This window comes from Pipistrellus kuhlii, unplaced genomic scaffold, assembly GCF_014108245.1.
Source record: "Pipistrellus kuhlii isolate mPipKuh1 unplaced genomic scaffold, mPipKuh1.p scaffold_m20_p_1, whole genome shotgun sequence".
Classification (NCBI taxonomy): domain Eukaryota; kingdom Metazoa; phylum Chordata; class Mammalia; order Chiroptera; family Vespertilionidae; genus Pipistrellus; species Pipistrellus kuhlii.
Window position 1 is genome coordinate 33,946,782 of NW_023425404.1, and position 69,687 is coordinate 34,016,468.

The window sequence follows — 69,687 nt, forward strand, 5'->3', positions numbered from 1 at the left end:
GAGGTCTGTGCTACACAACCAGACTATCACCTAGTCCCGTTGAAGAACTAGGATATTGAGTCATGCCGAAAAACTCCAGGGTCGCCAAAACCGGTTTGGCTCAGTGGATAGAGCTGAAAGGTCCCGGGTTCGATTCCGGTCAAGGGCATGTACCTTGGTTGCAGGCACACCCCCAGTAGGGAGTGTGCAAGAGGCAGCTGATGGATGATTCTCTTTCATTGATGCTTCTGTCTATCCCTCTCTCTTCCTCTCTGTAAAAAAATCAATAAAATATATTTAATAAACAAAAAAACAAAAAACTCCAGGGCCCCTCGGAGCCTGTAGAAACAGGTTAGAGGCAGGAGTTCGTCCTTCCAGAGCTCCCGGGACCCTGCCTCCCAGAGCCACCGCAGGGACTGACCCTGCCCGGGCCCCAGGGGCAGAAATAGCGGGCAATTCTGAAAGCCGTACCTTTCATAGCAGACGGGAGCGGGGAGCTGCTTGGCCTGGGGGGCAAAGTGGTCCCCCACTGCAGGGACCCCAGACAGTGCAGGAGAGCTTGGGGGCTGTTCCTCTCGCAGAGCCGTGCACACTCCTCCTCCCACTGACAGGCACGATCTTACCCACATCGTGTCCGGGGACTTTGGGCACCCACAGGCCTCAGCCCAGCCTGGCACCGGCCACAGCCGGGGCGGGCCAGCTTCCCTCAGACCCCAGGCCATGGCCATAGAGGAAAAGAAGGTGGGAGGGGCCCAGAAACGCTGGCTCAGCTGAAAGCCGCCGGGAGGGAGGAAGGAAGCACGGGAGGCCTGGCCCAAGGCCTGGGCAAAGCCGCCCTGGAGCCCCGCCCTGCCCTCTCACTGTGACTCCGTGGATTCAGGGCCACGGGCCGCACTGTGGCCACCCAGCCTCGGCTTCTGGCCAGGAGGCTGGAGGCAGGGTTCCGATGGGGCCACAGTGTACGTGGGGGACTGAACCCGAGCCTGGCCCTGGCTGCCCAGACTTTGGGCTTTTTTCCTCACCAGCAGCCAAAGGGGGGGGGGGGGGGGGGGGGCGGGGCTGGTGGGCAAAGACATGCCCACATCTTACACCGCTTCGCTGCGAGTCCAGCCGAGGAAGCTGCACGTCTGAGACCAACATCAAAAAGTGACTAAAACATGCCCTAACCGGTTTGGCTCAGCGGATAGAGCGTCGGCCTGTGGACTGAAGGGTCCCAGGTTCGATTCCGGTCAAGGGCATGTGCCTTGGTTGCAGGTACATCCCCAGTGGGGGGTGTGCAGGAGGCAGCTGATGGATGTTTCCTCTCATCAATGTTTCTATCCTTCTCCTTTCCTCTCTACCAAAAAAAAACCAATAAAATATATTTTTTTTAAAAAGTGAATAAAACAGCCGAGACCGGTTTGGCTCAATGGATAGATAGAGCGTTGGCTTGGGGACTGAAGGGACCCGGGTTCGATTCCGGTCAAGGGCATGTACCTTGGTTGCGGGCATATCCCCAGTTGGGGGTGTGCAGGAGGCAGCTGATTGATGACTCTCTCTCATCGATGTTTCTAACTCTCTATCTCCCCTCCCTTCCTCTCTGTACAAAATCAATAAAATATATTAAAAAATTAAAAAAAGAATCATTAAAAAAAAGTGAATAAAACCAAGAGCAGCAAACACAGCCTCTGCGTGTGTAGGAGGCAGGAGCTCTTGAAGCTGATGAAGCCGCAGCCTCTCAGTCTAAGCTGCCGAGCTCTCCTGCCACCGCGGGCTCTGGGGACAGGGTCTTACATGCCACATGCGAGGACAGGGGCTGACGTGCCCACATGCGGGGACAGGGGTCTTACGTGCCCACATGCGGGGACAGGGTCTTACATGCCACATGCGAGGACAGGGGCTGACGTGCCCACATGCGAGGACAGCGGTCTTACGTGCCCACATGTGGGGACAGGGGCTGACGTGCCCACATGCGGGGACAGGGTCTTACGTGCCCACATGCGGGGACAGGGTCTTACGTGCCCACATGCGGGGACAGGGTCTTACGTGCCCACATGCGGGGACAGGGTCTTACGTGCCCACATGCGGGGACAGGGTCTTACGTGCCCACATGCGGGGACAGGGTCTTACGTGCCCACATGCGGGGACAGGGTCTTACGTGCCCACATGCGGGGACAGGGTCTTACGTGCCCACATGCGGGGACAGGGTCTTACGTGCCCACATGCAGCTTGTCCGCTGAAGGGCACCTCCACACCCCCAGCATCCTGTGAGTCGTCTCTGATTTCTCTTCTTCCCACTCCATACTCTCACATCCACAAGACCCAAATCTCCTGTTCTGCTTCTTAAAAACAAAAAAATGTACTCCTCCACTCCACCGCCACGGTCATGTCCCAGCTTAGGCAATCACCTGGTCCATTGCAACCACCTCCTAACTGACCTCACTGCCTCCCGCCTCTACCCCACAGCCTCCTCTGCCCTCTGTAAAGCCTCTCAGAAATCCCTGGTCCCGCTGATCAATGGTTCTCATCGCTACCCCCAGCCGCTGCTACCTCAGCTCCCAGCCCCCCACCCTCCCTCCGCACCTCCTCCCACAGGATGTGACACCAGGAATTTGTCACAGCTCCAGAACACGCTGCTCTTTTGGGCGCGTGCTCTTGCCTCTGTCTCAAACGCCCTCCCCAAACCCTCTGCTTGACACACTCTTCCTCCTCCTCCAAGCCCAGGCAAAGGTCCCCTTCGCCGGGGGCCCTTGCCTGACCCCCAGTAGAGGCAGCTGCCGGCCCACGCTCCGTGCTGTAGGGGAACGTGCCCTCTAACTCAGGGCTCATCCCAAGTTCAGGGTCCCCTTCCCCAGCTGCCTGTGGGCGGCTGCCAGTTGGGAAGGGATCCCACAGCACCTAAGGCAATGCTGGCACCGAGCAGGTGCCCCGCACACAGTATGGTTACGCATTTACTAAGCCTCCTCCACGTACCAGGTCCTGAGCGAGGTGCTTTACCTAAATTATCTCGTTTTCTCTTCAGAATCACCCTACCCTCAGGAGACACACCAGCATTCGGAGAGGCTGCGCAGTGTGGGCACAGCGGCGTGGGAGACCGATCGTCCACCGGCCACACTGGTTCTCCCTCCGGAACTGGCCTCACCTCTCGCCCCAGACGCGGTCTCTGGGGAACCACCAATCCCCTGAGCTAACCTGACCTGGGTGTGGAACAGCCCTTGTGCTTTTATTCAGCTAAACAAGCTGGAATTTTTTAAAAAATTGATGTTTCCGCCGAAACCGATTTGGCTCAGTGGATAGAGCATCAGCCTGCGGACTGAAGGGTCCCGGGTTTGATTCCGGTCAAGGGCATGTACCTTGGTTGCGGGCGCATCCGCAGTGCGGGGTGTGCAGGAGGCAGCTGATCAATGTTTCTCTCTCATCGATGATTCTAGTTCTCTATCCTTCTCTCTTCCTCTCTGTGAAAAATCAATAAAATATATATATTTTTTAAAAATGATGTTTTCTTTTTTAAAAAGTTGTCATTGATTTCAGAGGGGAAGGGAGAGGGAGAGAGAGAGAGAAACATCAATGATGGGAGAGAATCATTGATCAGCTGCCTCCTGTACACCCCACACTGGGGATCAAACCTGCAACCTGGGCCTGGGCCCTAAATGGGATTCAAACCGTGACTCCTGGTTCACGGGTTGACGCTCAAACACTGAGCCACGCCCACCGGGCAAGTTGGGATTTCTTAAAAAGAAACTTTTAATACGAAGCCAAGGAAAAGCCCCCCAAACTTATTTACACATATGTAATTTATAACACACACACACACACACACACACATATATATATATAACTTGTGTATATATATAACTTGTATATATAACATATATATGTCATGTTTTTTAATTTTACAGTACAGCTGGGCAAGTTCGCATCTTCCCTCTGAGCTGTACTTCCTCCTCTCTAAACCCTGGAGGGACGAGATGGGCTTAAAGATCCTTATCAGGGCTGATATCCTGTGAGCCCATGATTAGGTTCTCAGATGGAGAGTGGGCTGGTGATTTTGCTGGTGCTGGCAGTTTACTAGGGATGCCGCGATGGGCGGAGGAGGGTGGGGCTGGCCAGCCCCACCCATGCCTCCATCCTTTTCTGATTTGGCCTTAGATGCCCAAAGGGAGGAGGGCGACTTGTCTGCGAGCCTCCTCCTGCCTCCTCATCGGGCCTTAGATGGTCCGAGGGCGGAGCCGGAGCTGATAGGCTACAGCTCGGAGTCCAGCCTGCGGGGTTCCTGCTGGAAGGACCCTGTCCCCTCTCCAGGCCTCAGTTTGTGCATCTTCCCTTCTCCAGGCTCCCCGCTCTGGCCCCCCAGGCTCCGGCTCCTCCTGCCCTCGGTTAGTGAGACCCACTGGAAAGCCCCGCTCTGCGCAGCTCAGACACAGGAAGGGGAGAGAGGAGGCTCAGGGCGAGTTCCTGTGGAGGCCGAGTGCTCAGCTGTGCCTCTGGAGCCTGTCATTTCCCTTTCCCGCCCACCAGCTGGGCTGCAGAGCCGTTTCATCACAGCTCAGTTGTTGTCCTTATAAGGGAAGGGCCTCCAGAGCCGCTCTCTTGGGCCACAGCTGGCTGGTGGAGAGCCAGGCCAGCCCAGGGGGATCCAGGAGAGGTGGGGCTCCCCCAGGCCTGCCAGAGGTCACCTGAGCGGAGTGTCCATCTGAAGTCACAGACTCTCCAGAGAAAAAGCAGAAAGCAGTTGATGGCGGCCCCAGGCCAGGACCCTAGTGGGGCGAGTCTCAGATCCCAAAACTGACTTGTGGTCTCCTAGGCAAATTGTGTAAGCCTCGGTTTCCTAGCCTGTAAATGGAGTGAATATAAATATATCTTCCTCATGAGGCCACGTGGTGACAATGAGAGACCAACATAGGCCTGCCAGACAGTAGCTGCTCTGTGGGGCCAGGCTGCTGGGGTTTATTAACCATTTTCTATGAGGCGGGCCACGGGCTGAGAGCAACCCTGTGAAGAAAGGCGAATTAGCCCATTTTACAGACGGGAAAAACTGAGGCACAGTTTGCCTAAGGTAACTTATTCATGGCTGGGACATGTCTGCCTCCAAATCTGAAATCATAGCTTTTCTACTTACACCCAGCTATTTCCTCCAGAAATGTTGTCCCTTTAATACAATTATGAGAACAGGGAAGAGTTCCCACCATTACCTCTCTGTCGTCTATGTTCTCCCACAGACCCTCCTCACAACACAGAGAAACCTCCACTGAGTGGGGTTGTGTGGCCTTTTGGACCCCCGTCTCATGTCTCATGCAGTGAGGAGCGGCCAGAAGACAGGGCTTGGAAGAGGACACAAAACATGGCGGCTCCAGAAAGACACAGGGAGCTTCCAAGCCCCGGGCTCATGCAGGGGCGGAGAGGGGCGATCTGGGTGCCCCTCCCCCACCAGCCCCTGCTCAGTCGGGGTCCTGTCTGAAGGTGGCCACCTTGTGATGTGCAGAACCGTGGACCGAAACTGCCCCCAGGACTTGGGGCCACGGAGGTAACACAGCCTGGGTTCCAAAGGCAGGCCTTCCCTGCACCGCCCAGGACCAGAGGGAAAGCAAGTTTCACCACATCTTTTCCGGCCCGGTGGCTGGCCACGGACACCTTCCCAGCAGCCGTCCCCTGTGAGGCAGCCCACGGGGGGGAGAGGGGGGCTTCTTTCTGGGCCAGGGTGCGAGAAACACCCCCGTCAATAAAGGGGCTCCTCTCCCTCGCTTTGGCCATGAAAGTGAAATGATTTGCTTGTGGGTGTCCCAGCCTCTGCAGGCGGCTCTCTCAGGATGGCTTTCAGGAGGGACATGGGGTCACAGCTATAGGCAATAGGCCCGGATCAGGTGCTTCCTGTTATGTTGGCCACCGGGACTGTCCAGCAGCCCTCAGAGGAGCAAGGGAGGCAGCCTTTGGGGAGCACAGTGGTGCTTTCCCACTCAGGGAAGTGGGGAGCAGGGCCCTTCCCCTTTCGTGGGTGAGGAAACTGAGACCCCCGAGTCTAAGACTCACCCAAGTCCCTGGGTGGAACATGACCTTTAGCAGCTTGACTTGGAGCCAAAGAACGCTCAGTGAAGTCCTGGGGTGCTGCTGAGATGCCTTAGGGGTACCGTTGGCATAAGGTGGGGCCCAGGCTCACCCCTAACCAGAACGAGGTTCCGAGTTAAAGTAGCAGTTGGGATCGTTTTGAACCATCCTAGGAAACACCTGTGCAGACAAGAATTCTCAATGGAGGCTGAATCTACGGGGTATATTTGATGAGGTGCAACATATTTGTGCATGGTCTTAAAGTGTCTCCCAAATTATTTGTTACAAGAGAAAAGTTCTAACTCTCCAGTAGAGAAATCAGACACCTGACCAGGTGATCAAAATTAACATCAATGAAGGGCAGATGGATGCGTGTCTGCAGCTGTGATGCCCTGAGGACTTAGGAGCACCTGTGCAGTTTTCTGAACCCATAACCTCAATCTCATAGTGAGGAGACTCAGCCAAACTCAAAGTGAGGAATATTCTATTAAAGAGGGATGGGGGGCTGGTGAGGGAGGGAAGGGGGCGTCTAATCGGGTGGCTTGGTTGACTGGAATGTCCTTCGTACACCAAAAGATTGCAGGTTCAATCCTCAGTCATAATGTGGAGTCCACCAATGGATGTTTCTCTCCACAAGTGTTTCTCACTCTCTCTCTTCCTTCCTCACTCTAAAATCATAGCAAGCATATCCTCTGGTGAGAATTAAAAAAAAAAACACAAAAAACTAAAAACAATATGGAGAGAAAGTGTATTCTTCAAAAATGTCCATGTCATGAAAGATAAAAGCTGTGGGAACATTTCAGATTAAAGGAGACTAAAGAGACATGTATGCAATAGCAATATCCAACCCTACACTAGAGGGAAAATATGATAGCCGACATTATTGGGTCATATGACAAATTGTAACAGTCACTATTATACTGGTGTTAAGTTTTCTGAAATTGATAACTATACTTGGTTACATAGGAGAATACACTTATTTTTAGGAAATACACTCTGAAGTATTCAGGGGTAAGGGGCCATGGTAATTCTCCAATGACTCAGAAAAAGTTGTGTGTACATATGTTAGAGAGTGAAAGGCTCAAAAGATAAACCAGGAGTCAATCAGGGTATGAGTGTAATGGTGTTCTATGTGCTGCTCTTACTCTTGCAACCTTCCTGCTTGAAATTTCCAAATAAAGCTTTTAAAAACTGAAACGCACTGTTCCTGACAGCCCAGCCCGTACAGCGGTGCGGTGACATATCCAAGGCGGAGCTCCGCGGAGGGCGCCGCCCCGCCTGGCCTGTGGAAGGGTGCCCTGGCACGGGGACCGGTGAGGCCACCAAACCTCCGGCCCCTGCTTCCGAGGCCACCCCGGAGCTGGCCCCACACCAACAAACAGGCTGGCGGCAGAAAAGTTCCATGAAAAGGGATTTATTGCCAAACTTCGTAAGCATAAGACATGGAACGCCATCCCCTTCCAGAGGCAGGAAGGCAGCCCCTGCCCATTTCCCATCCTCCCTCCCCTGGAGGCTGGCTTCCCCCTTGGGACCCAGGCTGCCCAGGTCCGGGGACCCTATAGGAGCCAATGGCCTTAGGCCACTAAGGTTGCCCCAGAGCTGCTCCCTCAGCCTGGTCACTTATCAGAGGGGAAAGCGAGGCTCCTGTCCCTGAAAGCAGGTGATGGGCTAAAGCCCAGCAGCCCGCACAGGAGGGCTGTTCCCCAAAGCAAGACCACAGGGGCCACGTGGTTGCGGGTACTTGATGGCGTTCTTGCTCTCACACTGGAGACAGACGGACAGGCAGAACGTGGCACGGGGGCCTGGTTTTTCCAAAGAGTGTGGTTTGGGAAGACCCATGGGGCTCATGAGTCCCGGCATTGCTGCTCACACCCAGTCGGGCTACAGAGTGAACCTCTATCTGCCCTCCTGACCCCTGGCTACTGCCCTCAATAACAGGTAGAAGTACAGGAAAGAAGGCACGGGCCTGCACTGGCAGGCCTCAGTGGGCACTACTGGTGGCAGGGGGTGGGCAGTGGGCAGAAAGGCCAGAGTGCACAGCTGTGGCCCTCCCCCTCCTCTCTCAGTAAACGAAAGTGCACAAGCAGAACCCCCTGAGCAAGCCTGTGAGGAGCTGCTCCCACTCCCCCGGGCCCAGGGAGAGTGGCTGCAGCCCTCAGTCCAGCTGCTGCAGCAGGATGGGGCCAGATGTGCTCCTGGAGCCAGGGAGGGGCTCTGAGAGGCCCAGGTGCTGGCTGGGCCAGGAGAAAATGCTCCTCCCACTGGGAAGCTCAGGAAGCGCAGCCCATCTAGGGCCTGAGCCAGGGGTGAGGGGAGTTGGAGGGGATGTGTTTTCAGGCCCCAGCATACCCCTCAGCGAAAGAGTAAATGACTGGGATATTGGACCTGTTTGGTTGTGGGGGAACCACAGAGACCCAGATGTAAATCCGTCTGGGGAGGCACAGATGTTGGGGCGGCTTCTCTTCTGAAGGCTGATTTAGAACGAATCGTATACGGGATTCTCCGACACTGACATCGGGCCGTTCTGAAGTTCACCTGCAGAGGAATGCGTGGGGCTGGACACCAGCTGGCCCAGAGGCGGGGACTGGACGAGGGGACCTTTCAGGTTCCTCCTCCCCGCACTCTCCCCAGGGAAGGCCTGCAGAACAGGAAGGCCCAGAGAGGGCCCACAGCAAGCGGCTTTCTCACACCTGCCTCCCACCCGCCTTCAGGGGCTTGCAGCTGAGGGATGAACCTACAGCCTAGACCCACGGCGTCAGCAGCTGCTGGGAAGAGGTGGGCAGGAGGGCTGGTTACGCCTTGAAGCTGCCTTTGCCAGGAGGCTGTCTGCCTGGGAGGATCTGGACATAGAGGCTGCGGGGGGCCTAGCTGTGCTCTGTTCAGAAGTCAGGAATGTAAACTACCGAGGGTGAGAAGCAGAGACGATGCCACCCCCAGACCCCCAGTGCTGGGCCAAAGCCCTGGAGCAGATCGGAACAGCCATGCGAGCGCAGAGGTCCTGAGTGTGTGCTCCCCGCTGAGCCGGGGCCCGGGGGCCAGGCCAGTCGGCCAGACGTGGGCCTGGGTGACACCTGCACCACCGGCCAAGGCAAGGCAGGAAGGGTCCCGGAGCCTCTGCAGGTCCCGGCCAAACACTGACATGTCCGACGGCTCTTCCGCAGCCCGAGCAGAAGCACACTTCTGGGCAGGGCTGGGCTCCGGTGAACGCGGCCAGCCAGCAGGGGCCGCGCCCCGGCCCGGCAGGCCCTAGGGTGCACTTCTCCTGTAGAGGGTCACCAGCTCCTTCCGCTTCTCCCGCAGCCCGGGTGCTTCCTGGCTTAGGTCTCCCAGATCTCGGATCTCCTGCAGGACCTGGGTGGCCTGCCGCAGCTGCTCCACGGCCTCGCTGAGCAGCGTCTCGGCGCTCACCGGGGCCGGCTCGCCGGCCAGCATCTTGTTCAGCAGTTTCTCCGTCTGCTCGGAGGCCACCTGCACCTCCAGCTGGGCCCGGAACAGCCGCTGCTGCGGGCGCCGGGGGCCTTCCCCCAGCAGGTCCCCCATGGAGGAGCGGCGGGGCTGGATCTGAGATGGCAGGTCCCAGGGGAACACTGTAGAAGCCGTTCCGTTCTTTGGGGGGCTTCCCGGAGTGCCAGCAGCCTGGGATGGCTCGGCAGGCTCGGGACTGTAGTCCACGCCATTCACTGAAGCCTGTGCTGAGCCGGGGGCAGAGGGCTCGGAGGCCCCGGGACTCTGGGCTGGCTCCGGAGCCTCCACCCCACTCATGGAGGCTCTCAGTTTCTCCGATAGGATCTTGGGTGGGGGCGTGGGGGGCTGCCCGGCCTCCTTGGTCGGGGCCTCGGAAGTCTCAGAACAGGGCGCCTCGGCTGGTCCCGCAGTCTCAGGCGCAGGGGGCTCCTCGGGGGTGGAGTTGTCCCAGCTCACCTTCAGCTTCTCAGGCAGGACCCTGGGGAGCTGCTCAGAGGCACTGTCCTCGCCCACAGCCGTCTCTGAGTCTTCCTGGCTCTCAGGCTGCACTTCAGAGCTTTCGGAGACAGGGGTTGGGGCTCTCTGCCCCACAGGGGTTTCCACTCTGTCACCAAGGACGGTCACCTCGGGAGCCGGGGAGGGCTTGGTGGGAGGCATGAGGGGCCGGGGTGCCTCCCGGGGCTGGGCTGCACTGACATCATTGCCGGGGGTAAGCCCTGGCGGCCTGCTGTCCAGAGCATCGAGGTCCAGGCGTGAAAGTCCATCAGAAGCTGCGTTGGCTACCTGGAGGGGGCAGCATATGGACATCAGCATGGACCTTTGGGTCTGATGTGCCCGCCCACAGGGGGACTACAGCCCTCCCCTCCAGGCTGCCCAGGTCCCAGGCCCTGCCCACGCCCTCTGATGAACCCGCTGCTCCCGCACTTGGAGAATTCCGTGTGTCAGAATCACAGGCCAGAGGTCAGAGCTGGCTGTCCCCTCGGTGCCCCAGCCGGTTTCCTCCAGCCGGGGAAAGAGGCCGCTCTGTTTAGTAGCCGTTGTGCTGGCCTGGGCAGCAGGGCACATGGCTCCAGCCTGTTTCTGACCCTTCCTGGCTGTTTGGCCTGGACAGTGTTCCCTCTCTGCAACCACCCACCTAGCAGGTGCCAGGACCAGGACTCAGTAAGTCTCCAGCATTGTCTGCGCTCACTCACTTCTGCTTCCCCTCCCTGGAGACCGCTGTGCAGCCTGCCAGCCCACACCCAGCCCTCTGGCCCAGATCTCTCCAGCCCTCGCCTGCCCAGCTGCTCGGCCGCTTGTGCCTACTGTCCTCACATGGTCAGACGTGGCCCCGGGCATGGCAGCCCAGACCACAGCTGACTGCCGAGGGGAACAGCTGCGCCAAGCAGACAGCTGCCACCCACTGGGCCTCAGGGCTCCGCAGGGACACCTCACAGCCACCTGGTCCTGGGGACTTTCCCCGGGAGCCTCAGGGGCCCTGGAGCAGAGCTGGGCAGCCGGCCTCTCCTGGTCCCTCAGGTGGTGGGTCTGGCGGGGACCCTCACTCCCCTCTACATGCACACAGGTGAGCTGGTGACACATGTTCAGTCCCTGGGATGAGCGTCCCTCCCTGAAGTCTCCTCACAGGGTCTCCCCTCCAGCTGGCCCTCCCTGCACCTCCTACATCTCCCACCTCAGGTCTGCCGTGCTCTCTGGTTACTTCAGTCCTCCCCTCTGCAGCTTTCCCTCGGCTGACAGGCAGGAACAGGCTGCCTCACCTCAAAGCAAGCTCTCCGGTGACCTTGCCCCTTCCCTTCCCCCCCTTTCTTCCTCTGGTCCCCCACTCCAGCACTCTTAGCTCTGCACCCCATGACAGCCCCAAGCTGACCTTGCTGAGCGAATATGCATAAGCATTACCCCCTGCCTGTCCCTCATCCTGCCCTTGTGACTGTGGGTGCCAACCTGGCTGATGACCCAGGGGTCCTGTGCCTTCTCTCCCTGGATGCGCCACTCGCCTCTCTGGCCTCCTCTTTCTTGGCTCTTCACTGCCCCACCCCCCAAATGTAGCAGGTGCTGAGGTTCTGTCCCGACCTCCAAGGTCTCTACCACCCACCATCCACCCCCCCAGCAACTATGGTCTGAAAGGGGCTCCTCAGTCACCCCTCCCTTTGCCCATATCTTCTCCCAAACTCCCTGTGCCCAGGGCCTCTACCTGCCCAGCCTCCAGGTGTGGAGGCTCCTCTGACAGCCCCCCTAGTCTCTCTAGGGTGCGCCCCCAGCCTGCAGGCAATCACAAGCCGGCTGACTCCTGCTTCTCAGTCTCTCTCCCACTGGCCCTCCCTTTCCAACCCCTCTGGGAGCCTGGAGCCCCCACTGCTCCTCTTCCTCCTGGCCCCCTACCTTTCCTCCCCTCAATCCAAACTCCTGCTGCCTGGGCCTCAAACTGACCTCTGGAACACAGCCTCCCACCCATCCTGTCCTCAGTTCCGGCATTCAAGGTCTTCCCAATTTCCTCCTCCTGACCCCCGGTTCCTGAAAGCTGTCCCAGAGCGACTTGGCACGCTTTGCACTCTCCTGCCTCCTGCCTCAGCTCACACCACGCCCTCCACCGGCCCCCGCCCTCCCGCCACATCTGCCAATTGAAACCCTTCCCGTCCTTCTAGGGCTGCTCAGGCGCAGGGGGTCCTCTGTACAAAAACTAGACGCAGCCCTGCCTGCACATCTCTCTCCAGCTGGGAGCTGGGCTCTGAGAGGCACAGACCACTTGGGGTCTGCTTCCCTAGGGCACCAACTCTGGCCGAGGCCGGCGTGTGGGCCACAGCGCAGGAGGCACATCTACACGCTGAGCACGACTGACACCTGTGCCTGCACTCAGACCCGCACCGCCCAGGAAGCACCAGCTCCAGGGTCCTCAGGAAAAAGGGGGCCGAAGGAGCTGGGGTCCCAGGCTCACTGCCCGCCCATCTGTCCAGGCTGGGGGCAATCTTACCTCCTTCAGGTGGATTCTCGTGGGCGGCCGGCGCTGCTGGCCCCCGCGCACTCGGTTCCGGGTCACGTGCTCCAGCGCACAGCTCTTGTCCACCTTTATCTGGGAAGGAGAAGGAACCAGGTCAGTCCCCACCAGGCCTTGGGGAGAGAAGGAAATGCCCAGGTGTTAACTCAGAGGCACAGCCCGTACCCACATCCTCACGCACAGGGCGAGAGCCCCGCCCCTGCCTCTCTCTGAAGCATCTCCCCATGATGGACCTCTGCTCCCTGGCTCTGCACTGCCTTTGTGGCTGCCCTCTTTGGGCTCAGTCTTCCTGCCCTAATATGGGCTGTCAGCCCTTGCCCCTCAGTCTGTTGCAAATATGTAGTGGCCCAGAGGCTGTGTTTGGCTTAGCTGGGGGAGGGCGAGGAGTTAGCCCAGGATACCCTGGAATCTTGCCCCGGCCCCGGCTGCTCCCCGGGGACCCTCGGGCCAGAGCATCTAGAGGCAGCAGCTCCTTCTGAGGGTAAGGAGAAGGGTGAGGAGCAGCCCAGGAAGACACAGTGAGATTCACATGGAAATCCAGGCTCTGAATCCCAGAGCAGCCTGTCCTTTGATTGGGGGTGGGGGGGGAGCTGAGACTGTTCAGCCCCCAGGTCAGGCTCAGGCCACCTGGGGGTCCAACTGTCTGTTCCACAGAGGAACAGACTGTGGGCTGAGGCCCAGCCCATGCCCCCATCATCCTGTCCACAAAAGGGGAAGCTCCGAGCATGCCAGTCCCACTGAGACATGAACTAGGAGCCGAGCCCCAAGTCAGGGGCCTTGGGAAGATTTGCTCCCCTCAGGTCTCACTTCTGCAGTCCAAGGGCCACCCCAGGCAGCCTCCAGGACCAGCTTAGCCCAAAGAGCTAAAACCCCACGATGTCAAAGATAATCCTCCCTAGGAGATCTGGTCCAGGGGACACCTTGCCTGCCCCAAGCCTGACTGTGGCCACTGTCACCACTCCAGCGCAGGGAGTGGGTGGCCATTGCGGGCAGACACTGGCTTATACTTCATGGCCAAACTGAAAATGAGCTTTCCGGCTGTCAGCTCACCCCCAAACCTCTCTGGCTGGGCCCACCGGCTGTTGGACTACAAGCTGGAAATTCTACCCCACCACTCACCCATGTTGTCATTTTAACCAGTCACTTAATCTCCTTACATCTCAGTTTCTTCATCTGTAAAGTGGGAATGCTACCACCTACTTTGAGGGGTGCTGTGATTATTAAATGAGGTAACAACAGCCCGGCCAGTGTGCAGCAGTGACATAACCAAGGGGTCTGAGGCGAGGCGGGGCAGGGCCCTCTCTGAGCTCACACAGGGGAAAGGGGACACGGGGCTGTCTGTCCGCAGGACCTCACCGCACCTCATCGAAAGCCTTGTTCTTGCCTCGGCTGATCCCTTCATTGAGGGCTTTGATCCAGGATTCCTTCTCCTCCCCACTGGGTGCTTGGAACTTGATGTTGCTGACCTGCAGGGGGCATGGGTGGGGGAGATGGCAGATGTTAAACCTGGCTCACATTTGGGTCTTAAGGAAGCTCCCCACCCCAAATCCCAAGCTGGCACAGCTGGCTGGGAGCAAGCCACAACGACCCGCTCCGGGGCTTCAGGGAAGGGTGGGCAGGTCCTGCCGAGAAACGGCTCGCTCCCCGCTGCAGCTGTCAGACTCAGACTGGAACCAGCCCTGCCCTGGGGAGGGAGCTCAGGGCGTGCTTTCTCTGAAGCAGGAGTAGGCTGGTCTCCTGGGACTGAGTGACACACGTGACAGGCATGAGGGGGTCCACGGTGAAGGCCCACTGGAACCGAATCATCTTCAGCTCCCGGGGGCACCACAGGCAGTCCTGGCCACAAGTAAAAACATCCCAGGGTCTCCTTTCTGGCCTTGGACCATAGACTATAAGGAAGGGCACTGGGGTCCTTTCCAACCTCCTCATTCTACAGATGAGGATGCAGAGTCTCACCAGATGGGATGACATTTGACCACGGTGGCCTAATGTAATCCCATGACTCCTGACTCCAGACCCTATGCCACCCACCCCACAGGTCCCTCTCCATCTTGGGCAGGAGCCCCCAGCTCCTGTATTAGACTCAGAAGGCAGCATGGAGAGCCCCCGGCCGCCCACCTGCCAGGCCCCAAGGTCAGATAGAAAATGAAGGAGGGTGTGAGGCATGCAAACTGAGAGGCTGCTTTGCACGGTGGACATAGCAGTGGAGTCTCTGCACTCAGTTTCCTCGTCTGTAAAGGGAGACCACCACCATGATCTGCCTATGGAGCTGTGAGGGTCACAGACATTTGAAGTGTTAGATCTGGAGTTGGGCATAGAGTGCTCAGTAGTAGAAATTATTACCATGGCCTTCCTTCTCAACAAAACAGCCCCAACCTGGCTAGTTTGGCTCAGTGGATAGAGCGTCAAGTGTCAGCATGTGGACTGAAGGGTTCAATTCCTGGTCAGGGCATATGCCCGGGTTGTGGGCTCGATCCCCAGTGTGGAGCTTGTGGGAGGCGGCCGATCCATGATTCTCTCTCATCATGAATGTTTCTCTTTCTCTCCCTCTCCCTCCCTCTCTGAAATCAATAAAAGCATTTAAAAACAAAACAAAAAAAAAACAATAAAAAACCAGCCCAACAGTTTCCTCATCGAGAAAAAGTGCTGAGGGAATTCAACCTGACTAAAGCCAGGGGTAAACTAAACACAGTAGGTACTCAGTAAATAGTTACTGAATGAATGAGCCAATTCGTGAATGAACTGGCCCAAGGTTCCTTTCCTTACCCTATTTTTGGGCCATTGCCCACTCTCTGACCTCAAGATGCCCTAGTTCTTTGTTGGGCGGGTCGCCAGCCTGTCCACCCCCCTCTCCCCTCTCTCTCTCTCCCCTCCTCCCGTGTTAGCGCCTTCCTCCCCACCACTCTCCCAGTTATGTAACACTGAAGTCCCCCTGGCCCCTCAGCATCCTCATTATATAACTTCCTCCTGGCTGCCTCCCGCTTCTCTTCATACCAGGCCCTGGGTCCCACCCGGCTCCCCATGCCAGGCACAGCCGAATGCTCATTTGCATGACCAGGGTAAATTCGATCCTGGCAGCAGATCTGCAGTTAAGTCAGAAACCCTAGGGCACCTTGGCAACTGCCTCTTAGCCCAGCCATCAGGGCTGCCGGGAGCTCAGGGGGGAGCGGCATTGCATCCAGGCTCTGCAAGGTCCCACCCAACCCTGGGATGGGGCTATGAAAAGGTGGGCCAGGGCCAGAGCCTCTGAGCCAGCCGCTGTTCCTGCTCGCAGGCCCTGATTGGTGGGCCCCTGCCTGGTGCAGAACTTACCATCCCAGAGAGCTTGGGAGGCATGTTCTTGAATACGGCAATAAACGCAGCAGGCGTGGGGCGAAAAAGACCAAGTTTTCCTGGGAGTCAAGTTCAGAGTTCTAGTCTCACCCTGCACATGTCTTTTCACTTGGGGCCTCAATGGGACAAATACAGAACCACTGAACCCAACCCAAACTGTGGCCTTCCCCGCGGGCCAGCCCACCTGAGGCAGGCTGTGGGGAGGAGGGTGTGGGCCAAAGGGCCACCCTAGGAGAAGGAATACAAGGTGAAATGGGACCCGGCCCCACCCTCAGGAGCCCTGCGATTCTGGCTGAAGGAGCCAGGCATCCCACAGGGTGATGAGAACAGGGATAAGCGGAATACCAAGAGGCGGCTCCTCCTGCCCCACCCCCACCCCAAGTCCTGAAGGGCCCCAGGCCACACAGGTCTCTGCCCAAGTCCTTCCAAGAAGCCCCAGGAGCAAAGGCCTTTAGGAGCTAACAGGTCTGGCCCCAGAATAGACCCACACTGGCCTGGGGAAGGGGGGAGGACAGAATGGCAGAGGGGCAAAGAGTGGGAGGGGGAGGGGAGGCAGGAAAAGGAAAGGGCCAAGCTGGCAGGGACCAGCAGGCAGCAAGGCCCAGCAGCGGCCACCCTGCTTCCTGGCAGCATCTGCCTGTGACCTCATGGCAGGGGCGTGGGGATGGGAGATGGGGGGAGAGGGCCATGCAGGACACTGGAGTCTTTGTTTATTTGATTAGAAGGAAAACCAGGCGGCCTCAGGACCGGACAGCGGGGTCACGTGACCTCCCAGGCAGCGGGCAGCGTCACTGAGGATGGGGAACACCCAGGGCGATAGGAAAGGAGGGTGAGGATGCGGGGGATTCGGAACTCTGGGTGGTCCCCCGTGTGCCCTCTGCAGAGCTCCCACTCTCTGTGTGAGCTCCTGGGGTGGCGAGGGTCAGGGGGCCCTTGAGTTGGAATCAGGGTGTGCTGTCCTCCCACTGCTCTGCAGCCCCACCAGCTGCTCCACAGCGCACTCCCTACTGATCACCCTGTTCCCAGAGCCGCCCTGAGCCACCCTGACCTCTGAAGAACTGGGAATGGGGGGGAGGTGTTGGCTGAAGCAGGCGAGAAGGTAGATACACAAACAGGCTTCTCCGAAGGCAATGTGTCCGTCGTCCCCCCCCCCCCCCCGCCCTGGGCCTGCCCACCTATCCCACCACCAGCTGATCCTCAGAATGGGAGAGAGGAGGGGCCAGGACTGGCAGGGACAGAAGCCAGGTCCCCTCTGCTCCACAGCCACGTAAGCTCACTAAGACAGGCAAAGACCCACACAGACTGTGGCCAGGTGAACACGAAGAGGTGCACACACGTGCACTGGACACACAGATGCGTCCTTCGTGCATAATGAACTCCATGTCTCTCAAAAGACACATACACACACAGAGCGCCCCCCAGAGAGAGCAGGCCTCCCCACAGGACAGGGGTCCCTGGCCCGAGACCATAACATGGCTCTCCTCTCCTCAAAGTGCCCTCAGCAGCAGATGCCCTCAGGACACTATAAACTGCCCCCCCCGCCCCCTGGGCACTCCCCCAACCCCAGGGTCCGAGCCCTGCCCACGGCTGCCTCTCTGCCCTCACCCAGGCAGAGCAGGGCCACGGATTAGTGAGCAGAACAGACTGGGCTCCTGGCGGAGAAACAGAAAGGCCCGGCAGGCCCAGCCCGGACCCGCTCCCCACCCCCCCGGCGGTGACTCAGCCCCACTCCGGGAGGCTCCACAAGACGTGCAGAGGTCGGGAGAGGCGTGACCCAGGCAGAAGGGGTGGGGGTGGGGGGTCTGGCCAGAGGCACTGACTGTACACGCCAACCCCCATCGGACTCGCTCCTGACATCTGTGAAACGACGCCAGCGTCACTCACCCGAACTGCCTGCCAGAGACATGTGGTGCAAACAGCAGACCTCATCTGTACACACAGCATGTCCCGCCCGCCCGGGGAGAGAGGCTCTCAGGCAGGAGGCTTTCCCGGCATTGGCCAGGAGGAGCGTGCAGGGGAGGGGAGCTGGGGGGCTGCAGCCTCCAAGGACCGAGTCCAGGGGAGCGGGCCCACCCGGGAAGCCCGGGCACGGGGGCCCCTCCCTCCCCTGTGGCCCGGACTGTCGGTGTCAGGTCTGGTGGGACGCAGGCCTTGCCCCAGCTCCCCTGCCTCAGCCCGGCCTCCTGTGTCCAGGGAGTGGGAGAAAGCCAAGTGCCCCACCTCCCAGAGGCTACTTTCCAACCGCAGCCTGGGAGGAGGCCCCGGAGCCTGGGAGGGAGAGGGGAGCAGAGCGCTCAGCAGAGCTCTACACGCATCTCCTATCACCCGGGGCGGGGAGACTCCAGGACCAAACAGGCAACGGTCCCACCTGGGGCAGCCCCGGACGTGAGCCTCAGGCACACTCCACAGCGAATGCACGGCTGCATCCGGGGCCCAGCCCATCTTAGAGAGCCTCCAGGGAGGGCCTTCCCAAGCGGACCCCAGCCCGGAGGAGGGTCCAGCCCAGCAGGCTCAGCCCTACCTTGTTCCCTGGGGATCGCAGCAGGATAAATCGGTGTTTCCGCTTGAGGACGGCACGAAGGTCCTGGCACTTCTCATAGCTGCCCAGCTCCACTGTCTCCACACACTTCTGCTCGTCCTGTGGGGGGACAGAGGGGACATGAAGTGGTGAGAACAGGACACAGCCAGACCCTCAGACACCCAGGCCCCGCCTCAGACCCTGGTCCCAACCAATGAGGACATTACTTGGTCAGAGGGGGACCCCAGCCTGCCAATCAATCACCAAAATGAGCTATTCAGTCCCTGGCATTCAGTCTGTGAATCCAGCATTCAGGCTGGAGGGACACGCTCAAGGCTCACAATGCACGTGAGAGATGGGGCTCACCATCCGGAGATGGGGAGCAGAGCTGATGCAAATGTTCCTAAGGAGTATGAGGAAACCTGAAGCTCAAGAGGCTCAGAAAGGGTGCCTGGGGTCCTTGCAGGCCCAGAGGCCAGACAGAGATGTGCGGAAAAGGTAGCCTGGAAGAGGGAGCAAGTTGTCACAAAATGAAAAAAGAAAAAGGATAGCCCAAGAAACTAGAAACACCCATCAGAAAGGATATATGCACCCCTATGTTCATAACAGCACAATTCACCATAGCTAAGACTTAGGAACAGCCTAAGTGCCCATCAACAGATGACTGGATCACAAACTATGGTTCATCTACACAATGGAATACTTCACTGCTATAAAAAATAAGGAATCCTTACCATTTGCAGCAGCGTGGATAGAAGGAGAGCATTATGTTAAGTAAAATAAGCCAGGCAGTGAAAGAAAAATACCACATGATCTCATTTATGGAAAATAAAGAACCTTATAACCTGATGAATAAAAAGGTAGACACAAAGGCAGCAAAGCACCAAACAGACTGTCAAATTACAGCGGAAGGCTGGGGATTGTTGGGGAGGGGGAAAACAGATCAACGGAAGGACTTGTATGCATGCATATAAGCACACCAATGGACACAAGACACTGGGGAGGGGGGTGGAATAAGGGCACGCGACAGGGCGTAAGGGAGGCTGGGTGAAGGTCAATGGCGGGGAAAGGGAGACATATGTACTAATATATGTAATATTTTAAACAAAAGATATTTTAAAATAAATAAAAAAGAAAGAAAAAGGCTTTCCAGGCAGAGCCACAGAGGGAAGTGTGAACAAGCATGCTTGGGGCGACATCCCTGCCTTCACCACAGTGACCCTGAGCTGGTTCTCTACCAGCATCTTCCTCCGCTGACCTTGGCTCGGGGGCAATGGAGAGCACAATGGTTCCTTTAAGAGCACCCCACCCCTAGGCTGTCATCCTGAGGCCCCGTCAACAGAAGTCCAGTGGCCAGGACAGTGGCCAGCCTCTTCTAGGCCACTCCTGGACCCGGGCTAGACTCCCTTCTTCCCCACCAGGCCGGCACCTGAGTGCTTTCTCCACCAGGTGCCTCTCAGCACGCTGCCTGGGACAAGCCCCTCCCTCAATGGTGATCAATTGGTGGCTCTTCCGGAAGACTTAGCGGGAACAACTTCCTGATGTGGCACAGTCTCTCCCCGGAGACTCCAGGGAAACAGAAACAGGCCTGGGTCAGCAGGGGTCGGGGAGGCACAGGCCTACCAACTGGCCACGTGGAGCTGCTGTTTGAGCACCCCCCCCAGGACCTCTCGGTGCTCCCAGGTTTGGGTGGAATATCTGGGAAACACAGAGGAAATGCCCTCATTTCCCTCCATGAATCCGCCTATACTGTTTCCAAGGGCCCCACATCCACAGATTCCACCCACCTCGAATCGGAAACATTTGAGGGGAAAAGTTACGTTGTTGCCAACATGTGCTATGTAGTTAGGCCTACCACGGTTGCTTTTCTTCTTTTTTTTAATATATATTTTATCGATTTTACACAGAGAGGAATTGAGAGGGACAGAGAGTTAGAAACATCGATGAGAGAGAAACATCGACCAGCTGCCTCTTGCACACCCGCCACTGGGGATGTGCCCGCAACCAATGTACATGCCCTTGACCGGAATCGAACCCGGGACCTTTCAGTCCGCAGGCCGAACCCGGCCATGGTTGTTTCTTGATGAACATGTACAGACATTTCTTTATTGCCATTATGCCCTAAACAACTGATTACATAGTACTGACATTGTACTGGATAGTATAAGTAGCTAGAGATCATGTAAAGTATACGAAAGGACATGTGTAGGTTACATGCAAATACTATTCCATGCATATCAAGGACTTGAGCACCCATGGATTTTGGTAGCCACGAAGGTCGTGAAACCAACCCCCTGCCTCACTTTGTAGAGGAAGAGAACGTAACTTTTCCCCCCAAATGTGTGGAGGTGAACTGATCTGCCCTAGGAGCTCAGACCCAAGCATAAGGGGCCAGAGCCAAACTCAACCCCACGCCCTCTGACTCCAGGCCAGAGCCCTTCCCAGCACAGCGCTCCTCCCTGCCGGGGGCAGAGGCGGAGGGGCAGTGCCTGGGCTGCACCAGGGGTCCTCCACGTGTGGTAGCTGGTCCAGCAGCAGCAGCATAACCTGAGAACGTGTGAGAAATGCAGATTCTCTGGCTCCGTTCCTAATGAATCATCATCTTAGGGGAAATCTGAGTTTTAACAGTCCTCCAGCTGATTCTAATGTGTACAAAAGTTTGAGAAACTCTGTTTCTCAACCTCAGTGGCCCTGGGACCTTTAAAAACCCGTGCCACCTGCCTGGCGTGGCTCAGTGGTTGAGCATTGACCTATGCACCAGAAGGTCATAATTCCATTTCTGGTCAGGGCGCATGCCCAGGTTGCAGGCTCGATCCCCATTATGGGTCACACAGGAGGCAGCGGATGAATGATTCTCATCACTGATGTTTCTATTTCCCTCTCTCCCTCCCTTCCTCTCTGAAATTAATTTAAAAAAAAAATTTTTTTTTCCTTCAAATCCCAATCTCCAGCCCTGGCCATGTGGTTCAGTTGATTAAAGCATCATCCTATGCACCAGAAAAGGTCACATGTTTGAGAGTCACCAGTTAGGGCACATGCCTGGGTTGTGGGTTTGATCCCCAATCAGGGCATGTACAAGAGGCAACCAAATGATGTTTCTCTCTCACATCAATAATTTCTCTCTCTCAAATCAATGGGAACATATCCTTGGGTAAGGATTAAAAAATAAATAAAAATCCCAAAGCCCAGGCAACATCCCAGATCATTTACATCAGGGTCCCTGGTGGGTGGAGCCCAGACATGAGCAGATGACTGTACAGCTAAAGTGGATAACCACTGGTGTACCCTCCCTTCAGCCCTGAGGAAAGGGGACCATATGGCCAGGCAGCTTGATTTTCCCCATCCAGGTACAATCGGGTGTCTTTCCCATTTTTGCCTCTGCACATCTCTTTCCAACCCCTAGTCTTTAATCCCTCTCACATTTCTCCACTCAACACGGGGACAGCACAATCCGCCGGGTCCGGGACGCTCACTGCTCACCCCAGGAGCCCAAGCCTTGGTGCCACCTCGCTCCTTTGAGGTCCCCCAACCACAAAGCACCTGCTCGGGGCAGGCACCCAACTAGATGCTCGGGACCCTCTGCTGGGGGAAGAGCAGCCTAGCTTCCTGCCGGGCCATCGCTCTCTCCCCTGTGCTGCTTATGTCTGCTCTCCTTTCTGTTCCCCCTAATGCCCCACCAAGGAGCAGCTCAGAGGACCATCTGCCGGACTGAACGCCTGACTCAGTGAGACCCCAGAGGAAGGGGGCTGCCTGCAAAAGGACCCCCAGTTGCAGAAGGTGCCGGTCACCTGCCCCATGTGCACACGCCTTCCCCAGCCGGGCCACTGCTGGCCCCAAAACAAAGGTGCTTCATCGCCACGCCCAGCCCCTCACGGCTGTCTGACCCGGGCCTCCTCTTTCCCGAATCGCTGAATCATCCAGCCCTTGTGCAGCTGAGAGACACGGATAACCCAGCAGGCGCTGGGCGGGGGCAGCGTTTTTGGAACGTCAGCCTCACTGACGGCCAAGAGACAGCCAAGAGCCATTCTCATTCGCCTAGTTCCTTACATCAAGAAAGAGGAATTGAACTAATAAGCATTTCTCAATTCCTACTCCTGGGCCAAGCACCCCACCCTGAGAGGGCTAAGTTCCTGGCGCTTCGCTGAGGTTTTTAACAGTGATTATTTTAAAAGGGTGATTTAGGTTTTTCAAGTTTAGGGGATGCAAGATCCTTCCTGCTCCCCAGCTGTGGCCAGATGTGGAGGGGCAGCCCAGGACAAGTCTGGCAGTGCCTGGCAGGCTGGCAGCTGGGGACCTGTCACTCAGCTCCAAGGCAGCTGGGACTGGAGGAAGCTTTGACAACACCCTTTATTTATAAAAACATCCCCTTGCTGCCACCACAGCGCCTCCTCGTTTGCCGAGAGCAGCGTACAGAACACCTGGGGGGCTGTCTGAATGACTCGTCCAGCTGCTTCTCTGACACCCCAACTCCATGAGCTGGGCCTCGGGAAAGACAGGCAACGTGCTCCTCAAGGGCAGCTCCTTTCATCACGGAGGCCGGGGCGCCCCATCTTTCTTGGCCCGGACGATTATGAATGTGCCAAGGTACCCCGGGGCACGCGGAGAGAGGCTGAGGAGGAACAGGCAGGATCTCCCCTGTATTCCACTGTGGGAGGCACACAGCGACAGCCCCTTCTCTGTGGATGGGCCCTCTATACCCCAACCCAGGGCACACACGTCGTAAGTGTAAGACCTTTCCTCCTCCGGTTGTCACCAAGAGGTTTTTCAACTCTGAACACCAGGGTTAGCATCCTGGGGTCCAGGTTCCAAGCCTGCTGGAATGAGGCGGGGCCGAGCCTGCGGTGGGAAACGTGAGGGCTGTGCGAGGCACCAGACGGCAGAAGTGGCGAAGCAGCAACTGGTAGCTCCACGTTGAAGGGGAAAGAAAAGACGAGAAGTACAGTCTGATTATAAGTGACTCGGAGCCACAAGGACAGACTCGATGTAGGCTGGTGCCTTCTTCTCAAGAAGACAGAGAGTATTCACCCAAATAAAGACCGTCCACCCAAAACAGGTTGTAGCGTGCAATTGCCGGCATCAGTGAGTGGAAAGAGCACTGGATCGGGTTCTAGACCTGGCTCCTCCCTCCCTGAGATGCTGAGCAGTCCTTTGGCCGCCCTCAGCCTCAGGATCCATCTTGTAGACCACGTGTGTCAAACATAAGGCCCGCGGGCCAAATCCGTCCCGCCAGGCCTTGCAATGTGGCCCGCACCGCGCTGTCATCACTGCACTCCGCTGCGTTTCCATCACAATGACAGTTTATGACTGTTCAGTAAACCATTCGGCCCGCGATTTAGGCTGGATTTTAGATTTTGGCCCCTTCTCTGATTGAGTTCGACACCCCTATTGTAGACGATGACATGATGACTGCACTCCTGGGACTGTCGAGTCTCATACAAGAGCTATAAACACGCACGAGCGATTAGTATTATTTCCATTATCATTGACAAATGGAGCAAGCTTCAGTTTCTGGAACATTCACAAATGTGGAACCTGCCCCAGGGCCAGGGGGTGGGCTGTGGGTTTGAGAAGACACACTCACCCTTACGCACACACACTTCCAACAGCCCCTCAGCCAGGAGCCCTGGACGAGCACCTGGAGCTCCCGTCCATGCTGCAGAGACCTGAAGGTCAGGTTCTCGTCCAGGGCGGCACAGCACGGCAAAAACGGAACAGATCCTCCGGCCCCGGCTCTGGGTTCCCCCGCCGCCCTGTCCCCGCCTCAGCACCCGCCTCAGCCCGTGCTCACCTCATTCTCGTAGACCAGCAGCTGGGCCTGGCAGAGGAGCAGGTAGCGGTCTTTCCAGAGCCCTAAGAAGCCCCCGCTGCTCTTCTTGATCCAGCCCGCCTTGTCCGCCGTCCGCGCTCGCTGGGGCTTCTCACCCCCCTCCTTCACCCCCTGGAAGACAGAGACAGACGTACCATGAGGGTTGCCACAGGGGGGCACACAGTCCACAGGCCAAACTAGCAACACGTCCCTCTGCTGGGAGCCTCCTAATATCCTCCATGTGGGCTTCGCCACAACCTCCAGGCAAATATTCTTTCTTTTTAAAAAAAATACATTTGATTGATTTTCACACAGAGGAAGAGGGGTAGAGAGTTAGAAACATCGATGAGAGAGAAACATCGATCAGCTGCCTCTTGCACACCCCCTACTGGAGATGTGCCCACAACCAAGGTACATGCCCTTGACCGGAATCGAACCTGGGACCGTTCAGTCCACAGGCTGACGCTCCAGCCACTGAGCCAAACTGGTTTTGGCGCCAGGCAAATATTCTTAACCCAGCCTTAGAAATAACAGTAATAACAGCAGCAGCAGCAATATTAGCAGCAGCCCCTTGTACTGAGCCACCATTTTCTTTTCTTTTTTTAATATATTTTATTGATTTTTTACAGAGAGGAAGAGAGAGGGATAGTTAGAAACATTAGTGAGAATCATCAATCAGCTGCCTCTTGCACACCCCCTACTGGGGATGTGCCCGCAACCAAGGTACATGCCCTTGACTGGAATTGAACCTGGGACCTTTCAGTTCGCAGGCCAATGCACTACCCACTGAGCCAAACCGGTTTCGGCTGAGCCACTATTTTCACACATTGTCTCAGCCAGTCCATACACCTACCCTCCAAGGCGGTGGCACCATTACCTACATGTCACAGCAAACTCAGAAGGATAACTTGCCAGAGTCACACAGCTGGAAGGACAGAGCCAGAGTTCACAATTCCACCTCCTGTGTGTTCATTCAACCAGCCAACAAATGCTGTCCTGAGCACCGGCAGTGCCACGGATGCTGGGGCAGGCAGAGAGGAATACAAATGATGGACCTCTGTCCTCAGAGAGCTGGCAACTTAGGAAAGGAGGAGCGGGACAAATGAACACTAGACATAAACACATCCAGTGTGAAATGCTACGAAGGAAAGAGTGAAGGGGTTGGCAAGTGAGAGAGGACAGTGCAGGCCCCACGGAGGAGAGGACATGCGAGCAGAATGAGAAGGATGAGAGGAGGGAAGCAGGCAGGGTGGTAAGCTGCCTCCTGCCCCTGCCTTTCACCTAGTAAACCCTTGGAACCTCCTGCTTCTGCCCCCAAACAGGAGGCTCCTCTGCGCTCCTCCCCACCTGAGCCCAGGACTTGGGGGCGGCCACCCCATCTGGTGAGGCTCCGAGGGATTTGCCTTGGACCAGCGTCCTTCTCTAAGACATGGCAGCCACCCTGGGGCCTCCAGGCCAGCCACTGACATCTTGTGCCCCTCCACCACCTGCTTGATTAGCTGGGTGCCAGGTGTATGTATGGGGGGGTCACCTCCTACCAGGTGGGTCAGATTCACCTCTGGTCCCCAGCACCCAGCACTGTTCCTTTACACGTAACGGGTGCTCGAGAAATATCTGTGAAATGAAAATAAAAATACATGCAACTTGCTAACCACTTTGCTTCAGTGACTGGTATGCACAGTAGTGAGTGTGAAGGGGAAGGTGGGAGGGAAGGGATCAAGAGCAGTGTCAGAATCTAGAGGGTGCTAGAAGGAAATTAGCACTAATTTTTGGCTACTCTGTAATTTACATAAAGCTCAAAAAAGTGGCCTCAGTTAAAAGCAGCTTCTCCCCAGGGGATGCCCTGTGGCCACAGCTGCCTTTGGAAGGACAAGCCCAGGCAGATGGACGTGTGGTGAGTTGCCAGGGGCCGGGGAGGGCACAGCCTCCCTGCTTTCCATCATGGCAGGGGAGCCCTAACCTGGTTCTCACTGAGCTGCACCCAGCCCTCTGAACGACAGCTAGGGATCTGAGCATTGAAGCCCAAGTCACACAGACCAGAGGCAAGTCACTTGGTCTCCCAGATTTAGCTGTGACATGGAGATAGGCATGACTATAGAAATGGCAATGATCTGCCGAAACCGGTTTGGCTCAGCGGTAGAGCGTCGGTCTGCGGACCGAAAGATCCCGGGTTCGATTCTGGTCAAGGGCATATACATTGGTTGCAGCCACATCCCTGGACGGGGGTCGGGGGTGTGCAAGAGGCAGCTGGTCTATGTTTCTCTCATCGACGTTTCTAGCTCTCTATCTCTCTCCCTCCCTCTCTGTAAAAAATCAATAAAATATATATTTTTTTAAAAAAGAAAAGAAAAGAAACAAAACGGCAATGATCACTCCACGAGGACAGTGATCTTGTTTTGTTTACTGCCCTGTCCTCATGCCTAGACAACGCCGGGGACACAGTCGGGCTCAGTCAGTGTTTGCCGGATTAAGACGCGGCACACAAAGCAGTGCCTGGGCGACCCAGGTAGGAAATGGCAGTTGCTGTTATTGTTATTGTTGTCACTGCCACTCCCTCTGCCTCTCAGGACCGCTCCTGGGCCGGTTCAGAAATCGAGAGCAAGGCCCTTTCTGGGCTTAGCGACTGGCCTCGAAGGGCCCTGGCGCTCCTTGGAATGTGAGCACACCTCAGGTCCCTCCCTAACGTCTGGAGGATGAGAAAAATGGGGAAGCTGCATGGTCCCAAACGTTCTCCCGGATGGACAAATGAGGAAGTGGAAGGCTTGCCTGCAGGCCAGTATGAGCCACCCTGACCGGAGAAAGGACTTCAGGGCCCTTGACAAGATGAGAGAGGTTCTTGTATCCTATCACCCACCCAACTCCCCCTCCCGCCCTTCGGAGACCCCATGTTCAGCCCCATGGGCTGTGTGACCCTTAGGGGCCTCACCCCCCCAGGGCTGGAAGGGATGAAGTGGGAAACAGGAAATCCCACCCCCACATGTCAATCAGCATTGTTAGCTCCTGCCTAGGCCTGCGGGATACAGGCCTCTCACACCAGGCAGCAGGGACAGTGGGATATGAAGGTGCTGCCTGGATGTCCCACCCCTAAGCTCCCAGCTCCCCTCCTGCTTCTCAGGGCCCACACTGCCCCTTTTAAAGCCCCTCCACTGTGACCTCCCCTGCCTGCCTCATCTACTGACATTGTGAAAACTTCCTGCCAGCTGGGAGCTCCCAGGTGCAAAGCTAGAAACGTGTGCCTTGACCACAGTCCCCGCTGGGTGTAGCAGAGCAGTGCCCAGGGAACACCATGGCTGGATTAAGTAGAGAAGCCAGTCCAGGGCCTAAGGGATGGGTGCGGTCAGGAGGAGGCAAGAAGGCACTTTGGGATTGAGGGGAGTGACAAGTGAGGGGCTGGAGGCATGAACCGAAGCCCAGGGAAGGGTCTCCTTACCAGGAATCAGCCACCCCCACACCAACAGCTTCCCCAAGGGAGACCCGCTTGCCTGCCACCCTCCCCAACTCCTCTCCCTGCCCCTCAGACATTCATTCCCCCACCAGGGGCCTGGCTACGCGCCAGTAAGTTTTCATAAGCAGCCCCTCCCCTTGGCAGGGCTCACAGGGAGGTTTTATCTTGCTCAGCCCAGTTTCTCAGCCTCCTCTCCTCTTGTCGACCAGCTGACCACTGTGCTTCCTGTTTCGCTCTTTCCTCTCCCATCGATCCTCACTCAGGTCCTCCCCTGCCCACAGTGGGCAGCTTCTGGGGCACCCCGAGCACCAGCCTGGCTCCCCTTTGCCTGAGGTGGGAAGGTCTCTGTGTCATTCATTCAAAAGAAAAAGATGCCAGGTCACCCTGACCCTGTGCACAGGAGGGAAGCGGGTGGAAAGCCACAACAATAGCCAAAACAGAGGGACGGAGACCAGCAGAAAACGCGTTGACACCTCACATCACTGGGAACTTACGATGATGATCTTTGCTCTTTGACTAAACCCAGCGATGCTCTGATTAAACTCTGCTAAGAACCCACCAGGCCAGCTCCCTGAGAGGAAGTTCCAGTCTGACGGGGGCAGCACAGACCCTGCTTGAGGGCCTGTTGGGAGGGACAGAGCACCCACTGGAGGGATGCCTCAGCCCTAGCTCACTAATGGGACAAGGAAGGGCTTGAGGTCAGTGTAGGAAGCCCTTGCAGAAGGCAGGGTTTTGACAGGCCTGTGGAGGAGAGGGAAGGAGACACCCCTTGGCCCAGAGAAGGAAAGATACCAAGGGTATCAAAGGCCCTACAGTCTCAGCTCCTTCACTACAGGATGAGAAAGTACAGCCTAGAAAGGGTCAGAGGTTAGCTCGAGGTAACAAAACCAGTCCTGGGACTGCACACTGCCCTGCCTCTCTCTAGACGGGAAAGGGCAACTGATGAACAGCCTGGAGGCCAAGCCAGAAAAAGGCATGACTTAGAGGACAAGGGTAGAACCCCAGGGCAGAGCGGGAAAGCCGCAGTCCAGGGTTTGCAGCCTTACACCAGGGTCAGGAACCCCTCACATTGATATCTGCAACTTTCAAAGCTTCTGCACGTATCACGGCATTTCTGCATCTCCCACCGCTCTCATTTTATAGAGGGGGAAGTGAGGCCATGGGAGCACAAGTGGACTGATGCCCAGTGCCCAGACCTGCACTTCACCAAGCCTCAGCCTGACGGAGCAGGTCACTGAGGTTGAGGGGCCTTGGCACGCGGGTGGCTGTGACGGGGGGAGGAAGCTCAGAGCTGGGAAGGAGCTGAAAGCAGCCATGTGCGAGTGAGACGAGGAGGCCAGCCAGGGGTCATGAAGGGCAGGGGTGACTATGGTCTAAGAGGGGCTTTAGAGAAACAAAGGTGGGACACTGGGGCCTCAGGAGATAAGAGTAAGTGCCGAGGAGAAGAAACGGGAAGAAAAGAACTAGGGATGCCAAAGGGGAAGTAGGGGAGCCCCTGGCTGTGTGGGGGAGAGGTAAGCAAGACCTCAGTTAACCCAGCTGTTTGGGGAGCTTTTGGTGCCGTCAGTAAGTGGCAGCGTTAGAAACTCAGAGCCAGTGGGAGACAAACCGTGGCCCAGGAGGCCCCGAGATAACTTCCCTTCATTGGGGGCCAGAGCAGATCAGAAGACGGAGTAATCCTGTCTCACATCCTCTGGGAGAAGAGGTGGGGCCCAGCCAGACAACCCCCCCCGCCCCCCCCCCCCGCCTTCGCAGCAGGGGGCCCCAGGGCCTGGGGCCGGGTAGGGCAGCCCTGCCTCTGCAAGCAAGAAGCCAAAGCAAATCACAGTGGAGTGGCCTGGCCCCTACTTCCCCCCACTCTGACAGAAGGGGCCACAGGCACACGGCCTGGGTCTGGGGAGGAGGCCTCAGGCCCAATATTTTATAGAAGAGGAAACACAAGCTGAGAGGGGAAGTGACTTATCTACCCCCCATAGGAACCACGGGCCTGGCCTGGAGGGAACCCTGACACCCCAGCTGCCCCTGCGCAGGGGCAGAAAGGAAATGGGCACGGAAGGGGACCAGGCAGGGCTCCCCACCCGCCCAGGCACAGACATACACCCTTCCCCTGGGCTGAAAGGGTCAGAAGCGCTCGTGCTCGCTCGCTCTCTCTCTCTCTCTCTCTCTCTCTCTCTCTCTCTCTCTCTCTCTCACACACACACACACACACACACACACACACACACACACGCCCAGACGACAAGAAGCAAATCCTCCAGACTCAGCCGGCCCCTCCTCTAATGCATTCACTCCACAAGCACACATTAAATGCTTGCAGTGTGTTTGGGTGATGGGGCTGTTAGGAGAACAGTGTTTGCAAGTAAAGGGCCGGAGTCACATTGTGCTTGACCCCTCCCCAGACCAAGAGGGTCCTGAGGCGGGAGAGAGAGGCTCACAGGGGCACTGCTGGGCCCGCTGCCCAGCTCCTTCCGGGAACTAGCCCCCAGGGGTGTGGGGGAAGGCAGGGGCTAGGATCAGCCCCTATTGAGCCAACTCTGGGGTAGGTGAGAGGGTAGGGTAAAGGGGACACACGGGGAGAAAAAAGCAACTTCTCCAGCCATGGGGCCACCAGGGAAGATCACAGCCTCGAGATTCCCTCAGAGAGGAGCTCCAGGACCCACAGCCCTCCCCAACCCACACACACACACACAACACCCCAATACACGCAGCCTGCCCCGTGCCCCCTTGAGATCCGACCTGGCCGGCAAGGAGAGTCAGCGGTGGCCAGCACCCCAGGCCGCTTCAGCAGAGCCTCAGTCTCCCCGTCAGTCCAATGGGAACAATAACATGCCCCCAGGTGGTGAACGAAGCCAAAGAGACAGCAAAGGAGGGTGGGTCGTCGCAGCGCCGGACACGACCCCGCCCGCCGCCCCTGCCCGGCTCTGCCCGCTGGGGGTGGGGAGCAGCGCCGGCGTCCGCGGGAGCGGGGCTGGAGCAGGGCCTGAGCCCGGGACCCCAACCGCCGTGAGCGGCTCGGGACCCCGGCCCAGGCCCCGCCGGGCCGGCCCTCACCTCCTCCTCCATGGCGAGTCCGCTGGGTCCGCCGATCGGCCGCGGTGCGCTCACTCCCCGCGCCGCGCGCGCCCCCGCAGCTCCATCCGCGGCGGCCGGGCGGCTGCTCGCAGCGCTCTGTCCCGCCGGCCGCCCGGGGCCCAAGAAACTTCGGGGGGGCGGGGCCGGGGCGGGGAGGGGCTTCCGGGGCCGGGGGCGGGGCCTCGGCTGGGGATAGCAGGCCCGGGGCCCGGGTTGGGGCCGGCGCGGCGGGCGGGGAGGTGGGTGGGGCCTGGGTGGAGGGCGGGGCCTGGGCGGAGTGGGCGGGGCCTGGGGACCGGGAACCCGAGCGGGAGGAAGCGGGCGGGCCGGGGCGGGGAGAGGCTTCGCGGACCCGCGGAGGGAGAGGGGCTGGTGGGTGTGCAGTGTGCGGGGGACCCGGAGGAGGAGAAGGGGGGTTTCCGGCTGGAGGGGGCGGAGCGGGAGCGGGCGGGGCCCGAGGGCGGGGCCGGGTGGGGCAGGACCCGGCAAGGAGCTGCGGAGGCACCGGCAGTTTGCGCTTTGAGGTCTCCGGACCCGAGTGGCTGGGGTGGCCGAGCGCCCCGGGCGGCCCGGAGGTGAGGCCACCGAGAGGCGCCTCTTTTTTCCTCCCTGACGCCAGGGCAGTGGCGACGACCTGGTTCTCTTCTCCCTGGAACCTCCAGGCAGGTCAGGGCCTGGAACTTGAGTCCCATCCGGGGAGTAATATAACCGGAAGACCTGGGGCTGGGGCTGGGGCTGGGCTCCGGAGTCCCTTTGGGGGAGGGTTCCCCCTTGGATGCCTGTTCTCCAGTTGGGCATGCTCCGAACTGTACCCTCCTCTGGTTCCAATATCTGAGGGCCACCCCCATCTCCCACCCCCATTCAGCGGTAATCTTGCATCCTTGACAACCTCGCTAGAGAGTGAAATGTAGGGACCAGCAGAGAATGGTGTTAGTTACACCGTGCACCTTCATTCTGCACTTAGAGAAACAGAGACTCAGAGAGAGAAAGTGGCTACATCCCATCCTCCAGCACCGCCTCCCCTCCCCCCACTCCACCCCGCCTCTTCCCCTTAGCTCTCAGTTGCCCCCGTGTCTCAGCACGAAGAATTAAGTGCCTGTGGGATCAATGGTGACCTCCTTTGGCTCTGGCTGCCACAGCAGCAACTGCACCAGTTGACTGAGCTCTCCTTTCACTGCCTTCTGCTGGCCCTCAGGCTTCCAAGCATTTCCAGTCCTACATGGAAAGGGGCAGCTGGGGGACCTAGGGCCAAAGGCCAAGATGGAGGCACACTTTTCCCTCAGGCCTGGGTGTCTTTATCTAAAGGGATAAAGAAAACCCAGCCCAGAGATCTGAGAAAATCCGTGTGTGTGACAACCTTTTGCAGCCCACGCCTGAGGTTTTATTTCCTCAATCTGTAGAGTTGTGCCGCCCGTTGCATCCCATGCCCGAGGACTCAGAAGATCTGTATCAAGAAACTCAGATTCCATCTTTAGGAGAACTGATACCCCGGGGGATTCACGTTGTTGCTCAGTAGCAGCTCATGGTGGAGGTGGGTGAGGTAGGTTTTGATATCCAGCCAGCTCTGCCACTGTGAGGAATGAGACTCTGATAACCACCAAGCCTCACCCAGCCCAGGCTGGCCCTCTGGTTGTTGCCTCCACACGACATGCATTCATTCGACACAGATACCCTATTTGCCTTGATTGCTTGCCAGGCCCTACACTAATAGCAGGAAGATAATGGCAAGACCATCAGGAGAGAAAGGCGTGTAAACAGATAAGAAAACTGTTAGATGTGAGGGTGAATGAGGAGAGGAAGGACACCCAACCAGAATAGGTATTCTAGGCAGAGGGGACAGTGAGCAATGGCATGAAGGTTTGAAATAATGTGTGTGTGTGTGTGTGTGTGTGTGTGTGTGTGTTACGGGGGCCAGGCTGAAGAAAGACAAAGCTCAGTATAGAGAGGGCATTGAAGGCTGTGTTGAAAAGACTACATTTTAACATCAGGGAATGTGAAGTCATTGAAAATTTTGAACTATGAAAGTGATGGAGCCTGCTTTGCATGTGCATCATATATATGTGTATATATGTATGTGTGTGTATATATATATATATATATATATATATATATATATATAATTTCAGAGATAAAGGGAGAGATAGAAACATCAATGATGAGAATCATTGATTGATTGGTCAGCTGCCTCATGCACATCCTCTGCTGGGGACCGAGCCTGCAACCCAGGCGTGTGCTTCAGTCCACAGGCTCCATGTACTGTGCCAAGCTGGTGAGGGCTACATGTGCACCACTTAACAAAGTTTATTGGGTGCTCTAAGTTGGAGTACTTTCCAATACTTCATCCTGGCTTTTATCTATTCATTCAAAGAATTTAGGGAGCCTCTTATCTGCTTACTGTACTAAACTCTTCGCATGTATCTCATTTAATCCTCACCCAAGTAGATATCCATCCATGAAATAAATACAACTGTTAACCTCATTTTACAGATTAAGAATTCAAAGCTTGTACCTCTTTAAGGTCACTTGCCTGGTAAGTGGTGGTGCAAGGATTCAAACCTCATCTGACTCCAGAGTGTGTGCTTTTTACTAAATGACCTGTTTTGGCAGCACTTTGTGTGTCCAGGCTACACAAGATCCAGGTCTGCTCGGAGAGCTCATATACCAGTAGGAGGTTACTGAGAAGACTCTGATGAAGGAGTACACAGTGTGTGGTGGGGCTGGTTCCCAGAGGGAGGAGCTGGAGTGACTGACTTGTATTCAGTAGGGTTAGTTAAGAGAAGAGAGGATTTAAGGAAAGAGGATCAACTGTACCAGAGGTTCAATAAGTGTCCCCAGCCCTGGCTAGTTTGGCTCAGTGAATAGTGTTGGCCCACAGAGTGAAGTTTTGAGGGTTCGATTCTGGTCGAGAGCACATACCTCAGTTGCAGGCTGGATCCCTGGCCCTGGTCAAGGTGTGTGTAGGAGGCAACTAATCAATGTGTTTCTCTCACACTGATGTTTCTCTCCCTCTGTCTCTCCCCTTCCCTTCCACTCTCTCTAGAAAATCAATGGGAAAAATATCCCTGGAGTGAGGATTAACAAAATAATAATAACAATGTGTTCACAGCCCTGACTGGTGTGGCTCAGTCAGTTGGAACTTTGTCCTGTACACCAAAAGGTCACTGGTTCAATTTCTGGTCAGGGCACATACACAGATTTCGGATTTGTTCCTGCTCAGGTAGGTGTGCATTGGGATGCCTACGGGAGACAACCAATTGATGTTTCTCTCTCTCCCTCTCCCCTCCTTTCTCTCAAAAAATCAGTTTTCAAAAACACACAAGCTAGCCGGAGTCAGTTTGGTTCAGTGGATAGATCATCTGCCTGCAGACTGAAGGGTCCTGGGTTTGATCCCCAGGCTTGCCCAGGCTTGATCCCCACTAGGGGATGTGCAGGAGGCAGCCAATCAATGATTCCCTTTCATCATTGATGTTTCTATCTCTCTCTCCCTCTCCCTCTCTGAAATCAATATATATACACACAACAGCAAACAAAAAACATGTCTATAAGGAAAAAAAAGTGTCTGCTGCCCAGTGCTCTGGAAGGTCTACAGCATAGCCTGTCCTTGTAATACAGGAGGGCAAAAGCTTGGAGAGAAAGGACCATGAGATGGAGGGGAAGGGCTCTTTTAAGTATCAAATGAGATAACATCGAAAATGCATTTTGTAAACTGCCCAGTCCTGTGTTAATGCCATTGTTGTTTTTATTAATGACCTGGGGATTGGACTGAGACCAACGGTGAGAGAGGGCAGATAAGACATAAGGAAAGAGTTCTAGAGAAGGAAGTTTCATAATGAAGAAAACCCCGTTCCTCCTGAGAGTCTGCGTCCAAACCAGGTTCCGGGTGAAGCAAGGGGACCTTCACTCCGCACTCACCCACCCACCAAGGCGGCAGCGGGCAGAGAACCAGGCGGACCAGGACTGCCCGAGGCCAAGGGAGGAAGTCCGGCCCCAGAGGTGAGGCTTCCCTCTGCCCCCGCCTCCTTCCTCCGCTGACCAATCAGGATTCAGCTGCAGCTGCATTAGGGCAGGGAGGAGGACAGAGCTGAGGACCGTTAATTCGCCGCTAGTTGGCATCCAGTTATTCATTCGCTTCCTTTCCCTACAAGGATCTACTGTTGCTGCTCTTAAAAAAGAAAAAAACACGAGTGGCCATAACCGGCTTGGCTCAGTGGATAGAGCCTGCGTATTCAAGGGTCCCAGGTTCGATTGCGGTCAAGGGCATGTACCTTGGTTGCGGGCACATCACCAATAGGGGGGGGGGGGGGTGTGTGCAGGAGGCAGCTGATTGATATTTCCAACTCTCTCTCCCTCTCCCTTCCTCTCTGTGAAAAAGTAAAAAGTATTATATATTTAAATGAGTGGGCACATAACCACTTTTGAAAAAGCTCTTGCAGTTTCATATGTAACTAAATATACACTATCCTATGAGCCAGCAATTTCTTACCTAAGTACTTATGCAAAAGAAAGTACAAATCCACAGAAAACACAATTATCCATCAGCAGGAAAGCGGATAAACTAGTGTATCCGCACAATGGCGTACTAGTAAGCAACAAAAAGGAACCACGCTGCAACATAAATGAATCTCAAAATTATTATGCTCAGTGAAAGATGTCTGAGAATAAACATTGTATAATTCTATGCATAAGTTCTATAAAAAGCTAAAATAAGCCCAGCTGGCATGGCTCAGTGGTTGAACACTGACCTATGAACCAGAAGGTCATGGTTCGATTCCCAGTCAGGGCACAAGCCTGGGTTTCAGGCTCCATCCTCTGGTGTGAGGCGTGGAGGAGGAAGCCAATTAATGATTCTCTCTTCCTCTGATGTTTCTCTCTCTCTCTCCCTCCCTCTCCCCTCCTCTCTGAAATCAATAAAAAAATTTTAAAAAGCTATAATAATCTATGGTGAAAACAAAATTAGAACAGGGTTGCCTGAGGACTGAGGGTAGGGATTGACTGCAAAGGAACCTGAAGGAACTTTTGAGGTGATGGTAATGTTCTTAGAGCTTTGTGCAATGGAGGAAATATCCTGCATCTGTGCTGTTCAACAGTGTAGCCACTGGCCACCTGTGGCTATGGAGCACTTGGAGTGTGGCCAGTGCCAATAAAAACTGCATTTTAAATTTCATTTAATTTTAATTATTTTTAAAATATATTTTTAGTGGTTTCAGAGAGGAAGGAAGAGGGAGAGAGAGAGAGAGAAACACCAATGATGATAGAGAATCATTGATCAGCTGTCTCCTGTACACCCCACACTGGGGATCAAGCCCACAACCAGTGCATGTGCCCTGACCTAGAATGGAACCGTGACCTCCTCGTTCATAGGTCGATGCTCAACCACTGAGCCACACTGACGGGGCTAATTTTAATTACTTTAAATTTAAAATTAGACACATGTGGCTAGTGGATTCCCTATTGAACAACACAGTTCTATGTCCTCACAAAGGTTTGGGTCTCACAGGCATATTCATCTGTCAAAACTCCTCTCACAAAAAGCCTAAGATGTGTGCATTTCACTGTATGTAAAGATTACATTTTGTATAAACATAAACTCTAATTAATGCTGTGTGTGTTGAAGTATTTAGATGTGAAATGTGCTGTTATCTACAATTTTGAAATGGGTAACAAAAATGTTTTGATAAATAAAGGGATGGCTAAATTGCTAGACATGTGATACAACAAATAAAGCAAAATATTAATTGTAGAATCTTGGTGGTAGCTTAATGGGTGTTCACTGTAACCTTTCTGTGTATGTTGCAGTATTTTCAGAATAAAATGTTGGGGCTAAGAGGAGAAAGGATTTGGGAAGTTATTGTCTAATTGGGTACAAAGTTTCTGTTTGGAACAATGAAAATTTTCTGGAAATAATGTAGTGGTGGTGGTTACTTAATGGCAATTAATTGTAACTTAAAATGATCATATGGTACATTTTATGTTATATATCTTTTACAATTTAAAAAAGTTCGAAAGCCAAAAGAAAACAAATATTGGTAGAAAATCCATGGGACAGTTCCTGTGCTTCTCTAGGGGCAGTGGGTTCTGCACAAAGGTAAGGGGGAAGGAGCAGGCTGTGTGAGTGGGTGTGTAGATCCGCTTGGAGTAGAAGTTAGTGGGAAGAGAACACAGCCTTTGGAAACAGACCTATTTTCATAATCCTAGATCTTTCACTTTCTAGTGAATAACTATATTTGTTCCGACCTGACTGCGTCCCACCTCTGGGTAACTTGATTCTGCCTTCCTTTTGAGAAAACTTGTGCTGGAGTTGCTAAGGGAACCAATAAAATGTTTACTATTTGAAACACCTATTTGTTTCTTAATGCTATTGTTACTGTAATGAATGTCGTAGCTTAGAACAACGCAGATTTATTATCTCGTAGTTCTGCAAGTCTGAAATGTGTCTTACTGGGCCAATGTCAAGTACTGCATTCTTCCTTCTGGAGACTGTAAGGGGGACCCACTTCCTTGTCTTTTCCAGCTTCTAGAAACCTCTTGTGTTCTTGGGGTTGGCTTATGGCCTATTCTCCCGTCTTTAAAACCAACAGTAACATCTTCAAATCTCTCTTTCACACACCACCCACCCCCTCTGCTTCCTGCATTGCATCTCCTCTGACCCTCCTGTCTCCCTCTTTCCCCTGTAAGAACCCTTGTGATTCCATTGGGCCTATCCGGGAAATCCAAGATAATATCCCCATTTTAAGATCCTTAATTTATTACATCTGCAATGTCCCTTTTGCCATGTAAGGTAACACATTCACAGGTTCTGGGGATTAAGGCTGGGCATGGTGGGGGGACATTTTTCTGCCTACTACAGTGACTTTGAAATTTTATGCTACTCCTATGTCAACACTACACTGAAGCCCTGGCTGGTGTGACTCAGTTTGTTGAGCACGCACCAGGAGGTCACAGGTTTGATTCCAGGCCAAGCGGCGCAATGTCCAGGTTGCCAGCTGGATACCCAGTAGGGGGCATTCAGGAGGCAATATGGATGTTTCTCTCTTCCTCTCTAAAAATAAACTATTTAAATAAATTTTTAAAAAGACTACACGGAAGAGGAAACATTTCTCATTTTTTCCTAATAGCTTTGAGATATAGTTCACATACCATATAATTTACCCATTTAAAGTAAACAATTCAAATGGTTTTCAGTAGTCACAGAGTTGTGCAATCATCACATTTTCATCTTTCTCCCATTTTTGTTTGTGGAAACAAAGGCTTGAGACATTGTGGAACTTGCTTAGGGTAACATCTAATGGTGGGGCCGGGCATTGCAGCGGCTGTCGGGAACTGATACTCTAGTCCAGGCCTGGAGCCCATGGAGACCCATCGCCTGGGAGCAGTGTGGTGTAGTAGTAAAACACGCAGGTGCTCAGGCCAGGTCAGACTTGGTTCCAAGGCTTTGTCTCCGCTATCTATGAGCTATGTGATCTTTGGTAAACCTCCTGGAGCTTTGGTTTCCTTATTTGCAAAATGAGGACAATAAAATGAATGGGGGGGGGGGGGGGGGAGGAGACCGCACTCACCTGTAAGACCCCTTCCAGCTATGTAATTCCAAGCGTCAATGAGGAGAGGCAGGGGTGTGATTAGAAATAAATCCCCCAAGCCGAAACCGGTTTGGCTCAGTGGTAGAGCCTCGTTCTGCGGACTGAAAGGTCCCGGGTTCGATTCCGGTCAAGGGCATGTGCCTTGGTTGCGGGCACATCCCCAGAGGGGGGGTGTGCAAGAGGCAGCTGATCGATGATTCTCTCATCGATGTTTCTAACTCTCTATTCCTCTCTGTAAAAAAATCAATAAAATATATTTTTTTAAAGAAAGAAAGAAAGAAAGAAAGAAAGAAAGAAAGAAAGAAAGAAAGAAAGAAAGAAAGAAAGAAATCTCCCAAGCATCCAGGGCCACAAGAGGATGAAGAAGTATTCCCTGAGACTAACTCACATGCTTTCATCGCCCAGGTCTCAAGAGTTCCTCACTGATGGGCCTCAGCTGAGTGGGGAAGACAATGAGTAAAAGGACCCTGAAAAGGGAAAAGAGGAGTAGGAAGCGTTGAGAGGCGGAGCAGGCCTTGGGGTGGTCTGCCCAGGAGTGAGCATTGACCCTGCGAAACAGAGGTGGGAGGATCCGTGGCAGCTCTCCCCAACGCCAAGTTCAGCCGCTCTGTAAGGGCTACGGGGGTGGGGGGGTGTTGGGTGGATGGTTCTGAAAATAAATCTTCAGAGCAGCGTTGGGTGGCACCACACCACTTAACGACGCTACTGCACCCCCCCACCCTCACCCCGCCCCGCCCCGCCCCACCCCCGCCATCTCCGCCACGCCCACCGGTCCACGCGCCTTGGTCCGCTCCACGACCCGCCACCACAGCAGGCGTCCTCCCTCCCGTGCGGATGGTACCGCCCGAGCCGGGGAAGGGGGCGGAGGGTGAGGGACACGCCCCCGTCTCTGATTGGCTGGGGGATTTAAAGAGCCGCTGGTGATAGGCCGGTTCTCCGCCGCTGGCATTTGAAAGTTACGGAGCCCGAGCTTCGCCGGCCGGACCACTCGTTGCGGCTAGTTCGTCTGAGTTTCGGCGCAAGTGAGTGTCCCCCCCGGATCTGAGCAGCGTGGGGAGGAAGAGACCCTGCTTCTTTAACGGGTCCCTGCCGGGAGGGTGCAGACCAGAGGGTCAGAGGGAGGGAACACACATTCCAGGGTCACCCCGCGATTTCCCTAGCCAAATACCCTACCCCTTTCCACCCTGGACGTGGGAAGCGCCAGGGCTTCGGAATCACACCAGCCCGGGCTCCTGCCAGGCGCGTGTCCTGACCCCACGTTTGTCCACGGGGAGCGGTGACGCCTGCTCGGACAGTGAACGCGGCAGCAGCTGATGGGAGGAGCTGCAGCGCCTGTGCTCAGCTCCCCACGTGAGAGTCCCCTGCTCCTTGGGGAGATGACCCGATCCCCGCTCGGCCCCTCGGTCTCTGAAGCTGTCTTCTTCTTCTTTTTATTTTTAAATATATTTTATTGATTTCTTACAGAGAGGAAGGGAGAAGTTATAGAGAGAGTTAGAAACATCAATGAAAGAGAAACATCAATCAGCTGCCTCCTGCACATACCCCTACTGGGGATATGCCCGCAGCCAAGTTATATGCCATTGACTGGAATCGAACCTGGGACCCTTCAGTCCGCAGGCCGACGCTCTATCCACTGAGCCAAACCGGTTTCGGCTGAAGCTGCCTTCTTTCCTGCCCAGGGTCCCCCTTCTTCCGCTGCCCTGGCCGGACAGCCGAGGCTCCCCAAACCCGAGTGCGTTTGACGCTCTGGAAATGATTGTGTAGGATGTCATTCCTAAATGAATGTCCTCAATTGCAGCCCCAGGGTCCTTTTACCATCCCTGTGACCTCTTGGTGTTACCAGAGGGGGGTAGGATGCTAAGTGGCCTTGACCGGGCTCCCCGCCACGGCCTCACACCACCTGTTGCGTCCTTGAGTCCCGGTGGTTCCTGAGCTCCGATCCCTTCGCAGACCTGCAGCGGCGGCGGCGATGCTGTGCGGGTCCCCGGCGGCGGCGGAGTGCGAGGACGCGGAGCTGCGGTGCCGCGTGGCGGTGGAGGAGCTGAGCCCCGGCGGGCAGCCGCGGAGGCGCCAGGCCGTGCGCGCCGCGGAGCTGCGTCTGGGCCGCAACGAGCGGCGCGAGCTGGTGCTGCGGCTGCAGGCGCCGGGGCCGGCCGGGCGGCCGCGCTGCTTCCCCCTGCGCGCCGCGCGCCTCTTCACGCGCTTCGCCGCCTCCGGCCGCAGCGCCCTGCGGCTCCCCGCCGCCGGCCCGCCCCGCGCGGGCGCCGTGCAGCTGCTGCTCTCCGACTGCGCCCCGGACCGCCTGCGCCGCTTCCTGCGCCTGCTGCGCCTCAAGCTGGCCGCGGCGCCCGGCCCCGCGCCGCCCTCCGCCCGCGCGCAGCTGCTGGGCCCGCGGCCCCGCGACTTCCTCACCGTCAGCCCGGCGCAGCCCGAGGAGCTGCGGCGCGCGGCGGCGCCCCGGGGCCCGGACCCGACGCCGGCGGAGCGGCAGGCGGAGCCGCGGGTGGGGGCCGAGCCCAGCACCGAGAGGACAGGAAAGGGGGTATGTGCCTTGGGGGCTGGGTGTGCCGCTGGGTTGGAAGGGACCAAGGAGATCCAAGTTTGGGGGTGATGGGGGGGTATTTTAGGGGGCTGCTGGTTATCTCAAGAGGAGAAGTCTTGAGTAGAACCGAGATGCGGGAATTGTGCGAGCGTTTCTCATAGGGCAGTCTCATAGGGTAAGCCGAAATAGGAAAAGGGTGGCCCAGGTCCTATTAAAAAAGAGAATGCAGAGAAGGAAGCCTGGAAAGGAAACCTCAAAAGATAAAGAGAAGGAGAGGGGCGTTTGGAAAAAACCAAGCAGTGTAAGGGGGAGCCCACAAGTCCGATCAGATGGGGGTAGGGACAAAGTCTGGTGGTTCTGGCAGTTTTTGATCTCAGACCACAGGGCTTGAGTAAGGGGGTGGGGAGGTGGAGATGGGGAGAAGGGGACCAGGCTAGGCAGGTGTTCGTCCAGCTTGGGTGTTTTGAGGTGAGAAACAGGTTTGTTGCAGTGAGAAGTGAGAAAGAAGGACGGGTGAGAGGACCAGGAGAATCAGGGAACCCCAGGAGGATGCCTTGGTCTCCAGGGCACCAGGCATCAGCGGAGACCCAGCCTCAATCCCTTCCTCCCGCGGAGACCTGGACCCCAGAGGTCACTGGCAAGCTCTCCAGGCGAACCAGGGCTGCCCAAGGGCTCCAAGGATGGAGCCAGCGGAGACACAAGGGCTTCCAGGCCTAGCCCTGCACCTGGGCCAAGAAGGTGTGGGGTGGGGGGTGGGCTCTGAGACAACCCTGTCCCCCCAGGAAGCCCCGAGGTGGCCCCTGCCTGTGAAGAAGCTGAACTTGGCCCCCGCCAAGCCACAGCTTTCTGAGGAGCAGGCCGCAGTGCTGAGGGCCGTCCTGAAAGGCCGGAGCATTTTCTTCACGGGGAGCGCAGGCACGAGGGGCGGAGCCGGGGGGAGGGCGGCGGGTGGGATGGAGGAGAGGTGGTCTTGACTTTGCCCTCTGCCCAGGGACAGGGAAGTCTTACCTGCTGAAGCGCATCCTGGGCTCACTGCCTCCCACGGGCACGGTGACCACTGCCAGCACGGGGGTGGCAGCCTGCCACATCGGGGGGACCACCCTCCACGCCTTTGCAGGTGGGTGAGCGGGCGCTCCTGGGGCCGTCGCCGGGAGCAAGCCGGGCCTGTGGGAAGGGAGGAGGGGAAGTCGGGGCTGAGGCAGGGCTGGGGTCTCGGCCCAAGCTGAACCATGTCACTCACAGGCATCGGCTCGGGCCAGGCGCCCCTGGCGCAGTGTGTGGCCCTGGCCCAGCGGCCAGGCGTGCGGCAGGGCTGGCTGAACTGCCAGCGGCTGGTCATCGATGAGATCTCCATGGTGGAGGCAGAGCTGTTTGACAAGCTGGAGGCCGTGGCCAGGTCAGTGAGGGCGGTGAGCCTGGGATCTGGTGGTGTCCGTGGGGAGCCTGCCCACCCTCGCTGCTGAAGCGCCGCTCGCTCATCTCCTCTCCCCTCCAGGACTGTCCGGCAGCAGGATAAGCCGTTCGGAGGGATCCAGCTCATCATCTGTGGGGACTTCCTGCAGCTGCCGCCTGTCACCAAGGGCTTCCAGCCCCCGCAGTTCTGCTTCCAGGTACCACTCACCCTCCTGCCCTGCCCTCCCCACCCTCACCCCACCCCAGGGGTCTGCTCTGCTCCCTGACACCCCTTCCCTTCCCCCGACAGGCCAAGAGCTGGAGGAGGTGTGTCTCAGTGACCCTGGAGCTGACCAAGGTGTGGAGGCAGGCAGACCAGACCTTCGTCTCCCTGCTGCAGGCTGTGCGACTGGGCAGGTGAGCAGAGAGGGGCCTGTGGATGAGGCCCACGTGTGGGTCTCAGAGGAGCACGGGGACCCCAACAAGAGGGAGAAGGGCTTCCTGGGCCCATAGAAGACGGTCACTTTGTGGATCTTGAGATCCTGCCTCCCCAGGGTGGGTCCCCACCACCCAGCCGGAGGCCTGGCACAGAGGAGGGGTCAGGGGACTATGGTCAGATGGACACACAAGAAGAATTAAGAGATATCCACACTCCCAGTCACAGATCTAAAAGCTGGGGTCCTGCCGAAACCGGTTTGGCTCAATGGATAGAGCGTCGGCTTGAGGACTGAAGGGCCCCGGGTTTGATTCCGGTCAAGGGCATGTACCTTGGTTACGGGCATATCCCCAGTAGGGGGTGTGCAAGAGGCAGCTGATCGATGACTCTCTCTCATCGATGTTTCTAGCTCTCTATCTCTCTCCCTTCCTCTCTGTACAAAATCAATAAAATATATATTTAAAATAAATAAATAAGTTAAATAAATAAATAAATAAAAGCTGGGGTCCTAAGGGGTGAAATGACTTGCCCAAAGTCAGGGCTGGAATTTAATCCCAGGTCTGACTTTAAAATCTAAGTTCCTTCCACTTTTTAAAAAAATATATATTTTTATTGATTCCAGAGATAGAAACATCAATAATGAGAGAGAATCACCGATTGGCTGCCTCTTGCATGCCTCTCACCAGGGATTGAGTCCACACATGCCCCCGACTGGAACCGAACCCAGGACCCTTTAGTCCACAGGCCGATGCTCTATCCACTGAGCCAAACCAGCTAGGGCTTTCCTTCCACTCTCAAAGCCTGTGGGGTCCCTTGGGGGCGGGGAACATTGCAGACATGATCCCTGCCCAGCTAGGATGAACGGTTGAAATGCTACAGCTGCTCTAACACAGGAGAGGACAGGCCAGGAGGGCAGATGACTGGAGCCAGAGCTGGGCCTTGAAAGCCAGGCCAGGGTGGGATGACTTGGGGGAAGGTGGCGGTGGCGAGCTGCTCTCCTGCCTGGGGACGGGAGGCGGGAAGGAAGGAGCACAGCACAGCCGGCATGCACAGGGCCAGGAGGAACGCTGAGTGGCAGAGCAGGGAGAGAGGGACCCAAGTTGTCCCCCCTCCTCCCATGGTGGCGCTGCTGTACCCAGCCTCCCTGCGGAGAGGGGAGGGGCGGGGGCCAGACTGTAGATGGGGAGAAATAGAAACACAGGCTCCATGTTTTCCCATAAGGCAGAAGGCCAGGGGCCAGAACACTCATCCAGACTGCAGGCCACCAGTATTACAGCATCAACATCAGCGCCTGGCCTCGGTCCTTAAACCTCTGGCCTGTGCTCACTCAGCATACCGCCCTTCCCAAGGGGCACTGGGGATGGGAGGGAGGCCAGCTTCTCCTCCGAAGGAAAGAGTGCCCACCCGCGATCACAGCCAAGTACCCCACACACCCCCACACACACACTCTGCTCAGTCCCCAGGCATGGGTCCAAGTGAAGAAAGGATAAGCTGGCCAGCAAATCCTGCCCTCGGGTGCCGTTCCCGTCCCCAGGCCTGATCCATTGCCTGCTGCTTGGGCCATACCACCCACATGCCCCCCCTTCCCTGGCACTCAGATGGGCTCTGCCCTCACAGCCCAGCCCCCACAGGTGCTCAAAGGAGGTGACCCGCCAGCTCCAGGCTACGGCCACCCACAAGGTGGGGCGAGACGGAATTGTGGCCACCAGGCTCTGCACCCACCAGGATGATGTGGCTGTCACCAATGAGAAGCGGCTGCGGGACCTGCCAGGTGGGCAGGGAGCAGGGCTGGGCAGTACCAGCGGGGAAGGGCTATCGGGCAGGCATGTCAGCTTTCCCCCTGCCCCCATCTCCTGGCAGCCTGGGACCTTGGGATAAATATCTAGGCCCCAACCTCTGTGCCATAAGGTAAGGTGACCAGACATCCCGCTTTTGGCGAGACAATCCTGATTTTTAACAATTTGTCTTGTGTCCCTCGGCGTTTTAAAAAAGTCCCGATTTTAGGAAAGAAAAATCTGGACTTTTTTAAAACACCGTGGGACGAGGGACAAATTGTTAAAAATCGGGACGTCCAGCCAAAACCGGTTTGGCTCAGTGGATAGAGCGTTGGCCTGTGGACTGAAAGGTCCCGGGTTCAATTCCGCTCAAGGGCATGTAGCTTGGTTTCTGGTGCGTCCCCAGTGGGGGGTGTGCAAGAGGCAGCTCTGCTCGATGATTCTCTCATTGATGTTTCTAGCTCTCTATCCCTCTCTTCCTCTCTGTAAAAAATCAATAAAATATATATATTTTTTTTAAATCGGGACATCTGGTCACCTTACAATAAGGCCCTTATAGTTACAGAGATAACTGGTTTTGAGAGGTATGACCTTGAAAGGGTCAGGGTCACTCAGCCAGAACAATGCTGGAAGTGAGTCTTAAATTCAGGTCTCTGATTCTAAAGCTCCAGATATCCCTATTACCTCCCCCCAGGCCCTGGTCTGATAGGTGTTCTTGGAAACGAAGCCACAAGTGACTAGTAACCTGTTTGCCCCACTCTTTCCCCAGGTGAGGCGCACAGCTTTGAGGCCATGGACAGTGACCCTGAGCAAGCCCGGGCTCTGGATGCCCAGTGTCCCGTCGGCAAGCTCCTTCAGCTGAAGCTGGGCGCCCAGGTGCGTGGGAAGCGGGGCCCAGACCCTGGGAGCCCGGGCCTCCCCAGCCTTGGCCCCAGCTGGGACCACAGCGACTCCCTTCCTCCCCTTCCTCCGAGTCCCACCCACCTTCCTGTCTCTAGCTCTCCACTGCCTTCCTGTTTCACCGTGTGGAGCTCCAGGCAGCGCTGCTTTGGATAAGTCCCTTGTCCTTGCTGAAGCTGTGTTTCATCTCTCAATCAGGGAATGAAATATCTACCCCACACAGCTGCCTCCTATAACGTATCCTATACCAGTGTTTCCCAGACTTCTCTCGTGACGAGAATCACCTGGTGGAGTTGTTAAACTGCAGATTCCTGAATCCCAACTAAGAAGTGCTAAACTAGAATTTTTTTAAGTACACAATTTTACCTATATGTTCCCAAAAATTCTAGTTTAGCACTTCTTAGTTGGGATTCAGGAATCTGCATTTTAACAACTCCACCAGGTGATTCTCGTCACGAGAGAAGTCTGGGAAACACTGGTGTATTCTATGAAAGTCTCCTTCCTTCCGATTATATTGGGGGTGGGCCACATGGGAACCTTCCCTCGGGTTCCAAAGGGCACCCAGGGAGAAAGTGCAGCACCTTGTGGTTGGAAGAGGGATGGCAGCTGGGGGCTGTCCCTCAAGTTTTCAAAGCCCTGAGATGTCTGTTACCGTATTGCTCTTTACCCGCTCCTGAGCAGTGTCAGTCCCCTTGACACAGGGGAAACCGAGACCCGGAAAATAAAGCATCTTGCTCAGGGGGACACAGTCAGCCGGTGGCTGAGCTAAAAATAGGACTCAGTGCCCCTCCCTGCCAGCCCCCGGCCTCCCCAAACCACAGCAGGGGCCCCTGGGCCCAAGGCCGGGCATAGGATCGGGGCAGCTCTCCGTGCCTTCTTTCCCTCGCAGGTGATGCTGGTGAAGAACTTGGCGGTGTCCCGGGGCCTGGTGAACGGTGCCCGCGGGGTGGTAGTCGGCTTTGAGACCGAGGGGAGAGGTAAGCGATGGTGCAGAGCTACCGAGTGGGGTAACAGGGCCCCAGGGTAAGTGTGAAGAGAAAGAGGCTAGGATGCCAAGGTGAGGCCCGCCGCTCACCTCTGAGCCCCGAAACGGGGCTGCGAGGTCGGACGTCTCCGTGCCTCCCTCAGGGCTGCCCCAGGTGCACTTCCTGTGTGGCGTCACCGAGGTCATCCGTGCGGAGCGCTGGACGGTGCAGACCACCGGGGGCCGGCTCCTCAGCCGGCAGCAGCTGCCCCTCCAGCTGGCCTGGGCCATGTCCATCCACAAGAGCCAGGTGAGCAGCCGGTGCGGGGCTTGGGCCAGGGGAGGGCAGAGGGGGGACGAAGTAGGCGAGGGCCATGTTGAGGGGGCCTTAAAGGCTTTATGGGGGTTGAGCTTGCCCTGGAGGCAAAGTTCCAGATCAGTTGTAGGATAAACCTTTCTTTCTTTCTTTCTTTCTTTTTTTTTTTTAATATATTTTATTTATTTTTTTAGAGAGAGGGGGAGAGAGGGATAGAGAGTTAGAAACATCGATGAGAGAGAATCATCGATCAGCTGCCTCTTGCACACCCCCTACTGGTGATGTGCCTGCAGCCAAGGTACATGCCCTTGACCGGAATCGAACCCGGGACCCTTCAGTCCACAGGCCAACGCTCCATCCACTGAGCCAAACCGGTTTCGGCGGATAAATCTTTCTTCAATGCATTTCCCATCCCATGCTCTTCCTTTCTGGGATCCATATACTTGCCCTCTGACATCTCCTGCCCTGCCAGACATGTTAAATGTAATACTTCCAACACTGGTATGAAGTGTAGATGTCGTAACCATTCCCTTTTTAAAAAAATATTTTATTGATTTTTTTTTAGAGAGAGGAAGAGAGAGGGATAGAGAGTTAGAAGCATCGATGAGAATCATCCATCAGCTGCCTCTTAACACACCCCTACTGGTGACGTGCCCACAGCCAAGGTACATGCCCTTGACCGGAATCAAACCTGGGACCTTTCAGTCCACAGGCCAATGCTTTATCCACTGAGCCAAACCGGTTTCAGCTCATTCCTGTTTTACAGCGGAGGAAACCGAGGCTCAGAGCGGTTAAGTAACCTGTCCAAGGCCATACAGCTAGTGAGAGGCAGAGCCGGATTCCTTTCCATGCCTGTCTGACCCTGGCCTGAGTTCTTTCCTTCCACCCCTACCCCTCTCTCTGATCCTGGATGTATCCCCTGGAGCTCCTCCTCTCAGATACCCACCCACCGTCAGCCTGTCCCTCTGCTGAGAGCCTCTGGGCTGGGCCGGGAGGTCCAGGGGCAGTAGCTGGGCTGGTGAGGTGGGTCAGGCTCTTGGGCACGAAGGCCTCCAGGCAGAGCTGGCTGCATCTCTGTCTCTCCATCCCCAGGGCATGACCCTGGATTGCGTGGAGATCTCCTTGGGCCGCGTGTTTGCCAGCGGCCAGGCCTACGTGGCCCTTTCCCGGGCCCGCAGCCTGCAGGGCCTGCGTGTGCTGGATTTTGACCCCATGGTGGTTCGCTGTGACCCCCGTGTGCTCCGCTTCTATGCCAGCCTGCGGCGGGACAGTGGTCTCCGTCTGGTAAGAGGGAGTCACCCAGGGGTGCGCCATGGGACCCTGGGTAGGGATGGCAGAGCTTCTCTGGCCCCATTGTGGACAGGGCAGGAGGAAGGAGACGCTGGGCCCCAGGCTGTGGCCCTGGGGGACGGCAGAAGTTCATGACTCTGGTTCTCTGGTTTCAATCCAGGAGTCTCCCTGTGATGAGGAAGCAGCCTCAGACCAAGAGAATGTGGATCCAAACCTTTGAGCCACAAAGAGAAGACAGAGGATGGTCTCCCCCTCGTTGCTCCTGAGTGAGCGAGGACCCCATGACATACCAGGGGAGGATGGTCAGTGCCCCTTCTCCCTTCGTGAGGGTCTCTCAGCCTCCTGGCACTGGTATAGGGATAGCCATTTGCCAGCTGTGCCTCAGTTTCTCCCCTTGCCCTGAGTGAGCTGCTTCCAGGGTCAGGAGGAATCTTTCTTTGCCAGGTGGGAATGGGCCTGCGGTGGTATCTGGTGTTAGAGAACAGGGGCTGGCCATGGGACCCCGGTCAGGAGGGCCGCCCCCTTCGGCCAGCAGCGGGGAGAGGTGTTCCAGGAGCAGGAATAGGCACGTGGGTCCTGAGGGACTCCGGCGGAGTACAGGCCCCGCCCGGAGAAGGGAACCTGAGGTGATCTCACAGCCAGGCCCAGCCCAGCACCGAGAGGACCAGCGCCCTCCTGAGCCTGAAGTGGGAACGCGCACAGCAAACTGTGCGCCTGTGCCTTAAGCTGCTTTCTGGGGAAAGAAATAGTGAGTGAGGCGAAACTGGTTTGGCTCAGTGGATAGAGCGTCAGCCTGCAGACTGACAGTCCCAGGTTTGATTCCGGTCAAGGGCATGTACCTTGGTTGTGGGCACATCCCCAGTAGGGGGTGTGCAAGAGGCAGCTGATCAATGATTCTCTCTCATCGATGTTTCTAACTCTCTATCCCTCTCTCTTCCTCTCTGTGAAAAATCAATAAAATATATTAAAGAAAAAGAAGAAAAGAAATAGTGAGGATTGAAATGGGTGTTCTCCGGTTGTATTTATTCATTTATTTATTTAATAAATATTGTTGAAAGTATTATATATGTCCCCTCCCCACCCTCCAGAGCCCCCTCTATCCTGCCCCTGCCCCAGGCCTTCACCACTCTATTGTCTGTGTCCATGGGTGGTGCACGTATGCGTACTCAGACTGTATTTATTTAGGACAAATAAACTGAATTATGTAAGGACTGTGAGTTCTTCGGCTCTTTAAGAAGGCACACCCTGCCCTGGCTGGTGTCGCTCAGTTGGCTGAGTGTCCTTCCGTGCACTGGGAGGTTGCAGGTTCTTGGACGGAAGCAGGAGAAACAGACTCGGGACAAGTGAAGCAGGAAAGGAAGCTAATGGCACGGAAGGCTAGCTCGAAGGAGCGATACGAGGGGCCCAGACACCCAGGCGTGGAAACAGTGGGAACCAGGGAGGCTGAAACCACAGGCAGGCGTGGAGCTGGGAGCTTTTGGCCAGGGGGACCCCCGGCCACCCCTGGACGCCTGTCACAGCCCCCGGGGGAAGGTCCTGACCTCTTCCGCTTGCTCCCATCACGGAGTCCGGACCTGAAGGCAGGTGTGTGGCTGGCTGGGCTTGGTCTCCCGAGCTGGTCCAGGGCTCTGCTGGGATGAATTTTACATCATCCCCTTGCTGGGCTGCTGAGGATGCCTGAGGGTCCTCTCCTGGGATTCTCCTCTCTGACCCCGTCCCGCACGCACACTGCCAAAGCGCCCCTCGCCTCCCTGCCCTTTCCCCTCACCCAGGCCCTGGTGTCAGCTTTCCCTCATTTCATATGGACTTGCTCTGTTTATTTCTTTATTTATTTTTACAGTTTTTATTAAATTATTATCTGTGTACATATTTTAACATTGCCCCCCCCCTTACATACCCTCCCTCCCCAGAGTTTTGTGTCCATTGGTTGTACTTATATGCATGTATGCAAGTCCTTCGGTTGATCTCTTATCTCCCCCAGATCTCCCTACCCTCCCTGCTGTAATTTGACTGTCTGCTTGTTGCTTTACTGTCTCTATATCTATCTTTTGGTTCATCAGTATATAATGTTCTTTATTATCCATAAGTGAGTGAGGTCATGTGGTGTTTCTCTTTCATTGACTGGCTTATTTCACTCATGGTGTTCTCCAATTCCATCCAGGTTGCTGCAAATGATGAGAATTCCTTTTTTTTATGGCAGCATAGTATTCCATTGTGTAGATGTACCATAGTTTTTTGATCCAATCATCTGCTGACGGGCACCTAGGCTGTTTCCAAATTCTAGCTATTGTAGATTGTGCTGCTATGAACATAGGGGTGCATATATCCTTTCTGATCGGTGTTTCTAGTTTCTTGGGATATATTCCTAGGAGTGGGATTACTGGGTCAAATGAGAGTTCCATTTTCAGTTTTTTTGAGGAAACTCCACACTGTTCTCCACAGTGGTTGCACCAGTCTGCTGGACTTGCTCTGTTTAAAGATGGCTTCCTCACAGGACTGCCTGGGCAGCAGCAAGTCCCGTCCTCAGCAGCCCCCTCTCATTGTGCAGATGCTCTCCTCCTCAGGGCCAGCTGAGGTCTGCCCTGAGGGCAATTATCACAAGTCCCTCTGCCCCTAGAATAGGGGTGTCAAACTCAATCAGAGAAGGGGCCAAAATCTAAAATCCAGCCTAAATCGCTGGCCGAATGGTTTACTGAACAGTCATAAACTGTCATTGTGATGGAAACGCAGCAAAGTGCAGTGATGACAGCGCGGTGCGGGCCACATTGCAAGGCCTGGCGGGACGGATTTGGCCCGCGGGCCTTGTGTTTGACACATGTGCCCTAGAATAAGGCGGGTCCCTTGGTAGCAAGAAACCCAGCTTAGCAGTCCTTGTATCCCCACGGCTCTCAGCATGCTGACTTTAGAAAGGAGACACTTCATAAAATGGTTGATAAATGAAAGAACGCACCACAGTCCCAGGGTCCCTGAGAGGCAGGGATGCTTACTCCAATTCCGCAGGGGAGGTGGCCTGACCTGGGAGCGAGGCAGTGGCAGAGGGACTAGAACCTGGCCTCCCCTTGGGAGTGAGACGTGGGCGGAGAAGGCGGGCTGGTGGAGTGCCCACCTTGATGTCTCCTCAGGGGAGTGGCCAGGGGAGGGCTCAGCTAGGCATGACCTCATCCTTGCTGAGGAGCGGGCATGTTTTGCCCACCCCCCAGGGCCAAGGGTGGTGCTCAAACCCTCCATCTCAGAGCAACCTGGCCAAGCACCACACACCTCGGACCACTAGGTGGCGCCAAGTGGTCGGTCCGTCCCTTCCCAGAGACCTGGAAGATCCTTTGTGCCTCAATGGGCACATGGATGCCTCAGGAGCTGGGAGCCCAGCACAAGTAGAGAGTAGGCGGTTCCTTTGCCAAGGAGCTTGCACCTGGTATGAGTTGAGCACCTTCTGGTTGGTGGTCATTAGCCCTCTTGTTTTCTCACAGTAACCCCGAGAAGACCGGGGGACATTATCCCCACCTTAAGGGGAGAGAAAACTAAGCAATCTCTTGAGAGATTAGGTGACTTGGCCAAGGCCGTACTGCAAGCTGGGTTTGGAACCTCAGTCCCAGGATCCTGGGCGTTTTAGCAGAGGCCTTGAAGTCAGATACCGGCTTCCCACTTCCCGGGTGACCTTGGACATGCTGCTTCCATCCTCAGCCCTAGTATGATCATTAGTGAAATGGGGCCAACAGCTGATCCAGAAAGTTAGGGCAAGAGCTGGATGGGGCCAGGCATGAGGTGAACCTTCCTGGTTGGCTCCCGTTGGCCTTTATTACTTACCTAACGTGGCCATCCTGCACCCCTCCTCCCCGCCCTACCCTTTCCCTGCCTCCCCAGTGGCCTGGAGAATAACAAAGAGAATTCACCAGAGCCAGATTAAGTGACTGCTTTTTTTCAGTCTTCCAAGACACCGGTGTGCCCGCCCACTAAGAGGAAGGGGAGAGGGGAGTTTCCCCCTCTGTCTCCCAACAAACGCAAGGCCTTAGCCTTGGTCTGAGTGCGTTTGTCACAACTGCTCCTCTTTCTTCCTCTGTCCCTCTCCTCCTCTTCCTCCTCTCTTCCTCCTCCTCCTCCTCCTCCTCTTCCTCCTCCTCCTCTTCTTCCTCCTCTTCCTCCTCTCTTCCTCTTCCTCCTCCTCCTCCTCCTCTTCCTCCTTTTGTTTTGTTAGTCCTCACCCAAGTATATTTTTTTCCATTAATTTTTAGAGAGAGTGGAACGGAAGGGGAGAAAGAGAGAGAGAGAGAGAGAGAGAGAGAAACATCAATATGAGCGAGACACATGGATTGGTTGCCTCCTATGACTGGGCCAAGGATAGAGCCTGCAATCGAGGTCAAAGTCCTTGAAGAAATTGAACCCGAGACCCTTCAGTCCGAGGGCTGTGACTCTATCCACTGAGCCAAACCGGCTAGAGCTCTCTCCTCTTCCTATTAAGCATGCATGAGGGCCACCTTTAGATCTAGTTTACAGAGGAGACGAGACGGACACTCACAGGTGGGCCCCTCGAGGCGGATGGGGAGGCCCGGGTGGACACCCAGGTGTCTGAGGCTTCACCACAGTGTTCAGGGCCTTTGCAAAAGGGAGCAAGCATGGGGTGCCTCCTGGCCCCTAGCTTTGTCCCAGAAATTCCACACTCAAGACTCCATTTCTTTAGGATTCTAAGAGCATCACCTGCTGAGCCATAAATGGCTGGGCGGGGCCACGAGGGAAGGGGAGAGGCTTGGAAGGAGACTGAATAGGGAAGTGAGTGAATCCCAGGCACCAGACCAGCCCTGCAGGGAGGGCAGTGACCACACCTCTCACCCCGGCTCCAGCTCCCTCCTTTAGCCTGTCTCCCGGGCTGCCCCTCACCTCCTCCCTGGCTTGTGTGGGGCCAGAGAGCCCAGCTCACCTGGGAAGGTGCAGAGTGAGGAGGTGCCTCAGTATCCAGACACAAGCTGGGGCTGGGAGGGCTGGCAAGGGCAACCTGGGGGCAGAAGCCGAAGTCCTGAGGCAGGTGCCTAAGAGGCTCCATGACACCCGACCCCGCAGCCGCCCCATTCCCTCTACAGGAAGCCCTATCTTTGGGCTCTTCGCCTCCCTGAACACCTCCCAGCCCTGGGGCTGCCGTGGAGAGACCATGGCATCCAGCACCAGAAGCCACCTGCTAGCCAGTGCCTGTCAGTCCCCTGGCCTGGGCCTCAGCTTCCTCGTCCTCAGAATGGAGGCGGGTGGGAATAAGCCGGGCCTGACCATCTGCGGTCGGGGAGGGTCCCGGGACTGTGCTCAGAAAACTGTGAAGGGCCGTGCACAGCCCTGGGGGGAGGGGGCTCAGCTCCACTCCTCGCCATCGCGCAGGGTGGCCTCTTCCCCTCCCCCCTTCCCCTCCCCCTCCCCTTCCTCCGCCCTTCACCCTGGGCCCTGGCACAGCACTCCATGCCTATTTAAGGCAAATCTCCTGATCTCCCTTTAAATAACATTCCCTCCGTGTTGTGCAGAAGACAGGCAGGGCTTTGGGAAAGAGGGGGAGAGCCCCAAGTATCCCATCAGAGGCTGCAGGGGCGGGGAGGCACGGGGACAAGAGGCATGGCTCCCCCCACCTCGGGGGAGCTTGGGAAAGTCTTCGTCCACACCCCTGGCCCCTCCCCTTTGGTCCCCTCACTTCTTAGGCTCTGGATTGGCTAGAACCTCTAGAGGGGCTGGGACAGCCCCCCACAACCTGGGGGTGGGAGGATGGGGAATAATGCTAGCGCCCAAGGGAGAGGGGCGGAGGGGAGGGGGGGTGTTTGGGTGAAGAAGTGGTGCCCCAGGGTGGCTGGTGAGGGGAGAGGGAGGATCTGGGACAGGACTGAAACCTGACCTCACAGCCTGCCCCGTGCGAAGGAGGAAACACAACTGCTCTTTGGTTTTAGAGTCTGAGGCTCAGAGAAGCCAAGAGACCTTCCCAAGGCCACACAGCTAGTGCGCGGAGGGGTCTACATGGGACCCCTGACAGTGACTCCTGCCACGCACCAGGCATCGCTCAAAGCCCCCTGTGCATGCTCTTCCTCCGCCTGCTTCCCCTCTCAGCCCTCCCCCTCCTTACTTCTGCTTCCTTCTCTTCTCTGTGGCCCACCACACTTCCTCCCCTCCTCCTGGGTTCCTGCCCCCCACCCCCACCCCCACCTTCCCACTGCAGGACCCAGCGGAGCCCTTCCCAGCAGCTCGGTCCTTTCTCTCCTGCTGCCTTCTCTCCCCTCTTCCCAGTCTTTCTCCAGGTGGCCGCCTCCCGTCTCAGCCCCACTAATCCCCCTGTGGCCCTCACATGACTGGGCCGCCCGCTCCGGGGTTCAAAGGGCGAGAGGGTCAGGGATCCTTGGCAGATCATGTTGCCTCCTCGGGACCAGGCACTCATTCCTCAGGCATGTGAGCCGCAGCAGGCTGTGCCCCCTCTCCCCTCCCCGCGTCACAGTCAGGTGGAGGCTGGACTCGGGGTCTCAGCATCAGGCGGAGGCTGGACTAGGGGTCGGGGGGCAGAGTGAGGAAAAAGGCCTGGCCTCTTGTTCCTCCGGGCACTGAGTGCAGAAAGGGCCATATCCATCAGCTGGTCCAGTGGCCCCATTTCACAGATGAGCAAACTGTGGCCCAGGGGAGGGGAAGGGAGACCGGGGGTCCCACTAGGAGACGGAAGCCAAGCTGGTGTGGACTTGACCCCGGGGGGGGGGGGGTCTGTTATATCCAGCTCCTTGTTCAATGGGGTAATCCCTGAGCTTCCCAGGGTTTTCCTAGCTTGCTGCTGCCATTCACCCGTTGTGTGCCCTTGGGCAGGCCCCCTTTCCTCTTTGGGCCTCAGTGTCCTTGTGTAAAACAGATGGTTGGGTAGATGATAGAGGAGGTGCCATCCCATCAGCCCAGCCCTCCTCCCCCGGCCTCTTTTCTAGGCTCCTGCTCCGGCCCAGGCCACCTCAGAGCTCCCCAAGATTGCTCCGACAGCCACTGCTGGCCTCCTCCATTCTCTTCCCCTTTGATCAACCCCCACTCACATCGCTCAGGTTCCCTGAGGCTGGGAACCTCCCATGGTGCCCTGCGGCCTCCCTCAGCATAAGCCACCTCATCACAGGGCAGTCAGCACATCTCACCTGCAGACCCTGGGCTCAGTTCCTCCTGTGCCGAGGGCACTAACAACCCCTCACCATGGGGACTGTGGTGTGGACACACTGCCCGGCACTCCTGGCTCGCTGTGCCGGAAAGGCGCCCCTCCCACCCTCTCTCTCCATTCATGCCAGTAGGTACTGACGTGCACTAGCTACCCGGTGAGGTCCTCTAAGGCCGGCCAAGGCCCACTCCCTCCCAGAGAGGCCTCCCTCCGCCGGGGGCCCATCAGCGGTGACCTCGCCCACAGGGAGCTCCCACAGGGCCGGCTCCACTCACCTGCCTGCACCTGCAGCTCCCACCATCCTGTGGGCAATGTATAAGGGGCTCCTAGAGAACCAGCTGGCAAGGCACTGGCTGAGGGAAAGGCTGGCCTGTGGGCTGCAGCTCACTCCCCTACCTTCCCCCTGGGCTGTTTTTTACAGATTATCTTGGACCTTCAGAGACCTCCTCAGCACCAACTTCAAACCGGTTTGGCTCAGTGGATAGAGCGTCGGCCTGCAGACTAAAGGGTCCCAGGTTTGATTCCGGTCAAGGGCATGTGCCTTGGTTGCGGGCACATACCCAGTAGGCGGTGTGCAGGGGGCAGCTGATCGATGTTTCTCTCTCGTCGATGTTTCTAACTATCTCTCTCCCTTCCTCTCTATAATAAAATCAATAAAAAATATATATATATATTTTAAAAAAGCTTATAGTTGGGCCTCAAAGCAGACTCTTAACTGGATGTTTTAGACCCTCTATTGCCCTGTTCAGATGATCCACACAATCAAAAAGACTCAGAGCATCATCCCACTACAGGTTGCAGGTCAATCCCCAGCCAGGGCACACACAAGAAGCAACCAATGAATGCATACATAAGTAGAACTACAAATCTATGTTTCTCTCCCTTCCTCTCTTTCTCTAAAATCAATCAATAAAAATAAATAAAAAGAGGGGGGAAAAGAAAGAAAGTTTCCCCCAAAGACCCAGGAAGTGGTAGCTGGTAGAAAATACATGTTATTAGAAGAAACTGCTAAGGGAAGAGAAGCCAGACCTAGAAGCTTAGAGACCACCCACTCTGGGGTCTGAACACTGCTTCACCCAGTTGGAGGGCCTTGGGCAGGTTACCTAATGTCTCCCAGCCTCAGTTTCCTCATCAGTGAAGTGGGGGCAATACTACCGCTTAGATAAGAAGTAGATGATGCACGCAAAGTGCTTAGCCCACAACTTGGTACCTCATATATGCTCAAACTATGCTAGCGATAAGCCTTATGGATGACAGGTGGATCAAGGCCCCGCTGAGGGTGAGGGGCGGGCTGTCGAGAAGCAGGGAGGCTCCCAGGCACAGGTTGCTTAGCCAGAGGTAAGCCGCTAATGGTTGCAGGGGTCTTCAAACTACGGCCCGCGGGCCACATGCGGCCCGCAGAGGAGTCTGATCCGGCCCGCCAGGTTTTTTGGGCAGTGAGCGCAGCCGAGGTGTTACAGTAGGAATTAGTAGTTCATATAGTCCGGCCCTCCAGCTCTCTGAGGGACCGTGATCTGGCCCCCACTTTAAAAAGTTTGAGGACACCTGAAGGCTAGAATAAAACACAAGGCCCAAGCCTGCTGCGAAGCAGTCTGTATACATTATTACCTCATTGAAACCTCAGTCTCTTCCTCAGTCAAAAACAGGGGTTTGCAGGGACGCGGGTGGGGGGTGCGGGGCAATGTTAAAATATGTACACAGATAATAATTTAATTAAAAAAAAACACAACAACAACAGGGGTTTGGAACAGAAGCTTCCTAAGGCTTTTTCCAATTCAGTGAGTACTTGTAAAAGGTTTTCTGTTTACAAAGTATGTTTCACTTTGTAGCCAACCTACAATCCTGTGCGTGCTGTAATAGTTGCAACGGTCACACAGCCAGACCTGGCCCGGGAACCAGGAGGACGGCCGTCTTCCCCGGACCCGCACCCGGTGGCAGAGGGTGCGGAGAGGGTGGGGGAGACCTGGAGCCCCACCCGGGGCCCAGGGAGGGGCATGGCCCTGGAAGACGACGTCATGGAAGCTTGGCTCCGGCTCCTGCTGGCATCCGGTGCTGCCGGGCTGTGCGAGGCCAGAGGCCTGGGCCTGGAACCCATCAACCCCACCTGTCAGCCCCCGTGGCCGGCTCGCTGGCCTCTGGTTATCACTGAGGAGAGTGTGGCTTCAGCCAGGGGCCCCGAATCCCCTCCCTGCTAGCAACCTGAGGGCAGGGGGACGGTTCCCATCAGCCTAGCATCCCCGATGTGACGGAGCTGCTGTCTGACAGGCTCTGAGAAATATGCAAAGACCTCACTCTTCGTAAATATTTATTGAACACCTACAGTGTGCCCGGGCCCGAGCCGGCTGCAGGGAATCAGACAGACATTCCTGTTTACTCCGGTAAAGTAAGCTGTAAAGGAAAGCTACGTGTAGTGGGAAGTAAAAGAGAGCAATTCGCTTGGCACACGGAAAACAGAGGCGGCCTTAGAGCGGAGAGCGGATGTATAGCTGGGGAAAGCGTTCCAGAGAGAGGAAGGCCCGGGAGAGACCCTGAGAGAGGGACACGTGGCGTAGCTGAGGACCAGTGTGGGGTGCGCACACAGTAGGCTCGCCCTCAGTAAATGCCCACTGAACACATGAACAAGCGATCATGAGGAGTCCTGCTGCCAGCCAAGGTGGAGCCACAGGGACCGGATTGACATTCCCACCTAACACAACGGAAATGCCCAACACAATACATGGCGCAGTGGCTCTGAAGACACTGAATGCCAGACAAGGAAAAATATAGGGTGTTTCCCCCAAATGTACACACATTTTGAATCATTAGAAAGGCAGTGTTTATTAAAATACATTTCATTTTTGGGGGGTGCGGACGGGAGCAGGCCGGAAGAGGTTAATGGGGGACAAAGGAGGACCTACGTAATACTGTCAACAATAAAGATAAACTGAGCTATCCTCTCTTACAGAGTGGATGCATTTTGGGGGGACGCTCCTGTAAGTCAGAAAACCAATGTAGTGAGCCCCACTGTACTGCCCGAAGCTTCCAGACCGGGGCAGGCAGGTGGAGTCTGGTGGTCTAGGCACTGGAAAGGTGAAGCCAGGGGCCTGGGGACACAAGGCAGAGAACTGAAAAGGCAAGAGCCGCACAGAGAGCGCGGGAGCTCCCCAGAGGGCCCCCCTTCGGTGACGCAGCACAGTGCCTCCGCGAGCGAGGAAGCCTCTGGAAGCCGGCGGGAACCACGCAAAGGAATCAGCACCATCCTGGGAGCCGACACGGGGCTGGGAGCAGTGCTGTTCCCACACCAGAGTGGAAACTTCACAATTAATGGGGCCTCGAGTGGAACACGCAGAAGAATTTTTGGCTCAAAAGTAGGTCAAACGAAAGGCTGTCCTGGCCCCACCTAACAAAAACAAGATCTGAAAGGGCCAAACTATTTTCAAATGACTTTTGTACCCCAGAACAAAGCTCAAGAATATTTATACAAATACAAAAATAGCTCCCAGCAAAATAAAATTCACAATGTCTGGCAACCAGTAAAAATTAGCATGTATATAAAGAAACAGGAAAATATGGCTCATGATGGAAAGAAAACCCAATCAATGGAAACCCACCCAGAAATTTCACAGATGGAAGAATTAGGAGACACAGACATTAAAACTCTACTCCATAGGTACAAGAAGATAGAGGAGAGAGTGCTGTGTTAAGTAGAGATATAGAAGATATTTTTTAAAGGGAGAGGGAGAGAGATAGAAACATCAATGATAAGAGGAAGTCATTGAATGGCTGCCTCATGCACGCCCCCTACTGGAGATGGAGCCCAAAACCCAGGCATATGCCCTTGAGCAAAATCAAACCTGGGACCCTCAGTCTGCAGGCCAACACTCTATCCACTGAGCCAAACCAGCTAAGGCTAGAAGATGTCTTTTATTTTTTATTTTATTTTATTTTATTTTTTTAAATATATTTTATTGATTTTGTGCAGAGAGAAAGGGAGAGAGATAGAGAGTCAGAAACATCGATGAGAAAGAGTCATCGATCAGTTGCCTCTTGCACACCCCCCACCGGGGATATGCCCGCAACCAAGGTACATGCCCTTGACCGGAATCGAACCCGGGTCCCTTCAGTCCCCAAGCCGACGCTCTATCCATTGAGCCAAACCGGTTTCAGCTAGAAGATGTCTTTTAAAAGACTTAAATTGAAGGGGGAAAAAGACTTAAATTGAAATTCTAGAGATGAAAACTATAATGTCTGAGATTTTTAAAAAAGCACTACATGGATTAATGGAACATTAGACATGGCAGAAAATTAGTGAACTTAATGTGTAGTAATAAAAACTATCTAAAATGAAACAGAGAAAAAGCTTTAAAAAGTATAATAACATCAGTGAGCTGAGACAGCTTCAAGTGTAATTGAAATCTCCAAAAGAGGGAGGACACAAAAGATTATTTAAAGAAAAATAAACTGAAACATTTCCAAATTTGATGAAAACTACAAATCTACAGACGTAAGATACTTAATAAACCCCAAGCACAATAAACATAAAGAAACTACACCAAGCTCTGATCCTCCCTGTTCTGCAGGCAGCCAGCCACCTCTTGTTGTGCGGTGCCAGTCAGGTCTGACACATAACGGTTAAGGACTGAGTCAGTAGACTTGGCCTCGTCACCAGGCCTACTTTTAACTCTAGCAATGTGGATATTGTTGTCATCAATGACCTCCTCATTGAACTGAACTTCATGGTCTACAATACATGTTCCTGTCTTGTTCCACCCATGGCAAGTTCAATGGCCCATTCCCATCTCCCCGGAGCCAGATCCCACCACCAAATGGGGTGATGCTGGTGCTGAGTATGTTGTGGAGTCCACTGGTGTCTGCATCACCTTGGAGAAGGCTGCGGCTCACTTGGAGGTTTGAGCCAAAAGGGTCGTATCTATGCTCCTTCTGCTGATGCCCTCACGTTTGTGATGGATGTGAAACATGAGAAATATGACAAATCCCTGAGGATTGTCAGCAATGCCTCCCGTACCACCAACTGCTTGGCCCACCACGGGCCAAGGCCATCCATGACAAGTTTGGCATCGTGAGGGACTCACGGCCACAGTCTATGCCATCACTGCCACCCAGGAGACTGTGGGTGGTCCCTCTGGGAAGCTGTGGTGTGATGGCTGAGGGGCTGAACATCATCTCTGCTCGGACTGGTGCTGCCAAGGCTGTGGGCAAGGTCATCCTGAGCTGAATAAGAAGCTCACTGGCATGGCCCTCCATGTCCCTACCTCCTAATGTTTTGGTTATGGATCTGACCTCCCATCTGGAGAAAGATTCCGAATACGAAGACACTAAGAAGCTGGGGAAGGCGGCATCCTGGGCTACACGAGGTTGTCTTCTGTGGCTTTAACAGTCACAGCCGCTATCCGCCCTCAACGCTGGGGCTTCCAGCTCTTTTGTTTGGGAGGTGGGCCTCACATTGCTCTCTGACCACTTTGTCAAGCTCATTTCCTGGTCTGACAATGAATCTGACTCCAGCACCTGAGTGATGGATCCTAGAGCCTCCAAGAAGGAAGAGGGGCCAAAACCGGTTTGGCTCAGTGGATAGAGCATTGGCCTGCGGACTGAAAGGTCCCAGGTTCGATTCCGGTCAAGGGCATGTACCTTGGTTGCGGGCACATCTCCAGGAGGGGGTGTGCAGGAGGCAGCTGATCGATGATTCTCTCTGTAATCGATGTTTCTAACTCTCTACCCCCTCTCTTCCTCTCTGTAAAAAATCAATAAAATATATGTATATATTTTTTTTAAAAAATAAATAAATAATAAAAGTAAAATAAAAAGATATTTTTAAAATAAAAATGTGAGACAACATGAGATAAAACTAGAAATCAATGACAAAGGAGATGTTTGCCCTGACTGGTGCTGTTCAGCAGTTAGAGCACCAGGCCTCGGACCAGATCTCGGGTTTGATTCCTGGTCAAGGGCACTTCCCTGAGCTGCGTGTCCAATCCAGGCACAGCGGGGGTGCGTGTGAGACAACCAATTGATGTGTCTCTCTCACATTGATCTCTTTCCCCCTCTTCACTCCCTTCCATTCTCTCTTAAAATCAATGGAAAAAATATCATCTGGTGAGAATTAAAAAAAAAAAAAGGAATAAACTATTTTAAAAAATTAAAGGAAGAGATGTTCAAGAAAGTCTGAGATGGGAGATGTTAAAAAAAAAAAAAAAAAAAAAAAAGTCAGTTCTCAAACATCTCCTATCTCCAACAATTTGGTTCAGAACCAAGTTGTTCACGGAAAAATGTCTTGGTTTTCGAACAAAACTTCGGTTCTTGACCCAATAACCTTGCTGATACCTGTATGATCAGTCACATGTCTCTCAGGCAACAAACAAAGAGAAAATGTGTGAGTGTGAGTTTACTGCTAAACTCCAAGTACTGAACATCTCAGGAAATTGTGCTCTGAGTGTGTGTGTGTGTGTGTGTGTGTGTGTTGCTTTTGGTGATCTGGAACAGATTAACTCAATTTACATTATTTCTAAGGTGAGGGGTGAGTGGGAATGATTCCATTTCAAACAATTTCTTTCTGGAACAGCCTTCCAAATGAATTAAGTTCGAGAACCAAGTTTCCACTGTAGTGCCATCCTACAGTTCAGGGAAACCGCGGTTCAGTTTATTGTCCCAGGTCACACACTGATAAGTGGTAGATCTCTCTATCCAATGACAAATGAGCTATGATCGTCCTAAAAATCATTTTCTCCTCTCACTCTTCTGGTTCTACCCGAGGCACCACCAGCCCCCAGGCCTGAACCCCTGCCATTTCTTCCAGCGTCAGTGGACCAGACATCTAGCAATAGGGCTGGAGGCGTGGGGAGGGGCCAGGCAGCAATCAGCACGGAGGTGGGGGATGGGGGAGGGAGGAGGACCTGACTGCTTCATCTACCTCTATGGATTTAATGCTGCTACTAACTTTTTTTCTGTTTTTAAATATATTTTTACTGATTTCAGAGAGGGCAGGAGAGAGAGATAGAAACATCAATGGTAGCCGAAACCGGTTTAGCTCAGTGGGTAGAGCGCTGGCCTGCGGACTAAAAGGTCCCAGGTTCGATTCCGATCAAGTGCATGTACATTGGTTGTGGGCACATCCCCGGTGAGGGCTGTGCAAGAGGCAGCTGGTCGATGTTTCTCTCTCATCGATGTTTCTAACTCTCTATCCCTCTCTCTTCCTCTCTGTAAAAAAATCAATAATATATATATTGATGTTTCATATATATATATATAAATATATATATGAAACATCAATGGTAAAAGAGAATCATTGATCAGCTGCCTCCAACACACCCCTTCCCCCCACTGGGGATGGAGCCCACAACTAGGGCAAATGCCCCTGACCAGAATTGAACCTGGGACCCTTCAGTCCGCGGGCCAACGCTCTATCCACTGAGCCAAACCAGCTAGGATACTACTAACTTTTTAATCCCAACTTTTAGAAGATATACTTTAAAATTAATTTTAGAGAGAGAGGAACGGAGAAAGAGATAGAAACATTGATCAGCTACCTCCTGCACACTCCCCACTGGGGATCAATTCTGAGACCGAGGCCCGACCAGAATCGAACTAGTGACCTCTTGGTGCATGGGATGGCACTCAAGCAACTCAGCCACACTAGCCAGGGTGTTGCTACTTTTAATCCCAACATAGAAAGAGTTAAATTACCTGAAGGTTAAAAGCAAGGGGTTTGAGGTAAAATGTACTCAACTTCCAGTTCTGTCCTGACTTCCCTACATTCCTGCTCCGTGATCTTGGGGCAGCTTCTAAACCTCTCTGAGCCACATGTGGAAAAGAGATTTAACCTTTTGGGTTAGAAATCTTGTGAGAGAAGATGGATTCTTCCAGCAATAGGCAAGGCTCAGGTTACCTGCCCCCACCACACTTACTCCATCCATCCCCCTGAAGCTACAATAGTTTGCTTCAAACCATTTGAAAAATAGACTCAACCTTATCTGGTGGTTACATCTTTTGATGCCCGCTACGTTTACCTGTCTGGGATGTTCCTCCAGGAAGTCCAGTGAGCTGCAGTGAGACAATCCCCCGCGCAGCGGCTAAATCGATCTCTTCTGCAACATCCCCTTCCTCCTAAGCCTTTCACATGCTAATGCACATTGTGGACCTCCCAGGGCTTTTGGGAGCTGAGGGGGGGAACGGGGCCTCCCAAATTTACTCCCTGCCACACCTACCAGTATCTCCCCTGAGAAGGCGCGCACAGCCTGCTATTCACTCACCTTGGGCAATCTGTTTCCTGATCCCTTTGCTCCAGCTCCCATTTCCAACCTCCTGAGACACATTTCATACCAAATCCATCTTTCCCCTCATCCAGACCTGCTGCCCTCCGCCCAGCCCCCCATTCCCTGTCCCTCCCTAAGCCCTCCTACCAAGCTCTGTGAGGCCCAGCGCTCGCCCTTCTGCCCACCTTCTGATGACCCTAGTCCACCTCCTGATGACCCTTGTCCACCTCCTGATGACCCTTGTCCACCTCCTGATGACCCTTGGTCTAGCTCACACCAGGGCCCTACGTGGACCCAATCCTCCTTGTCTTTTTACCTGACACTCCAGCCAGACCAGGCCCTCACACCCTGAGTTTTCCACACCCAGGCCCTTCCCGCTGCCTAGATTGCCCCAAGCTACCCCCCTTCAGGTTGAAGCTCCAGTGCCGCGATCTCCCTCGTGCCTTCCCAGCTGGCCTGTCTGAAGGCTGCTTCATCGCTGGTGGGGTCCATCACTGGTGGAGGTGCTCATAAATACCCGTCGTTGGAAAGAATGAGTCTAATCCACCCGCATTACACAGTGGAGGCGCAGAAGTGACCGAGGGGGCCTCCGTAGGGCTCCTCTGGAAGCTGGGCTTTTTCTGCCATTCGCTTTGGAAAGGGAGTCCCCCAGGGCCAAGCGAGCCACCTTTCTCTGGGAAGACAACTGTCTCGAGCTCACGATATAGACTCTGGCAAGGAGGCTGAGTGGAATCCTCTTGTCAGCTGGCCCTTTGGGGTCTCAGACTGCACGGTTCCTGTTTCTGTCTTCCTGCGGGCCTTCCACAATGACTGCCACTGCCACCTCACTGTCTGAGGCAGAAGGGGCCTCAGGAGTTATCCCTCCAGGGGGCCCATAAAGGCATTACAGGGCGCCAACCCCCCAAGCTGTGTGCACAACTCTGTGCGTTTGTGGATTTCTGGAGCCAGCAGCCAGAGATGCCACCTGAGTCTCAAGGGGGAATTGAGGGGAGGGCAAGACCCATATGAGGTACAGAACAGTTATCCGTCTGGCCTCTCGTTATAAAGGTGTTAATACATGTAAGGTTCCTATTACTATACCTGACTTGGCTCACAGCCTGGTTTTGTAAGTAAAAGCTTTTTTAAGTTTTTTTTTTATAGATAACTTTAAAAATAATTTTTTAAATTATATTTTTAATCAGAGAGGAAGGGAGAGGGAGAAAGAGATAGAAACACCAATGATGAGAGATCATTGATTGGCTGCCTCCAGCATGCCCCCCCCCCCACTGGGATTCGAGGCCAAAACTTGGGCATGTGTCTTTGACCAGAATCGAACCCCGGACCTTTCAGTCTGCAGGCCGATGCTCTATCCACTGAGCCAAACCCGCTAGGACAGTAAAGTTTTGTGTGTTTTTTAAAATATATTTTATTTATTTATTTATTTATTTATTTTTATTTTTTTTTTTTACAGAGAGGAAGGGAGAGAGAGAGAGAGAGTCAGAAACAATGATGAGAGAGAAACATTGATCAGCTGCCTCCTGCACACCCCACACTGGGGATGTGCCCGCAATCAAGGCATGTGCCCCTGACTGGAATAGAACCTGGGACCTCTCAGTCTACAGGCCAACGCTCTATCCACTGAGCCAAACTGGCTAGGGCAGTAAAGTTTTATTTGAACACAGCCATGCACATGTTTTTGTAAGGCCTGTGGCTGCTTTCCTACTATGGCTATAGAGTAGTTGGAACACAGATGTAACTGTATGGCTCACAGAGCCCATTGTGATGGTGGTGATAGAGATGAACAACAGAGGGCCTCAAGCTACATCACTAGTGATCTGGGGCTATGTATTTATTTATTTAAAATATATTTTTATTTCAGAGAGAGAGAGAGAAACATCAATGATAATAATCATTGATTCACTGCCTCCTGCATGCCTTCTACTGGGGATTGAGCCCACAAACAGAGCATGTGCTTTAACCAGGAATTGAACCTCGACCTCCTGGCTCATGGGTGGATAGTCAACCCTGAGCTATACTGGCCGGGCTCAAGGATTCTGATACAAACTTGCCGTGTCCTCCAGGATGTGCTGTTGGGGACGGAGGACTGAGCAGGGCGAAGCTGACTTGGTGGCTCTGCAAAATGACCTCACTGCCTCCAAGGTCCGAAGTGGTTAGACCTGTATGGCTTTGATATCTCCTTTGCTCCAGTCACACTGGCCTTCCTCTTGTCTGTCAAATGCACAGATATTCTTCCTACTTCAGGACCTTCGCATATGCTGATTTAACTGGCTTTTTCTGTCATTCAGGTCCCAGCTCAGATATCACCGCTCTCTTCTGGGGCCAAATCCCTCTTTATGCTTACATGGCACTTGTAAGCAAAGTATTTTGTCTGCACATTGGTTTTTTTTTGTTAGTTTCCCTGAACGTAATGTGAAGTTTCTGTCTCATTCACTGCTGGAGCCCAGGGCCTAACAGTGGGTTTTCATGTTACTTGGTAACTGCTTATTAAGTGAATGAAATGATTCTTGGACAGAGTGTGTCTTCTCTGCCTGGCTCTTTAAACCCACTCACTGAGCCACATTTCCCTCTCTGAGCCTCGGTTGCCTCCTATGTAAGGTGGACTAGGAGAGTTAGATGAAAAGCTCCTAGCCTTTTGGTTTGAACATTCTATGACATGAAAGCACTACCAGGGGCCTGACATTGGTAGGTTTGGAGATAATGGGTTATATTTGACTATGAGCTTCAGTTCCAGCCCAGGCCCTGGGGACAGATGGCAATATATCTCCTGAGGATGAAGGAAGGAAGAGGAGAGGGAGTAGGAGGAAGAGAGACTCAGTATCAGGCAGGCAGGGAAGGCTCTGATGGCTGCAGGGCCAGGGCCAGGAAGGAAGTGTCAGAAAAGGGAGGCAGACAAGAAGTGGGAGCAACCCAGCCTCCGAGGCATGCCTTTGAGCTTCAGAGTTGTTTGAAATTTGTATTACAAGTATGTGTTAATTTGTGTGTGTGTTTTATTAAATTAATTGAGCCAAAACCGGTTTGGCTCAGTGGATAGAGCGTTGGCCTGCAGACTGAAGGTTCAATTGAAGGTTCAGACTGAAGGTCCCGGGTTCAATTCCGGTCAAGGGCACATACCTTGGTTGCGGGCACATCCCTGGTGAGAGGCGTGCAGGAGGCAGCTGATAGATGTTTCTCTCTCATTGATGTTTCTAACTCTCTATCTCTCCCTTCCTCTCTGTAAAAAAATCAATAAAATATATATTTTTAAAAATTTATTGGGGTGACATTGGTCAACATGATCATGTAGCTGTCAGGTGTGTGTTTCTATGTTACAAGATCTATATATTTGTGTGTGTTTTTAAAAATTGATTTGAGAGAGAGAAAAACATCAATTTGCTGTCCCACTCACTCAAGCATTCATTGGTTGATTCTTTTATGTTTCCTGACCAGAGATCACACCCAATACTTTGGCATATCCAGATGACACTCCGCCCTAGCCAGTTTGGCTCAGTGGATAGAGCATTAGCCCCTGGACTGAAGGGTCCCAGGTTTGATTCTGGTCAAGGGCACATATCTTGGTTGCAGGCTTGGTACACAGTCCGGGTCAGGGAGTGGACAGGAGGCAACCAACTGATATGTTGCTCTCACATCAATGTTTCTCTGTCTCTCCCCTTCCTTTTTCACTCTCTCTAAAAATCAATGGAAAATATCCTGGGGTGAGGATTAACAACAACAATAATGACAAAAGATGACCCTCCAACCCTCCTACTGAGCTGCCTGGCTAGGGTTGTATGCATTAGTGTTGCAACTGAAAAAGTTAAAATGCACATGTCCTTTGACCCAGCAATTCCACTTCTAGGAATTTCCTCCACAGGTAGAGAAGTTTGTGTGAAATGATCATGTCAAGGCTATGTACAGCAGGCTTGTTTGAAACAGCAAGGCTGGAAACAATCTAAATCTAAAAGGAGACAAGCTAAAAAAAAATAAAAATAAAATAAAATAAAAAGAGGGGGGCAAGCTAGATAAACCTAGGCAAATCCACAAAATGGAACATTACAGAGATGTTAAAATCAACATAAGTGATTTTAAGTAAAAGAAAGAAGGCACAGGGCAGTGTATACAGGGTGTCTACCATTTATTTGAAAAGCTATATACATACATTTATAAATACTCAGAATATCCCTGGAACTTGTACAAATTGCCAGGGAATGGGGTTGAGGAGAGCCTTGTTTTTTTATACATATATATAAAAGCGTAATATGCAAACCAATGATTGGTTGCTCTGATGCGCACTGACCACCAGGGGGCAGACATTTCAACTCAGAAGCTGCCCCCAGCCTGCAGGCCCCCAAAACCCAATGGGGCCTGGCAGCCAACTTCTCAGTCTCCGATTGCCTGATGAGGAGCTGGAAACAGGAGGTGGGTGGTGGTGGATGTGGCGGCACCAGGCTAAGGCAGGTGAGAGCGAGTGGCGCCCGGCTGCCCCACTGGTTGCTCCACACACAGAGGGCAACCAGCGTTGGAGGCAGGGGTGGGGCTGGGGATGGAGGGAGCGCGGCTGCTGGCAGCTTGGGGGCGAGGGGGGGGGGGGAGGGGAGGATTGGCCCTGATTGCAGGCCAGGTCTCAGAACCCTACCTGTGCACAAATTTCATGCACTGGCCGCTAGTATTTTTATAAAACTGAGTTAAAACTCACATAACATGAATCATTTTAACCATTTTATTTATTTTTTAAAATACATTTTATTGACTTCAGAGAGAAAGGAAGAGGATAGATAGAAACATCAATAATGAGAATTATTATTTTTTTATTTTTAAAAATATATTTTATTGATTTTACACAGAGAGGAATTGAGAGGGATAGAGAGTTAGAAACATGGATGAGAGAGAAACACCGACCAGCTGCCTCTTGCACACCCCCTACTGGGGATGTGTGTGCCCGCAACCAAGGCACGTGCCCTTAACTGGAATTGAACCCGGGACCTTTCAGTCCGCAGGCCGACGCTCTATCCACTGAGCCAAACCGGTTTCGGCAATAATGAGAATTATTGATTGGCTGACTCCTGCACACCCTATTCAGGGGATTGAGCTTGCAACGTGCACATGTGCTCTGACAGGAAATTGAACCATGACCTCCTGGTTCATAGGTCAATGCTCAACCACTGAGCCACACTGGCCAGGTCATTTTAACCATTTTAAAGTGCACAATTCAGTGCATTCAGTGTTGTTTAACCATCTCCTCAATGTAGCCCCAATATTTCCATCGCACCAAAAACAAAACAAAACAAAACAAAAAACCCAAACACCACTGCCTCTATTAGCAGTTACTCCCTATTTCTCCTCTCCTAGCCCCTGGCAACCACAAGTCTGCTTTCTGTTTCTACAGAATTGCTGATGAGTCTACATATTTCATACGAATAGCATCATATACTATGTGACCTTTTGTGTCTGGCTTTTTCACTTAATATCTTTGAGGTTCATCCATGTTGATCCTTTTCATGGATTTTTATATTTCAATGTATATATGACTATAACACATTGTATTTATTCATTGATGAACATTTGGGTAGTCTCCACCTTTTGGCTATTGGCAATAGCACTACTCTGAACACTCATGCACAGTGTTTAAATACCTGTATTCAGTTCTTTTGGGTACATATCTAGGAGTGGAATTGTAGGGCCATCTGGTAATTCTATGTTTAACTTTCTTAAGGACTGAAACTGATTTTAATATTCTTTTGTACCTTGTGAATCTTATGCTATAAGCACCATGACAAATATTAGCTCTTCTAGAAACAAAAGAAAAAATATATTTAAAATGAAGTGTACATTTATTTAAAAAGAAAGCTTACTGTATAAGTACAAGGGATTATTGCTAGATACAAAATTAGCAAATCCTTAGCTAGAGGATTCCTGGAAGAAAACTGCATTTTGGACGTACGCTCCAATTCCTTTGTTTCACTGTAGGTCCAGTGGTGGGGTATAGGGAGACCTGAGTTCAAATCCCAGTCCTGTCAGTTGTAGCTGTGCATCGCTATGTAGGTTACTTAACCTCCTTGCATCACAAATGTCAAATACGGAAAAACCTCCTACCCAGCCAGCTCTGAGAGCTGAATAAGTTCGGAGACATCTTATGCCCAGCTCTGAGCCGGGCACCCCGCCGGCAGCCCGGGTTAGCAGCCTTATGCAGGCAGGCTTCGGGAGCCACTCTCTCCTATCCTGAGGTCTGTGCTCTGCAGCCTTTTTCATATCAGTTTCTCTGATTCCCCGCATGCTCAAAGAATTCCTGCAGGCCTGGCCCTGCTGAGCAGAGTCCCCCTCCCACAATATTTCACCGCCCCTAGTGGCAGTCCAGAAGAGAGGCCAAGCAGGGTGTGAGGGGACAAGAACCAGAGTCAGGTGCTGGCAATGGGGCCCGCTGTCTGCCAAGGGCTACCCTATGATAGGGAGCATGGGTTTGCTCTATGGAGCTATAAAGCTCAGGGCCACATATATGGAGGAGTT

The 69,687-nt window shown here is 54.4% G+C and overlaps 2 protein-coding genes and 1 pseudogene across 2 annotated transcripts; 2 read left to right on the top strand and 1 right to left on the bottom strand.

The window, feature by feature from the left end:
- Positions 1 to 8,786: 8,786 nt before the first annotated feature.
- PLEKHO2 (pleckstrin homology domain containing O2) lies at positions 8,787 to 30,766 on the bottom strand. The gene is made up of 6 exons (XM_036439134.2): positions 30,611 to 30,766; positions 24,097 to 24,246; positions 18,312 to 18,428; positions 13,819 to 13,923; positions 12,434 to 12,532; positions 8,787 to 10,248 (listed from the first exon to the last, which is right to left on the bottom strand). The coding sequence occupies exons 1-6, from the start codon at positions 30,620 to 30,622 to the stop codon at positions 9,247 to 9,249; spliced, it is 1,485 nt and encodes a 494-aa protein (XP_036295027.1). The 5' UTR covers positions 30,623 to 30,766; the 3' UTR covers positions 8,787 to 9,246.
- A 9,036-nt stretch (positions 30,767 to 39,802) lies between these two features.
- Positions 39,803 to 48,647, top strand: PIF1 (PIF1 5'-to-3' DNA helicase). The gene is made up of 12 exons (XM_036439161.2): positions 39,803 to 40,750; positions 41,533 to 41,665; positions 41,742 to 41,867; positions 41,993 to 42,146; positions 42,246 to 42,360; positions 42,453 to 42,559; positions 44,210 to 44,349; positions 45,123 to 45,229; positions 46,143 to 46,230; positions 46,382 to 46,527; positions 47,626 to 47,817; positions 47,984 to 48,647. Exons 1-12 carry the CDS (start codon positions 40,178 to 40,180, stop codon positions 48,041 to 48,043), a joined length of 1,941 nt encoding a protein of 646 aa, XP_036295054.1. The 5' UTR covers positions 39,803 to 40,177; the 3' UTR covers positions 48,044 to 48,647.
- Positions 48,648 to 56,952: 8,305 nt separating this feature from the next.
- On the top strand, positions 56,953 to 60,332 carry LOC118709498 (annotated as a pseudogene).
- The last annotated feature ends 9,355 nt before the right edge of the window (positions 60,333 to 69,687 follow it).

Bases quoted from the DNA above. Each gene is read 5' to 3' on its own strand.
- PLEKHO2 (XM_036439134.2), bottom strand. The intron at 18,429-24,096 runs GTGAGCACGGGC...GTCCCCCCACAG, and splicing joins TGCTGGTCTACGAGAATGAG to GACGAGCAGAAGTGTGTGGA. The intron at 12,533-13,818 runs GTGCGGTGAGGT...TCTCCTTCCCAG, and splicing joins AGAACAAGGCTTTCGATGAG to ATAAAGGTGGACAAGAGCTG.
- PIF1 (XM_036439161.2), top strand. From the start codon at position 40,178: ATGCTGTGCGGGTCCCCGGCGGCGGCGGAGTGCGAGGACGCGGAGCTG. The intron at 42,361-42,452 runs GTACCACTCACC...TTCCCCCGACAG, and splicing joins CCCCGCAGTTCTGCTTCCAG to GCCAAGAGCTGGAGGAGGTG. The intron at 46,231-46,381 runs GTAAGCGATGGT...TGCCTCCCTCAG, and splicing joins CTTTGAGACCGAGGGGAGAG to GGCTGCCCCAGGTGCACTTC.